The sequence below is a fragment of the Micrasema longulum genome, unplaced genomic scaffold (genome assembly GCF_059751315.1).
Source record: "Micrasema longulum isolate JH-2025_06_02 unplaced genomic scaffold, ASM5975131v1 h1tg002717l, whole genome shotgun sequence".
Classification (NCBI taxonomy): Eukaryota; Metazoa; Arthropoda; class Insecta; order Trichoptera; family Brachycentridae; genus Micrasema; species Micrasema longulum.
In genome coordinates this window covers 1-53,280 of record NW_028279848.1, presented here as the reverse complement: position 1 = coordinate 53,280, position 53,280 = coordinate 1, and the positions used below count along the sequence as shown (strand labels likewise).

At 36.5% G+C, this 53,280-nt stretch overlaps 3 protein-coding genes across 3 annotated transcripts; all 3 read left to right on the top strand.

Moving 5' to 3' along the window:
- Positions 1–128: 128 nt before the first annotated feature.
- On the top strand, positions 129–13,088 carry LOC148271702 (voltage-dependent calcium channel type A subunit alpha-1-like; the record flags this gene model as incomplete). Its single annotated transcript, XM_088241037.1, has 4 exons — positions 129–319; positions 9,197–9,363; positions 11,612–11,733; positions 12,918–13,088. Coding segments are annotated over 4 exons (640 nt in total), but the record flags the coding sequence as incomplete, so codon positions are not given.
- Positions 13,089–22,400: 9,312 nt separating this feature from the next.
- On the top strand, positions 22,401–51,771 carry Pdzd8 (PDZ domain containing 8). The gene is made up of 12 exons (XM_088241035.1): positions 22,401–22,528; positions 34,864–35,011; positions 37,085–37,248; positions 38,577–38,759; positions 39,909–40,098; positions 41,207–41,399; positions 42,968–43,679; positions 44,297–45,090; positions 45,355–45,655; positions 47,504–47,618; positions 48,758–48,925; positions 51,566–51,771. The coding sequence occupies exons 3-12, from the start codon at positions 37,111–37,113 to the stop codon at positions 51,703–51,705; spliced, it is 2,934 nt and encodes a 977-aa protein (XP_088097161.1). The 5' UTR covers positions 22,401–22,528; positions 34,864–35,011; positions 37,085–37,110; the 3' UTR covers positions 51,706–51,771.
- Positions 27,978–28,877, top strand: LOC148271701 (uncharacterized). Its single transcript, XM_088241034.1, has one exon. It carries the CDS (start codon positions 27,978–27,980, stop codon positions 28,875–28,877), a length of 900 nt encoding a protein of 299 aa, XP_088097160.1.
- Positions 51,772–53,280: the final 1,509 nt, after the last annotated feature.

Here is a 53,280-nt window from a genome sequence, read left to right as displayed (position 1 = left end):
TCTGAAATTCCTCATGTCATTCCCGTGTATTACGGAGGTGGGACCAATTATTCCCGATAATCCATTACACAAAAAGTGCATTATTCGTGTCTTTTTTTCTTCACTCTAATCGTTTGTTCCTCTTTTAGTAGGCGCGGTCCATCCCCGCTGGTGCGGACGCCGAGCCCTCGACGTCGAGGGCACCCTGGACACCCCCCGCACCACGATATCGGCTTCTCCGACACCGTGTCCAACGTGGTGGAGATTGTCAAGCACGAGCATCATGGCAGACACGGCTACCGCTATCATCAACACGCCCCCGCCTACCGGACATCAGGAGGTATGAAGGATACTATGTTTTTAACACTTTTTATTTACTTTTTTGCCTCACAACAGGTCAGATTGCAGTGGTTAATTACAACACAGGTTTTGTCTGTGAGGCAAGCGCATTAGCCATTAAAAGAAATATTCCGGTCACCTGTAGCTAGTAACCTTACAGTTTATGTACAAGGCTGTGGTACTCTGGAAAAATCGTAGTTTCTTCTTCCTACTCATGACTGAGGATCGTGGGCACCTTGCCATACTCTCGAGACTGCAGTCCTCCACTTGTCTGGGTACACCGCATTTCTGGGGGCTGCCACAAACCAAGTGCCTGTTGCAATTTTTATCTGGTCAAGCAGGTGCATATAAGACCTCTATCGTCTTTTTCGCCCCTCGACGATCTTCCTCTCTTCTTCCGAGGTGACCAAAATATCGGACGACTCGTTGAGGCATATGATCAAGAGTCTGTCCATCAGCTTCAGTTGCTGAAGAATGGAGGCGTCAGTGCGTCTGGCTATCCAGAATATTCTTAGCATACGTCTCCAGCGCCACATATCAATTCGTAGAAATGAGAAAATGGATCATCTTTTCTGGTCAATTATCTTCTGACATTTTTCTGGGCATTTTCTGTCGAATGACATCACAACCTTTATCATTTTCATTCACCTCAAATATTTTACTAAGCAGATATTTTTTTCACAAAATACTAACTGTTGTTGTAACCAAAAGAATAAGACCCTTATTGGGTATTGGAGTGACTATAAAGAATGCTTCATAATAATATACCCTTTTTTATATTTGGCTTTAAATTCTCTATCATTTTGAAGACAGTAAGTATCCACATGACATTACTTTTTCCCCCAAATGAATACTGATTTTATATAACAATTATATATTCCGTGTTTGACCAAATAAAGAACAGCTAGAATCCTGGACAGAGTTTTCGACTCGAGTAAAAATCGTAAAAAAATTAATCAACGGGAAATATGTCCGCCATGTTGAGTAGTGGTTGGCGCATTCACCTACCATGCTACAAATCCTGGGTTGGATCTGGAATATTAATCTTAAATGCAGTACTTCAATTTTTTGTCCTGAGCTGGTATTCTGAACGGTATAGCGAGTGTAGAGAATGCTATGTTATCGCATAAAACGCGCTAAAAGGCGTTTTTTATGCGCGCTGTGTTAAGAATACCACCCCTGCAGCTCAATCACAAATAACTATCGACGTGCTTAAAAACATACTAAGCATTTGAGCGATCACAATGAACAATAATGAACATGCTTAAGTTATCGCAGTCATAATTCAACGCGTGTGTAATCTCTAAGTCAACGCTCATGTCGGTTTGTTTTTTGTTTTCCTCGTAAATAAATACAGTTCGTTGGGGAAAAATTGGCTTTTACTATAACAAATTATAAAAATTATTACATTTGCAAAATAGTAAGAAGTATCTAATACAAAAAAGTAAAAAATAAATTACAATTACAATTACTATGGCGACTGCTTATCTAGACATTTGGTTTGCCAACCGCCGACTAAATGCAATAAATAGCATGATAAATAATAAATAAGTAAGTAAATAAAAATTTTGAAAATCTTAACTCTTAAAATATGCGCATGGCATTGGTGGGTCAGATTGGACCCAGTTTCAAAAGTTATGTTTTCTTTTTGTTATACAATCATCAAAATGTGCTCCGATTCAAAAGGAAGACGTCTTCAATTTTTGTGTTTGATTTTTCATGATTTTGTCAAACTATAATTCAAAATATCTGAGCACACAAAATTAATTTTCACATAATTTATTTATATACGGCATTTCTGCCATTTACACATGTGTGGTTTAAACAGTGCTTAAATATACAAATTGAAAAAAATAGTATGATATATTAATATACTCGTACTATACATATTATAAATTACTTGAAATACATACATATTTTACAGTAATTATAAAATAACAAAATACTTTAATCAATCAAATTATAATTATTCTAACCAAATCTCCTGAAGTTGATTTGCTCTTTTTGATAAAAATATGTTGGTCACTTTATTTTTTAAGTTAGGCAGAGATAAACTAAATATATCAAAATATGAGGCATATTCATTCCCTATAATTGATAAATGCTCATGGGTCTAATCGGACTCATTTCCAATGGGTATACAGTGGCTTGCCATATTATTAGACTTAACCTGGAAAAACTGAGAATACTCCATACAATTGATTTTTTGTGGTTTATTTTTCTATGTTTATACATTTTTTTTATATTTGGAGCTTGGATAAATAAAAAATATAATTTTTTTACTAAAATAAAAGTATTTAATACGCAAAAAATAATAGTTATTAAAATTAAATTATATTTCTAATATTTTGTGTGATGACCTTTTGCTGCAATTACGGCTGTATTCGTCGCGACACGTTAAAAATTCAGCTTTTTACCGTGTTTTGTAGATCTTCGTTGGAGTTCCAAACGAATAATAATCTTTCCATTAATTTATTTATTTATTTTATTAGGTAAACAAACAGTATGTACACATATATTGCCAATTTCTTTGTATATTAGAGTAAGAAACTCATGCACACACTAAAAAAATTGTTTACACTTAATACAATAATTTCAATAATGTTCAATATAATAAATGTAAAAGAAACGAAATGAAAAAATATTCATATAATAATAATGTTAAATGTCTGCTTCTCTCAAAATTTCTATAATTTTTGACCTAAATTTACATACATTGTCACAAAAAATATCAGCCTCGGTAAATATATTGTTATATTGGTCGCATATTCTAGGTATTGTAGATTGTTTAAAATAGTTTGTTGACGCGTTTTCAGTGTAAAACAAAAGATTTTGTCTTGTCGGTCTAGATGGCACACGGAATGGAAGTCTTTCTAGTAGGATAGGAGAATCAATTTTATTATTTATTAGTTTGAATAAAAATAACTGGTCCAACATTATTCTTCGATTTTTAAGAGAGTTTATTCCATGGTACTGCATACTTTCAGCATGATTAGAAAAGTTAATGTTTAACCGGTAGTCGACCTGCTTAAAAAAATTTTGTTGGACCCTTTCTAGTCTATTAATACTTACATTATAGTAAGGTGACCAAATAGGAGTACAGTATTCTACCTCGGGACGAACAAATGTTTTGTAGAGTTTTTCATATGTCTCTGCATGTTTAAAAGGTTTTGATACTCGCATAATAAGTCCGACCATTTTATATGTTTTTTTAGGATTGATTCAATATGAATATTAAACATTAGTTTCGAATCAATAATAACACCTAAGTCGCGAATTTGACTATCTGTTATAGAGATCGGGGTATTATTAAAATTAATTTCAGCTTGGTATTTATTTTATTTTAAGACATTTCTCTTTTGAAGAAGCTCCCAAACATTCTCTATGGGATTCATATCCGGAAAATTTCCAGGCCAATCCAAAACATGAATTTTTTGTCGAGTTGAAATTTCGTGATGGACTTGGCCTTATGGCACGGTGCTCCGTCATCCATAAAAATGTAATTTTCGCCGTTGGGGAACCATTGTGACAACTGTGGCAACAGTCTATCTTAGAGAATTTCCCGGTATTGGTCTTGCCCCATTGTTCCTTCGACTATTTGAAGTCTTCCAGTGCCCTGTTAGTTAATAACGGACCAAATCATGATATATGAAGATGTTCCACTGTTAGCACAATACAGTCCGTATGAAATTGTTCACCTACTCTTCTCCTGACAAAACTCGATTTATCGGACATTATTTGAAAACCGATTCATCTGAAAAGCAAACGTAAAGCAACAAAGAAATGTTATCAAACCAATTCAAACAATTGAAATATTTGAAATTAAGAATCGTAAATTATAATTCCCATTTTCCTGTCATCTACTGTGAATTTTTTATATTTTTTTGCCTATTCCAGGCGTTTCTTGACCGTTATGGGAGTTAACTTGGGTTTGCGTGCAGGACGACGAGAAGTCAACCCAATTTCTTTAAGGCGTCTCTGCACTGTGCGTTCTCAATTCCCTGTTCCTTTACTTGTCTGGTCAATAAATTAACGGGGTGTTTTCTATTTTGCAAATATATATCCCTACTTTTTCTATCAGTCTATGGTGTCGTGTCCGTTTTCTGCCACAAGCTTTTTTACGGACAGGTTCCAAATGTACGCCCAAATCCAATTTTTGCTTCACTCTCTTAACCGTACTTCGAGAAGTTTGAAGAATCTCTGCTATTTATACTGAGACATCTCAGTTTTATTTAATAATCCACAAATTTCCCCCAACTTTCTCGGAGAAATATCAGCAGTCCTTCCCATAGCTAAAAAAATATTATAAAATGTGAGGTTATGCAATAACTTTTCGCTCATTATTGTACTAAAATTACATTCGAGTGTGTATATTTATGTGTACATACCTTTTGAAATAAAAAAAATTATATAAGTCACCAAAACGTCTTCAAAATGGAATATTCTGACGAATAATTGTTTGTTAAAAATCACACTATACAACCCTGACCGACAATAAATGTCATAAATAGTCACAGAAGATAAAAAAATAGAGACAAGCAGTGTTTTTATTTATAAATATGTGTTCATCGGTGTTGCCAGAGTAAAAAAAATATATTGTTCTACCGCATTTGGGGGAAGAAATTTGTACTATTATTCCACTAAGTCTAATAATATGGCAAGCCACTGTAAGTCATTTTCCCGTTGAAATCTGGGCCCTGAACTTAGAATTGTGAGCCGAATGACGAAGTGTTTGTACATACATTATTGGATGCCTCGCCGATGTGTGGTGTAACCTGTATATGATAAGTCTGGTTGGTGTTGCGTGTGTACAAGTGAGTGGTGGTGCTGCAGAGTCGCCGGGGCGCGCCTTCCCCTCCAGCAGCCACCTGCACCTCGGCCAGCGCTCCCGATCGCCGAGCCCGCACCCGCCCGCGCACTTCTTCGGTGAGGGGGTCGCGACACACCACACACACGACACAGCACACACCACACACCACACACCACACACCACACACCACACACCACACACCACACACCACACACCACACACCACACACCACCCTGTCAAAACTTCTCCACTGGTTTAGTCTGTCTTATTCCCTCTTTCAACGTACATTTTTTAAAAATTATTTTTCACGCCCATAAGGCTTTCACATACATGGAAGTCCACAATAAAGGAACAAATAGCCTTTATTGTGGATTCAGCACTTGGCTTTGACATATACCGAGGTCCTATGCTATTAAATATCTGACATAAATTAAATTCCAAAACGCAAATAATTTACACAATATATTAGAAACTGTTCAAAAATTTATATTAAAAATAATGCTTCACAAAAATCGCACTTTTCTCTCTTTCCAATTGTTCCAAGAAGATAAACTTTTATTATTATATTGTTTTCGATGTTTAAAATATATATTTAAGAACCAAAATGTATTTACAAGTAATTCAAATAGATCAAGTCAAAGAAGGAATCGTGTGTTAGAAATACCACATTGTAAAACGAGGCTCGCACAGAGACATGCATATTTTATAGGCCCAAAAATTTTTAATTCTTTTTTTACTGATAATATTTCATTGAATACAAACTTTCAAAATTTTCCTTCTTTTAAAAAACATGCACGATAAAGATATGAACTCTTTTTTTCTATGATTTATTTTGTTGCCCTTTAATAATTAGGAATATTTTTGTTTTTTAAATATTTTTTATTTCCTTTTTCAATTACTATTTAAAAAAATACCATAATATCTTTTACAGAATATTTTACTTTTTCTTTCTTATATTACACAAAAATATTATAACTGTTCATTATTTATTATAGGAGCAAAAATTCATTAACATTTTGTTGTATACCCACGAACAGGCCATACCTTTGTGGGATTTTTTCGATTACTATTTTTTCTATTAAAATGTATTTCATTACTATGTAATTATGCTTTATTTTTTTAACGCTCTGTTTTATCACTTATGTTTATTGTAAAAAAACAAAAAGAAAAAAAAAATACAAAAAATTTAAAAAATGGCGCTTCCCATCGTTTCGAGCGCGTCCAGAACAGTGGTTATTCACATATAAAACAGCTTATTGCAATAATTTCTGCATTTTCAACATCAGGCATGTCAGTACCGAGGTTTGTAAACAAGTATGGCCAAAAACGGTTCACTTAAACACTTCATTATATGTTCAATTAGATTCCTAAGCAGATCTTAAAAGAAAATGTTGACGAAACTTTTAAGAAAAATATAATATAATACCTTATACTCGTATGTAACAAGGCTTTGCCTTTTATTGATTATTATTTTATGATGACAGTCATCTACTTAATTTTTTGTACAATAAGAATTTAAACTAGTGAGAAGATTTGGCTGGGTAAAATTACACACTACTCCTGTTAAATAAATCGCTGACCGAATTGTTTGTGCGCTTTTGTGATTCATTTTTTTTTTACATTTGATATACACGCTTTCAACAAATTCATACATTAATCATACTTAATAAATTTTCACTCATATCTTACTAATTAATTTACGACATTGGGGAAACTACACATTTAAATTGTAATAGTGACCTCGTACACATTTAAGAAACAGATCTCACAACAATTATCTCTTATTTTTTGGTAATTTATATGTTTCCTTAGATATGATTTAAAATGCATGTATTTTCTACCATCACCTTTGATATTATTTGTGTTTTTTACACTTTGTAAACCATTTTATCACTTCATTATTATTGCATGTATTCCTCGAAATTTTCACTTCTTGGAAATAGCAAGAAAAAAGTGTTAAGTATGCAAAATAATTCAGCCAGACGAATCTCTCCCGCGTCAATAAAGTCAACGGCAGCAAGAGCTGAGTAAATGGTAAAAGTGGCCACAATGACAGGTCATAAGCCCTGCAATTGCCTAGATTACTTTTGAAACAGTTTTCTGCATGACATCTTGCTATTCAACGGAATTGGAATATTAAATTAATTTATTTAGAAATTTAATTCTCATTTTTAATACGATCATTCGTGGTATGTCTTCTGTTGCAACCACTTTTCCTTATTTATTCCTCAATCATGATTGGCTTTTTACTGTTGATTTTTTTCCCTTTTTATGTGTTTTATTTTGATTTTCGCCATATTGAAATCCTAAACATGATGTTGAATCAAAGTCTTAATTTAAAATTAGGAAGTTCGCTAATTATCTTTGAAAATACAATATATTAGCTATCAGCGATATGATTTTTTTAAGTTTTGTAATTTTGAAATAACTCGACTTCTGACGTCACAAATTCTCTTTTATGAATTCTGCTGATTGGTGAATTGGCTTCCGTAAACCGGAAATCTATCACGGTTGAACTAGTGACATCGTTCTAAGTAGTTTTTATTAAAATCTTTCAAAAAACTTTGCCGTACAATTTAATGCTTTAATTTTTTATCATCATTCCCTTTCCGCACCTGATGGTACATAGGGCAATGCATTTGTATACCAATTGCAGCGTATCTTGATCATTTTCGTTACATGAAGGTAAGATAATCAGTCTTACGCTTCCGGTACCAGTCAAGGGACAAGAATAAATATTTCATATCAACCATGTTAATTAATTATTCATTATTATTATAATGTTAATTTTAACCTTGCGTAAAAAATAATTTTTTTTACACAATTTCTCGTACCACTGAACTTCCTACTTAAATCAAATTATTTAATGAACCTTATCAGAAAGTCTTCCATTAATCTGTTTAAAAAGGTTTTTTCTACAATAAATAAGACACTCGTTTCCCGCTTTTGATTTACAAATTTTATCCCAAAATGGAATTTTCTTTTGTTTAATTTTTCCTTGTTTTGTTATTTTTAATTGTTTTGTTATTTTTTCCTAGTTTTGTTATTTTTAGTTGTTTTGTTAGTTTTTCCTTATTTTGTTATTTTTTCCTTGTTTCGTTATTTTTTCCGTGTTTTGTTGTTTTTTCCTTGTTTCGTTATTTTTTCCGTGCTTTGTTGTTTTTTCCTTGTTTTGTTATTTTTTCCTTGTTTTGTTATTTTTTCCTTGTTTTTTTATTTTTTCCTTGATTTGTTATTTTTCGACCAATTGGCACTTACATTACTACACATACAGCTTATTGTGAACTGAGTCTCTGTTGCGATTGTTTCATTGTCCAGTTACAATACGTACTATGGTGGAGAATCATTGCTTTGCGTTTTCTGTCAAGTCCTATAGATTTCAAATAAAGTTGTATGCATTCTGCTTGGCGTTACTTGATTCTGCCCCGTACCGCTGTCTGTCCATCGACTACAATCTCTCGGCTCGCTACATCCCATGTTCCGCTTTGCCTGTACTCAGCTCTTCTTGCCCAGACAGCGGTACGCCCAACTGCGGTACTCGACTCATCTTTAGCGTAGAAGCCTTGGATTCGATACTAGCCTTATCTTTTTATCCCATCTTTACTAGTAACTCCCTTACTGTTACGAGAAGAGCTCAACTAGCATTTGAAATCAATTAAGAAATAACAAGCCTTTTTTGAAACTGGAATAAAATATATTTTGGCGGAGGAAGCAGTCCGTATAGACCTTGATTTGAAATCTATATAGAACGATACGATAGCAACGTGAAGTTTCAGTTCAACATTACAAAATTTCACCTAACACGAAGCGGGCGAGTGTGAGCTCGACTGTGCGAAACATACTTCAATATTCCGGGTATATTTTATGACGTTCAAAAAAGGATTTGGTTCTACGAAGGATGGATCGCCCGCATCGTAGATAACATTCTCCTAGATCTCTTTAGGAGTATTGGCTCGGCATCACCATTCGGGTCATTCTTGTTCACTTTAGATTTGTGCCCACTCTCTAGGCTAGACTCTTCCTTAGCTTCGCCCCCTGCTAGATCCTAACCACCTTTGTGTCTGATAGTGAGCTACGGGGGTCGGGATCGCGAATCGTCGCTTCACACCTTCAGCACGGGGAGGAGGGGGCAAGGGCGACGGCTGCCGCCTACTCCCAGTAAACCTTCCACTCTGCAGCTCAAGCCTCCGGCGCCCCCTATCAACTTCCCGAAGTTGAATTCCAGCCCTACGCATGTGAGTTACGATAGTTCTGTTATTTTTTAAATGTATCATAAAATATGTGTAATCATATTTATTCTATTTATCTGCAAATCTGCCTTTTACAAACATTTATAATACTAACATATTTGGCTTAATCTTTTTTTTTTAAAACATAAATTTCCTTAAGCCCAAGATTTATTAAAAAAAATAAAACCTAAAAATTATGCAAAACTTATATTCAAAAAAATAACCTAAAAATTATACAGCATATTCAGTAGAAGTTTAAATAATAAAACATTCCACAGTAATACAACAAGAAAATCATAAGTACTGTTTCATACAGCTGGGCAAAGTTTATGAAGTTAGGTGAATATTTATGAAACCAATTACGAAGAAGCTTCTAATTGGACTTTATTTGAAATATGTATCGTATATGATCGTTTATTTATTTTATTTAAAATATATTAATGTTACATTTAATTAAGACACAAATACCTACTCCATGGAACCAAAGTCCTGTGTTGAGTTGGGACGAATACAAGGAAATATGACAAAAATGTTCATTTTCTCTGTGCTTGTTCATCAATTATGGTTAGAAAATACATGTATTACACTCAAACACTTAATATCACCGTATATATTTTACAGAATAAAAAACGTCACAAAAAATACTTACCATATCCACATATAAAAGAAACATGCCATAAAAATATATAAGGAAAACGCCTCTCTCCGTGATTTACTGTGCCCATTTTGAGAGGAGTTAAGAACTGGATTTTCCTTAGTAGGAAGAATTTGAGTTGGAAACTTCTCGATTTTCCTAATGTTTGGGTTTACAGTTTACCATATTGATGTGCCAAATATGTTTTTTAAAATTGTTTTTTGTGTTTCAGTGCCTCGATTATGAACGCTATCTTCATCTGTATATATCGAGACGGTATACTTTACTTCTGTACTATCTGTATCTTACCCGGTATATTCTACCCTCTTATCATATCGACAACATATGATCGAAACAAGCCAATGGAATGGCCGCAAACAATTATTCCGCGTGCCTTGCGTAATTAACATTTAAAATAGTTCTCATTTTTATTTTAAATAGGCTTCTGTAATAAAAAGTGCTCACTTTAAAGCGATTATAAACTCCAATAAATCCCAATTCAAGCAAAAAATGCTCGCTTGAACATGAATTTTGCATGACTTTTGGAAATCACCTAGACGGTACACTTAACGATCGTCTGTATGTATCTACCGATCTGTATCGATCGACTACAAAGCCGGCTTCTATAACGTCTCGATACATACACTCGGAAAGATAGTAAAACAGATGGAAAAAATATAATAATTAAATTATTTTTTTAGAGTGGTAACTTTCTGACGCATATAATCTGTGTCTGCGTCTAGATACTCTTATTTTTTAATCGGAGAGAACCTAGTGACATTATTTCCACATCTAGGCGTTCGTTTTATTAAAGTGACAGTTATGTCGGAATTTTATTCGACTTCAAAACTTACTTACTTCTCATATTTTTAATAGGCTTTTAAGAAAAAAAGTGCCAACCTCAAAACGATTGAAATTTTTAATAAATCATTTCTGAAGAAAAAATTGCTCGGTGGAACAAAAATTTTGTTACTATTAATGCGTAGATAAACGTATCGAGGGATTCTAAACTCGTCGGTATAAAATTATGTACTTACATCAAAACTTGATGGTGGGGGGTATCGATACCTCTGAAGCTATGTCATTTTAGAGCGAAGATATGTGTACCGTGACATACGCTCCCCCTTGATTCATATCGATGTACCTACCCAAAACTTAAAGGTGGGGGATTGGTAGTATATCTTTATAATCGCTTGAGGGAATTTATCTTCAACTATACCGTTAAGGTGAAGGTATGACGTCTTTATCTTGCCATCATAATCGAGGCCCTGATCCTATATTTGTGGTGATATACTCGTGTGTATGTGTCAACTAATTGCTCATCCTATTTCAACACGGGACTTTTAATCCCATAGAGTTGGGACTTATGTCTCAAATAATGTGTAATAAATTACATGTATGTAAATAAATAGGCTTTTTGCTACTGGTTTTGTAGGTATTTCGGAGAACAATTATTATGGAAAAAAGCTTTTGCTTTTAACCCCTTCAATTGTCTTTTGGCTTTCCAATAAAATAAAGACAAGAAGACAATTGTTCTAATAGAACTTAAATTCAAATGACTTTAATATTAATTATGTATCTCGTGGTCCTATAACTGATGTGTTTGATTTTCCCATTTAGCAACACATGTCTGTGCATGCGACGCCACACTCGCTGCATTCGCTACAGTTGAGAGACAGAGATAGAGATACGGATCGAGAGAGAGATCGATTATTAGAAAGAGACTTCCGAGACAGAGATAGGTATTTACATGTTTTTATTTGATTAATCGCACTACTCTTAAAGCTTTTTTTAAAACATTGCTAATATTGTATTTGAATAAAATAACATTTTTGTTGGTTGCATGTACATTAGAGTAGGCCGATGATGTATGAAGTTTTTTATTTTTTTTGACATCAAAGTAAAAGGGGTCTAAAAAGTTGCATTTTCGATCACGTTAAATATAAAAATTATTTTAAAAAATATTCCATACTACTTTTGGCCCTCAACCGAGGTTTGAAGTTTACAACTGCCTAAACATTTTGTTAATTATCTATATTGATAAAATTATTTTTTGTTAGTAAAGATATAACCGAATCACATGAAAAAATCGAACATGTTTTAAAACTACGGAAATGCAAAAAGTTTACACTCCGCGGAACTGATTCCGTTGAGCGCCTGGCTAATATTGACGAAAACAATAGCGCATTAAAACAATGCTACCATTTATTACAAAATAAAGTGCAACTCACGCCCTTAGGTGTTTAATGCACATTATAACATTTAATTGGACTGATTTTCTTCCTTAAATACGAAATGACAGCCGGTTTAGAGCAAAAAATTGACTTTTTCGAAAACTTCAAGCTCTGGTTGAAGGCCAAAAGTAGTATCAAATATTTTTTCAAATATTTTTTGCATTCCGAGTAATCCAAAAGGCAACTTTTTAGACCCCTTTCATTTAAAAATTCAGAGAAAAAAAACATCGGTTCGCCCTAATGTACATGTCGCCGCCAAATCGTCAAATTAGACTAGACTGTTCGTAAAATGTTGACATTCACCTGAATGGCTAAGCCCTTCGTTGAATGAATAGGGTATTATCACTCGGGAGGAATATCGGATTTAACCTACTCTACAAATAAAAGATTTTTTAAAAATTCTCCTAGTGTTTAAATAAGCCCTAATAATAAATATTTTCATTCATTATTTTCGTTTGGAAAATAAGGTCTTTCGAAAACGATCGTTTCGTAAGTTGGTAATAAATTTTAAAAATCGAGTAAAAATAAACAAATGAGCAGAAATTATAAGGAATTAAATAAAATACTATGATTGAGCGCGTCACCCCTTTCTCATTATTTGGATATTTAAATTTTAAAATGCGCGCAAGTGTGCTCCCTTCACGCCGCACGAAGGATGCCCGAATGAAGAGTTTTGTGTTTTTTTTTTCTAGACTGATGGAGCACAGTCACGCGCCTCTGAGCTTCGAGCAGGCGCTGGCCCTGGGGCGCGGCGGGGGCGGGGGCGGCGGCGGCGGGCGCTCGCCGCTGCCCAACGGCCACAAGCCGCGCGCCCTGCAGCGCTCCGACTCGGACGAGGACGACTGGTGCTAGCACGCGCCGGGCGGCCCCGCGCCGCCGCCCTTCCGCCCCACGCCGGCGCAGCTGCGCGCCTTCGGCATCGGGCTCACGGCGGCCGACGTGCTCGGCTCCGACTCGGACGAGCCGCCGCCGGAGCGCGCGCCCGCGGAGGGCGGCGAGGCGCGCCGCCGCCGCCAGCAGCGCGCGCTGGACCGCCTGACGCGCGGCGGGCCGGCGCGCGTGGCCGACTTCATGGCCGGCCTGCAGGGGGAGTACCACGAGGACGACTACGACTACGGCGAGGGCGCGCGCTACCTGCCCGCGCCGCCGCCGCCGCCGCCCGCGCCGCTCTCCGTGGACGAGAAGCTGCGGCGCCTGGCGCGCTCGAGCCCCGCGCTGCACGCGCCGCGCCGCGTGCTCTCCAGCGACGCCGTGTGGCGCGCCGCGTCGCCCGGCCGCGACAAGCAGTACAAGAGCAACGACGAGATGATCAAGAGACGGCACGTGGTCAGGTTCCAGTGACTCCCGCGTCCTCCCGTATACTTTGCTTCACTCGGGTAGTGATTTGTGTTCTTAGAGTCCCCATTCCGGATTGAATATTTCCCCATCTAGATAATTTAAGTAAACTTTTTGAATGTATGATATTTACAGATTAGCTTTTACACGTTTCTATATTCTTTCCTTGTTACGTATTACCGGATTCCTTAGGGTGATGGAGCCCGAGACAGTGTCGGAGTGAAGTGCGCGAGCGGCCCGGGACTCTCGTGTAGATAACGCTTAGCGGCAGTTTCTCTATAAGAACATTATGAAATGAACATGTTTAACAAATTTCTCGTACCGCGCCGGTAACCCGGCCATATACCCTAGTTAAACCAATTCCGTATAATCTGATAACACAAGGAAACCTTATTATAAAACCGCCATGCATCTTTATTTGTATTTAAACTTAATTATGTATACTTAAGGAACATTTGTCCCGTAGGCTCATTCATCGTTTCACTATAGCAACTTCCCATAATAATTCCCAAGAGTAAGTGTTAGCGACACTCCACTTGTACTGTGACGTAGTGTACCCGCATTCCGAAAATCACTTTCAAAGCTAAATGTAGAGACTCAAACACCGTTTCAATTTCCACCATCGATTAACTGTGTTTTTAAGACATTTTTATTTGAATTTCAAACTTCATCATTTTTTGTACAGAACGCGTTACTAGAGTATAGTCTGACAAATTACTTTGTTTCTAAACTGTTATTTTGTTAGAAAATAAAATAATATATTCCTTAAATTAATTAAGTCACTGTCAAAGCAGCGGACAGTTTAATATGGTTGATCTTCAAGTGAACTGATCGAGTGATCTTCAAGTGACTACAATTACTATAAATAAAACAATCAGTACTTGACAAAGTTTTCAACAATCATGCAGAAAAAACTCTTAAAAAAAACAATAGTAAAATCTAAAATTTGTTTAATTCATGACATTTTGTTTTAATGTTTTCACAATGTGTACTGTCAATAAATACATCTTCAATGATTTTCTCAAACTTCCAGTACCTTCGTCATGTATGATTTAGGCTTTTGCCGATCATGACGCAGCCAACACATTACATGACACATTATGTTTTGCTCCTCAAAAATCACAATTTTCACTATTCAAAGGCAATCTTGTTTGTCCTTCTATCAAATTCGTGAGAACTTCTTTTCGAGTCTCAAATTCTGTTTCAAACCTTGGTGTAATTCTTAAAAAAATTGTCTCATACTTCCTATGCTAGGAAAGCTATGAATTCAAGAAAAATGGCTTTCTCCAGGTTTTTTGTTCACAAATATTATTAGTTTTTCTGCTCTTTTTATGCAGAATAGGTCGCGATTCAAATGGTTATCGAATCTTTTATTACGTTTTTAAAAGGTGATTTGGAAATTGACAACAAATATTTACAAATAGAAACGATACGTGTTTCTCCTCTGTCCTCTAGCTCTGAAAGTGATGTTCACAAATCTACATTAATTGATAACAAATGTCTAAGTGCCATGTATAAAATTTTGTATTTTTACCTTACAAAAGGGTAGAGTTAGTGATTGTACACCCTCCGTTTCCGATAAACGAGGGTGTTATTTTAGTCTTATCTACGAACAACGAGGAATATCACATTGGAACCGCCTATAAAACAAAATTATCGAATGTATTTTTAAAAATTCATTGGAACTACTACATAATTCATCAAAGAAAATGGATATGCCCGCAGTCCTAAATACCAAAAAACTTTTCTTGAACATTTTATGGCTATCACCATTAGATACGATCCATTGGAAGGTTATCCCGATTGCAGATTAGTTAATTACAGTTATTTAGAACCAGGTAGGTCATGATTATTAAATGACACACGATTAAGATTACTTACGTGAGATTTTTTTTCACTGATTTTACAATGGTATCGATAATTTTTAACAAAAAGCTTGAGAGATAACACGGAAATTATTTGCTGGGAGCTGCCGGTGTGGAAAAGCGAATGATCTGATTGGTGTTCTTTGTTTTTGTGCGGTGTTCAGTTACACCATCATTATATCCCGATCAGCAACTGAAAATAATACATCAGTTCACCGCTTCAGATGCCGATCTTTTTAACAAATATTTAATGTCCAATTTGCCAGGAATTGAACCCGAAAACTTAATCACAGTCGGTGAACGCGCTTAACCCTGCATGAAGAGGCAGACTTATCTCCGCTTAATTTCCTCTTTTGGGATTTGTACCAAAGAGTAGCAATCTAGTCTACCAGAGTTCTAGTTACAACAAATATTCTTTATCCTTCCTGACGTGGATAAATAATCTTATCTCTACGATAATCAAATTTTGATAAATTAGCCATCCAGAAGCCAGCTGTCAAAATAAAAATAAATCTTTCCGTGCAATGCTGACTACCGACTAAAAATATTTTAAAAACGGTATATTTATGTATACCAGTAATTGGGGATTGTTTTTTCAGAACTCGACATTTGCTTGAAACGTAATTTTTCAGGAGAAAGTTTTTTATGATTCCCGTCAAATCACATGAGCAATTTTTGTTTTAATCCTTCTCCTTCGTCTTCTTCTTCTGCAGCCTTATTCTCTCCACTGCTGGATAAAGGCCTCTTCCAAACGTCTCCATTCCTTCCTATCACCCGCTTTTATCATCCACGTTTTACCGGCAATAGAGGCAATGTCGTCGACCCATCTTTTCTGTGGCCTTCCAACACTTTTTTTGTTTGCCCACGGTCTCCACTTTATTATTCTGGGTGTCCACCTGCCATCATTTTGCCTCGCCAAGTGTCCTGCCCACTGCCATTTTAATTTCGCAGCACGATCCATGATATCCACGACTTCGGCTCGGCGCCTTATTTCTTCATTTCTTATTTTGTCTCTTAGACATACACCGAGCATCTGTCTTTCGTGCATTTTAACTTCTGGCTACTTTTTTGTGATATATACATGGTTTCTAGCCCGTATGATGTCACCGGCAATATGCACGATTCATATACTTGTCTTTTCAAGCATAAAGGGACTTGTTTATTTTCAAAAATATAATTAAGTTTGCCGAAAGCAGCCCAACTTAGCCCTATTCTTCTTGGTAACTCCGCTATCTGGTTATCTTTACCAAGTTTGACTTTGTGTCCTAGACAAATATATTCATCAACCACTTCGATTTTATTATCGTTAATGAAAATGTCTCGTCCTGTTGAACTCATAATCTTTGTTTTATGAATGTTCATTTCCAAACCAATCCTTCTTCTACTGTGCTTAAAACATCAATGCGTTACGGTGCTGTGTATTCAATCTGTATCTTATCAGGTTCCCCAACGTTGTGGATCACTACAGCGAAAGCATTTCAGTCCTGCGCCAATCCGCAGACAGGACAACTGCTCATTGGATGTTCTCGTCATAGTGATTCCCGGGAAAAGATGACCAGAGTTATTTTCCGTTGCCTTTTCTGGTGGAATTTTCTAGCGGGGTTACCTTCCCTTAGCTGGTTGCTTTTGGTTTTGCGACAGAAACTCGCCTTTCATCCTCTCGTTATCTGCTGTGATCACACCGTTACGAGTGTGATCCCATCGCCCGGAGTTCGCGACGAGGACGCTAACGAGTCGAGCTAGTCAGTAGTGTTGCCGATGGAATGCAACTGGACATTAGCAGCATTTTATAGAATCACACCCTCCAACAAGATGTGACTCACTGCGACCCTACTGATAGTTCGAACCCCATTCATATTCAATACGCATGCAAAAAATGAGAAGTTTTAAAAAAAATTATGGGTAATTGCTTCAATCATGTATTGTTGAAGTCAAAAGCGATAACATTTTTGATCTAATCGCTAAAAACATGAAAAAACTATTGACTGACGTTCTAGGCGACAAGAGAGACTGCTCCTAATAAAATCCCGAAAGCAACTGCCCAAAACTGGCGACTGGCATACTATAGCAGTGGCACAGGTCACTTTGCTACTGGCCTGCGTGACGCGTGAATTTGTCTCTCTCTCTCGCGAATATTCCTATATGTCATCGAGAGTGAGACGTAAATGGTGTTCGAGACAACCGTATATTCGGTACTCTTATTTACCAAATATGTCACATTGGTAAACTTTTGAATGGCCTCGTGATTCATCTCCGATTTGTTACAAAATGCTTTTTCTGTGCCCAATTATTATTTATTATTTAAAAATAAATTATTTCAGTCGATACATAAATTTGTATAACGGAGTTTTACCGAAAATCTTTACCCAGAATTTATTATATTTATAGAGTTAAAGTTATTAGATGCAATGTGTACTAGCTTATACCTCACCGGAAAGGGAGGTTTAAAAAATTACACCTTACAGCTAAGCCTGAGGGTAATCTAATTTATACATGGTTTCTTTTGTATTTCATTAGCAACCAATATAAATGATTGAAATTAGGGATCAATATACACGATCAAATATCGTGTTTTGAAAAAACAATACTACTTTAATATTTTATTGAGCCGGTTTTTAGTGTGTTTTGGTGTTTTTTTTTCAAGTAATCTATGCGTCTCGATACTGGCTTTAAATTAATTCAAAAAAACCTAAATCACCATGTGGGGTGAATATCGTGTTTTGAAAAAACGATCTCAATAATGAAATGAATTCGCAGTTTTCAAATTTTGGTCAATTAAGTATTCTCGAATAATAAATATTAAAATATATAAAAAAGGTTATTCAAAATAAAATATATCTCGTGATTTATATTTTTCAATGGGTGTATTTGCAGTTCATGATCACAATAGGGAAATATCACATACTACAAATACCGATAAAAATATATGAAATCGACATAGAAAAATTGATTGTATTTTCAAAATCAGTATGGATCTTGTGGAGAAAAGTTTTCATCAAAAAATGTATCCCTATGAAATCGCGACATGTTTGGCCTTGATAATTGTGACGTCGATATTCGTAACGATGTTCTATTTAAATTTAAACGGTCAAAAACAAAGTTCAAAATTTACCCGAATCATGCTGTACTAGAGACGTGGCCAATCCAATGGACCGTTTTTCCGTGAATTAAAATTTTTATTTTTTTAAATATTTTTTATGGAACTTAGTAAAAAAAATTTTTTTTTACTTTAAAATATTTCATACACCCTTATGAATTTAAAATTGTAAATAAACGTGATTAATCCCTATTGCCCTTTTAAATACAATACATTCACGCCATAATCAAAAACACCCTTCGCTGTCCCAATGTGTTTCCCTTGTTTGCAGTAAAGACTTCCATTGTACTAGGACTCCAATCAACAAAGTAATCAGATTGTATAGGTATAATGTTAAGATTCTTTTGCTTAAAGAGTTTTGTATCTCGTGTTTGTGTAAATACTAAACGTAATTTTTGGTAAGTTTTTCAAGTTATCATTGTGGTAACCGTAAAAGGGAAATTGTAAAAATAATAGTTATATTATGCCGAATGGACTATTAAATTTTTTAAAGTACTAGAATAGCGTAATGAACAAATTCTGACCTTACTTGCCCGAATACATCCCCGGCCAACTATTATAATGTATTTTTTGTACACAGTAGGTACTACGCAAATTATTTTGAATGTTTTGATTGTATGAAAAAATCGTACTTTTATTTTAATAACACTCTATTAGAATAAATTCATGCAAGATTACCTAAGATTAAACAAATGAATGTTAAAAAATATATCGCAAGGTAATTACTACAACTATAGTCCTTAAAATGTAAGATGATTAGAATGACAGCTGTCAAACTCAAATCAATAGTGATAGGAAATTACTGATCACTGATCATGTACCGATCAAATCGATTTTATCAATTGTTTCATGCAAACATGAAACTCTGTTTCTGTTTCCGAAAATTGATTTTAAAAAACGCAAAAACAAGCCTATTATAGTGTGTTGAATACAATTATTCACCAAAAATAAGACATTTTTATATTTTTCGTGAACATTATCAAACGAACTTTTTTTTTATTCGATCAATTTGTCCCATCTTTAACGTTATTGCAAAATGATATAACTTTGTAAAAACGTTTTAAAGCTGATTTTGTATATTTATGTTAATTTATGTGTCAAGAATTGTATTAAAAAAATTAACTAACGTCAATATATATCACTCCTTAGACGTTACTACAAATTTATGTCGTATTTTCCGACCACTGACATTCTAATCATTTTAAATTTTAAGGACTATAGGTTACTTCAAAATCGGCATTTGTGAGTTATCCACTAAAAACACACTTTTTTGTCTTCCATTAATGCTACAAATAGACAAGTTATGAATTAAAATCATCATAATTTGATTGTATGAACTACGACTTGCCTATTTACACATTCGAGGAAGATACAAATATTTTTTTTTTGTGGGTAGCTCAAAAATGCTGATTTTGAAGATACCCAGTAAATTTGCTGTCATTACCCCACGAAATATACATATTTAATCTCTTAAGAACCACAATAGGGTATTTCCACAAATCAGGCATGACGTTGAAGAAACGTGAAATATTTTACGACTCTAATGATATTACTATTAATATATGGAAACCAGTTTTCTCCATAATCTTCATATTTAAAAACGAGCAAATACGAAACGGCTCTTAGCTGTCATCACGTCACATGTCATGCCCGCTGAGTGCACTTCTAAAAAACGTTGTGTACAAATAATGGCGCTGCAACCTAATATATGACGTTTGTCCCATAGGGCACAAAACGTCTTATCGAGTAATTTAAAATATGCGTATTTTAAGACTTAATAGAAAATTTATCCTACTTCGTACAGAAAAAATAATAGTTTTGTTATCATTGTATTTTTTTGCTTATTTAAAAATACTAATTCAAAAAGTTGTGGAAAAACCTTATTAAATGTGGCGCGTCAATAAAATAATTTCCTTAATTTTTTGAACATTTTCCCCATTTTTTTTTTTTTAAAGAGGGAGTTCAAAGGGTGTTTGTAGATTTCTAGAAACGTTTACAAAGGCTACAAAGACTTGCAAAAGCTTTGTTTCGTGAATTAAAGTACCTATACCAACAATATGTAGTCGGAATGTCATTTCCATTAAACCTCACCGTAAACAATATGTTAGTATGATTGAACATATTTATGCTCTGTAAAAAACAGTCATTGAAGACCAATATGTGTTCATTGTTCATTATTAATAAACAAAGTACTCGGGCAAATATGGTGCAGAACATCTAGTTACGTAAAAAGTTTTTTATTGAATTTGCTGTCCTTCCCTAAAGTGCTTTATAAATGAATAACGATTATATAAAGTAAACCAGGAAACATCTACCACTCCTGCAAAGTTTAGTCACTCTAATTCTAAGTGTTTGAACTGGTATTCACAAACTCTCATGGACACGTAATATAAGTCTTACCAATATTGAAAGCATTCTGTCATTCTAGTAATAGGTGGCGACGCGGAACCTGACATTAGCCGACAGAAATTGTTCCATCGACGGTGTACTGTCGCGTATTATACACTAGTTCTTACTCTCTACCATAATATGCCCCTTTTCCAGTCGCTACCTATATTGTAGTACTCATAAGCACATTTGTACGAATAATATAAAGTTTCTTTTTCTGTATTATATACCTGCTCAAAAGCTTCGTATCCAAGATGGAGAGGAAACATTTTGTATTGTTGTTCTATATAATAATTACGACACTTTACATTACTCGCGAATAATTCCATTAATATGTTTTACGGAATCCAAATGTCTCGTAGGTGAGACAGTTTTGATTGAGTGCGTGTTTGAAATCAGTGCATACATTATGTTCGCTGTGCAACATTAGATTCCGTATTCGATGGAAGTATAAAATTATACAAATTATACCATGTTGTTTGATAAGATTTTTAATGATTGTTTTAGGTGGTAATGTTTAAAAATAAATTGTTTTCTATTAAAACGTTTTACATGTGACTATATAGGCATCCAATCAAAATTGCATCATCTGATCGGAAACAGGAAACAGTACCAGATAGAGTGGTCTATAGTAAGTTGTGTGGCTTGCTTGTGTTGCGTGTCAACTTGGGACCATATAATTTACCCGCTGGCAACTCCGTAGGTAGGTTGGAGAGTCGCTAAGCCCGAGGCATATTTTCTGAGCAGCCCACTATCTCCACGTTGTGTTCTCGATGCTTAGGCTACACATTTGTAGAAAATTTGTAAATACATAATTTTCTGTGATAAATTGAATAATTCATGATTGCATTGAAGAATCACAAATTTGGAGGATTATATTGAACATGGAATAATATGACCTATGCCAATGTGAGAGAATGATACTTTTGCCAGAACATGTGTCTAGAGTTACGTCTTTAAAACAATTGGTTAATGCAATCATTTAAGTTAAAACAAATGAACCAAAGTAATGACTAGGTACTCTGTAAGTAATTACTTCTAGGCAAGTTTTCCACAGAGTGAATAACGTTAATTTATAAGGAAAATGAGGTTTTATATCAGAATTCTCGCTCGCATGTACATTTTGCATTATAAACAATATATTAAAATTAGTCAAGTAATTACATTGATATACTTCATTTTTTGCACGTTTGTAGAAAGGAAGGAAAGATTACATTCCTAGTTCACACTGATGAATAATAATGGTTTTATTATATATATATTTATATATTAATACGATACATATACTTTGTTGCTTTTAACCCCCGGGACTATTTGTACTAACCTAACCTCGGGATTCTCTTCAAACTCATCAAGGAATACGGACTTCTGTATCTATCCGTCCACAGCTGAAGAGTAGAAAAGTAAAAAAAAACGCGCACGAGTAGCTACCTACCCACCGACACTACCGGCCGCGCAACTATTCACTCATCAACCATTTTTCAAATGTCAATGTGACAACTGACTGTGACTAACAACAATGTGTCAAAACATTCCGTATTTCGTCACCTTGAACTGCAATAATTTCCTCTAATGTATAAATATCCGCGGAAAGTTGAGTGAAAATAGCTACATAAAGGTAAATAGCTCGTTTTTAAATTTCATTTCCTATCGTCTGTTGTTTATTTCTACCCCTTTGCGAGTAATACTTCCGAAAGGGCCCGTTTTTAACCTTTACGTGCCCTATAAAGTTCGCTGACATTCCCTAAACCCGCTTCCAAAGGTTAGAATCGACGTTTTCGGGTCTTTCTTTTATTATAGTCGATTTCCAATACAAATTTCGCGTCGCGCGATCGCCTTTTCACACATCGGCATATTGACACGGTTTGAGTATTCACGTCGCGAGTCGATCTAATTCGTCTCAGCTGTTAACCTGACACGACCCCCTGTCGCCGAGTATTGTGTTCTTTGCCAGTTTGAAGCAGAATCCACTTTAAACTCGTGTTCAATTTGTATATAATATTTTGAAAGTATTAATGCATGACTTGTGTATTGCAAATGTAACCTCAAATGGAATGATACACACGATTAGTCAATTGGATACTTGATCAGTATAGACAACACTTTAACTGTATGTATATAATATGTAATATGTATATTTAAGCAAATAATTATCATTATAACTGTGTTTGTTCATTCATTTTGACGTATTTCTGTAAACGTGATATAACCTGATTAGCATTTATGCAAGTCACTAATGTTGGCCAGGGTGTTAGTAAAAACATATTAAAATTGACGACCATAAATTTAAACCAGAGTTTGAGTTTCTTTATTCTTTATTCTTAGAGGCGGGGGTCCGTGAGCTATCAGTGAGCAGTTTAAGCTCCCGACGTCAATGCGACCTGTGACGGATCCCCGTGAATAGTTCTCGCCCTCCGAGCCCAGGTCTATAAAGAGCCTGGCTACTGTGTGAAAGGCGAGAGTTTACATTTTGCTAAATCTCCCCCCCCAAGCCCAGATCCGTAAAGTATCGGGCTATTAGGTAGGTGGCGGTCCCCTGAGGATGAGGCTTCTTTTATGATGTAAAGCATCGCATTCACATAGAATGAAGAACCTACATCTAGAAGTTTCCGAAAGGTTAATTCTAGCAAGGTGTGTGTTCAATCGGCAGTGCGCTGTAAGGGCTCTAGTGATAACCTTCACTTTTCTTACTCAAATTCTAATTCATTTATCTGACTAAAACAACAAAACGAGGCGTTAAATTAGGTCAAGGTATCGGGCCCGTAACCCTTGCGCGATGGCCCGGTATTATAAACGCACAATACTCTCTAATAGTCAGAGCATTTGCCTCTCAAAAAAAATTCACCGATGTGAAAGGTGTCCATCTCCAAAGTGATCATACTCAGCTGCCTGACTGCTCTTACAATCGGCGTAGCCAGAGGCAGGTTGGTTCTGGACGCCGGAAGGTAAAACAGTCTGTGCTGACGCTGTCGTAGATATCCATCAGGAACATAAAAATTGATCCTGGGCGAGTTCTTGAAATAACTTCTTATCAATCAAATCCCTTCCTGAACCCATCTCTTGAAAAAATGTTTTGTTTTCCGAGATTAATACGCCGTTTCAAAATATTGAACGCTTTCGAAGTGATAAAGGAGAGGGCCATTCAAACTCTTGCGGATGTAAAAAAAATGTTGATTTTTCATTCATTTTTAATGAACACTGGGTCTTAATCATCATTCCCTTTCCACACCTAATGGTGCGTAAGGCAGAAAATATTGTGGAAGAAGACACCAATGTGGAAAATAATATTGAAGGCATAATTGAAGATATTATTCATACGGAACGGAGGTTCTGAGGGTACTGATTTTGGAGATATTTTAAGCCAATTAAAAGCCCAAAAAGATCTCATGACCACCAAACAGCTGAAAGAAATAAACTGCAATAATATTATCAGTATTTGCCAAGAATTTGACGTAGAATCGGTTCCCTCACAAAAACAATTGACCTTTAAATGAATAAAAATGCCCTTTCTTTTTGCAATCAATGTCTGCGAGTTACTAAATGCAGTGCGTCTTCAATGTTTTTTTGTTCGCATAAAGGTGACCCTCGTTGTGTACAAAATTTGTTGAGTAAGATTTCGTCAAGAACATATCCCTCGTACTCAACGGGGGTTACTCGTAAACTACTACTACCATCACGCCATTTCTCTGTAAGGGCAGGCAGAGAGGATGGATGAATGAAGTAAACTCATTGCTTAGATTACTTTTCTGTAATCAGTATAATCGAAACACACTTTTCTTGGTTCTTTGTGAACAAAACATCCACATTAATTAAATTTATTACAACAGTTTTGCAAAAAGCTCCTACCCAAGTTGGAGATTGACAAAAGAAACAAGATTGATATTCCAAGGTGTATTTATTACATGGAAAATAAGGATACTTTGTTTTGAGTGTGAGCGTAGCGGCGATGATGTGTTGAACTGACTTGGTTGGACTGATTGACGACACCACTTCCTTTGCTCCGTGGCAGGAATGAAGTTAATTTACTCCAGGACGTTGCTCTTATGTGGACGGATGTCTTATGTGCAATACTGTTGCTCTTTGTTTTCAATATTAAATGCTGAATTGCTTCTTCGGTCGTTTGCTGTATATTTCAGGTAAAATCATTTGGTGTGTGTGTCATCATTCACTGGACTTTGACCCTCGCAGAGTTAAAACTTTGGCTTTGAGTTGGTTCACTTCATCTGCAATGGGCTCATATGATAAAACGTGGAGGGTCTCTAGGTTATTGACTGTTCCTAAACGATATTCATTTTTGTGTCTAGCATCTATGTGGAATAAGTGTTATTTTGACAGCTAAATAAAGAAAATTAAATAAATTATTCTTAATTTTTTAAATACTGTTGGTTGTATCTCGTTTTCAGATGTACGTCGGTACTCTTAAGTAATTGTATTCTAAAGAATTGTCTTGTATTTTTTATAGATGTGCAATTTGCATTTACAAGGGTAAAATGTTAATGTGTAACTTATGAGTGTTGTTTATTTAGCCAAATATTTTAATGGAATTACAGAAATCTGAGTGCATCATTCCATTTGTAACGAAGGGAGTGTAAGAAGGCACGTCGAGCGCCGGACAGGAGACCAGAAGGCGGCACGTTGCATTCTTTTGTACGAGTATTAGTTACTTACATCACAATCACACGAGTCTTTCGCCCTGTGTCTCTTCTGGTTTCGTGTCGGACGGTCGACTTTCGTAGTGCGTGTGTCCGCCGTGTGCGCTACGACACGAGGTACGTAATACATTACGCCCCACTGAAGTTCATTTGCCCCTCGAATAAAGAAAGTCCACCCGAAATAGAACCTTTCTGTGTATTGCGTACCGAGCGTGTCACTCGAATATAGATATAAATTTGGACTACTGATATTACACATTATTGTATCATATAAATATTTAACATAAAGTTGCTATGATAAAATTATAAATTATATGAATTACTTATATAAATACAATTAATTACTATTATGTCATCGCTTTGAGAGCCCGTTTTTTAACAAAAAATAAATACTCGGAAAAATTACATTTGTCTGTTATTTATTATATAATGTATTGAACTCCCCACTGATAATAAAGATGGAATAAAAATACCGTCGAACTTGGTTATGACGAGGAATTATGATAGCGTCTGAATTTGCTCGTTCTAAGCATTACTAGTCATACCATAGAAAGTTTTTTTTTTTAAATCCAATCGCCATTGCATATTGTCATCGAGTAAACGAATAAATATTTATAGAATTAAGAATATAGAATTAAGAATAGTCCAGAAACCGCATACGAGCATCAAACAGAAGGCGACTAAACTACTCATAAATGAGTAGTTTTACATTTTGACCCATTAGTTTCTTTGTAGACGTCGCTCAGTACCCAACTCCTGATTTGAAATTAACTATGCCGTGCTGTGTCCTTTTAAAGTGTAGAAATACTGCTAGGATCTTAAAGAAACAGAATGGGATCACATTTTATGTTTAATTAGCAAATGAATGTGTGAGTAGCAAATACATTACTTAAAAATTGAATTATTTTTCCATCTGTCAGATTGTCGAAGACATCAAAATTTACATTTCGTTATTGTTGCCATGGTAGTAATTTTTTTTACCCTACTTTGCTCATCTAATGAGAGAACTAATGAAAATCGGACCTCGGATTAAACAACTCTGTGGTGAACATTTGACCGGCATTATCTTCAAAACATCAAATATTATTTAACATGATACGAAAATATCCATTTTATGTAAAATAAAATTTGTTGTATATTTTAAGTTCAAAGTTTATTAATTCAATTACTCTTATTAAATGACCCTTTACTTATCTACTCTATTGTGTCAATCAATATTTCCGCGTGCACAAAAAAATTTAGAGAAATTAACAGATTGCTTTTTTTTTTACCTTACATTTGTGTTATGATTATATTTTTTCCCACTGTGCAACATTACGCGGCGACATCACGAATGCGCGCGGTGAAAGTGGGGCAGAGTGGGGGAAGTATTCAAATATAATTCTACGCTCCTTCTGGTCTATTCTTAACCCTATGGTTCATACAGACAATTAAAAATATAAAACTTTTAAGGTGAATAAAAATAAATGGTTACAGACTACTTTCGAAATTAAAAATGATACTTATTTTTCCACAATCTGTCCAACACTGTCCGCAGTGTAAAAATCTTGAGGTGTGTAAAAAGTCTAAAGTTTTTTAAACCTTGTTTTTACATTTTGTACATTTTACACATCTCAAAATGTTTTGCTTCACGTTCTATTTCACAAATAATTGGCACTTTGAGATACACTTTCTCTTGTTAGTAGCATATTTATAATTCAATGTTAGTTTTTAACTGATCTGACATCAACGGCTCGTAATGTTTATTATGCATTGACCATAGAACATTTTTAAAAACTGAAAAGCGTTGTAAAAACCCCCGAAGTCATTCATAAACTACAAAAGTAGTTGTAAATTTTAATGTGGTGCCTAGCCGGTACTTACAAAGCTTGGATTTTTTACACGCAATTTCAACCATGTGTGTGATATTTTTTCAATGTTTGCGAAAACACCAATTAGGTACTTCGACACTGAGACCCCGAGCCGGTACTTGCAAAGCTCGGATTTTTTACACGCAATTTCAACCATGTGTGTGATATTTTTTCAATGTTTGCGAAAACACCAATTAGGTACTTCGACACTGAGACCCCGAGCCGGTACTTGCAAAGCTCGGATTTTTTACACGCAATTTCAACCATATGTGTGATATTTTTTCAATTCTATCTGCAAAAACACCAATTAGGTACTGTAACACCGAGCCCGTACTTACAAAGCTTTGATTTTTTACACGCAATTTCAACCATGGGTGTAATATTTTTTCAATTCTATCTGCAAAAACACCAATTAGGTACTGTAACACCGAGCCGAAGCTTTTGTCACTGACTTTACTCAGTGGCTTGTCAGAACCTGTCAAAGTGCGCGTGTAATTTGTTGCGGGCCAATTACGACTCGGTGTTTTTTTTAATATACTACTCGACAATCCAAGCCATCCGGCGGATGGTCGCCAGAAGAGGACACCCGTCTGTCTTGTACTCTGACAACGGGACAAATTTTCGCGGCGCCGATAAAGAGATGGCTGCCGCCTTCCGAGACGTAGCCGAGGACAAGAAAGTGCGAGATGAAATGAGCACTATGAAGATTGAGTGGAAGTTTATCCCTCCTTCATCCCCGCACATAGGAGGGGCGTGGAAACGATTAGTTCGTCCTATTAAGAGAGCGCTGTTTGCTATACTGAGAGAGCAAGCGTCTAGAAAAGAGACGTTACGGACGGCGCTAGCCGAGGCTGAATTCTCGGTCAATAGCCGTCCGCTGACGCACGTGACAGTAGACCCCCGTGACGGAGCTCCCTTAACTCCGAATCACTTTTTAATCGGGTCATCCGGGGGCATGCCTTGCCTCGCGGATTATAGCGAAGCACCGGAAAACGTGTGTTTGCGCAAACAATGGCGCATAGTACAGAAGATGGCGGATGCTTTCGGGCGCCGATGGATGCGCGAGTACCTGCCGGGCCTGGGCGAACGTCAGAAATGGCGCATCGCGGCCGCTCCTCTACAAGTCGGAGACGTGATAGTGATCACCGATCCCGCGATGCCACGGAACCAATGGCCCCGGGGAGCCGTCACGGGAACCATGTCCGGGAAGGACGGCCAAGTGCGAGCCGTCAGAGTGCGGACCTCCACGGGCGAGAACACAAGACCCGCGGTCAAGATTGCGGTCCTGCTACGCCACACAGATGACAGCGCCCCGAAGACATCGCCCCGCGGCGGCGAGGTCCGATGCGAGACCAGCAGGTGCCGACTGTGCGACACCGGGGGGAGTGTATCGGACATCGCTGCGCGTGCGGCAAAGGAACATACAACGCGGCCTGTGACGCGGCGAACAAGCGCCAAGCATTAGACATCGACACCAAGCCGAGCGGCCCTTTGCTGGCTCCCAGGCGAAGATGGCAGCAGCACGGGAAAAATAGTTGAAATGACCACGGAGAGGCGGTCGAACCCCCGGCCGCGACCGAAGCTTCCCGAGTGGCTGCCAGGGCGACGAATGGCGCTCGGACGAGAGTGTACGATGCCAGTGTTTTTACAGTATTCTTTATATGTCGGGTTTTCATGTTTATATTCGGCTAGGAGTCTCGATTTGTAATCTAACTAGCTGCCCCTTAAATAAAGACGGTAAATTACGTCACTCGCAGGGGCAGAAGTTAGAATATCGAAACCCTAGCCACATATTTGTATCGGATTGCGGGGAATCAGACCCTGTCCAATCCCATTGAAACTTGTGTCACCCTTTTTATCAGTATGTAGGATCATTCCCTGTATCATTTGTACATTAATTAAGATACGGGGAAGAGGCCTACATACTCGTTTCATATGTGAAACGTATCCCGAAGGAATTATCGGACCTCATAAGTTTGAGAGTAAAAACAAAATATAAAATTGTCCAGCCAATGGGAGAGCGTGCTACGATATGAGCCGGGAAAGTCCGACCCCTTCTCGCTCTCCCTTGCGGCCTATGTGTGCAGTCTCGTACCGTGCCCGACCGTGACACGGTACAAATTTGTTAATAAAAGCCCTGTGTTTTTTGTAAATAAAAGTGTGTATTAATCAAGACTGCGTTTTTATTGAATCTACGCCCTCTCCGCCTTCGATGTCGCCGCCTGCTCCTTTGAAGAATATCGCCGCAGACTCAGCCTGAAGAAAGTTATCTCACCCGAGATAGCCGGTTAAATAGCAGCTGCAGAATCACCCATATCTACAGTTCAACTGTATGCACGACGAGGTGTCGTGTATAAAGAAGATTTATTATTTTTCTTAAGTTATCAACCAGATTTTGACAACCCTAAGGCCTGTAAGTTGCTTGTATGAAGAAAAATAGAGTTCGGCGAGTAAATTTGCCCAGTTGTTTTTAGACGAATATTTTATTAGTTAGCCATTGAAAATATGTTCAAACGACAATTTTGCCCTTGAATTAATAATTCAATAAAGTACTTCTTAGACAAGAACGACATATGAGCTACAGTTCAAAAAATAATGGTTGCGGGCTAACATGGACGAACATGGAGGTAATTTTGCCCGCCATCAATTTTTTTTAATCGCTTGGAATCGCATTTAAATATGACTGAATTTACAATTATAACCCAATTCAATGATTACCTAGGTCATTCTTAGAAATTAAAAAGTAAAGCATAGGATATATTTTTTTTAGAAAATCAACATAATTGGATGCCAAATTAAAAAAAATGCCTAAGTCCAATTTTATCGGTTTTGAGTATTTTGTGAACTATACATTTGTCTAAATATTTTTTCAATAAAGAATACCCATATCAAATTTTATACTTAAAAAATGAATTTAAAAACATTATTTTAATTTGAAAAAATCTCTTAGTCCAAGAGTTTATTCCCTGAGAAAAAATCCCTTAATCCTTTAAATACTTTTAAAAAATCTCTAAGTCCTGACCTTAGGTCCACTTTTTTACAAGCAATAATTTTGCACGTAATTCAACACGTAACAATTTAATATTTTTTTATCTTAAAATAAAGACAAAGAAAAACTTTAGAATACGTAGTCTCAATTTCGGCCTCATGGTGTAATGGTCAGTGCATTTGCCTACCGTGCAAGAGGTCTCGGGTTCGATTCCCGACATGGTTGATATGAAATATTATTTAAAAAGGTGTTTTTACACTAGAATATTTCATAGTCTGAGGACTGGCACCTGAAGCGTAAGTCTGATCATCTTACCTTCATGTAACAAAAATTATCAAGATTCACTGCGATTGGTGTACCAATGCAGTGCCCTATGCACCATTAGGTGCGGAAAGGGGATGATGATGATTTTTAATTTTCCGAAATTCTGTCATTAAACATTTCCGGAACAAAATAAACACCTAAACATGAAATATCTCGGAACTATAAAATGGTCTTAGGCATTTTTTAAATTGGGTATCCAATTGAAAAAAAGCGGGCAAAATTGGACGGTTTCGCGGTAAATATACAGTTCATAATAGAGGCCACCAAAATTGCAATCCATCGCGGTAGAAATTACGATCGCAAAAAAGGCTCAAAAATCAGCACGCGCGGGCAAAATGCTCGGCAATCGGAGTACATTTTGCCCGCCAGTTTGGCATTTGAGCGGTTAAGATTTTTTCGTTTTTTGACGCAATTTTTAGCGGGAAACTTTTCGGGGGATTCTCCACAATTTAAAGTTCGTATTCCCGCCGAAGGGCGCGCGCAGTGTGAACTCAATTATTGATTCCCGGCTGAGAACTTCCCTGACAGCTGTCGAATGCTTGGGTCGGTGAAAGTTGACTGCTGTCAAACGGCTGGCGCGGATTCCCCAATTTCACGCGAGACTGTTGCTCGTCTCTTCAATTCCCCGGCACACGATATTCATCAAATCATGCTCGAAGCTCACGTGACTTAGGAAGAAACCCGAAACCCGTGAGTTTAGCTTATGATTTTATTTCCATTTAATGTTATTGTTTAGAAATGTCAAAAAAAAATCAGAAGTATGACACAATAAGATCAAAATTCGTTACAACAGAGAGGGAAAATATCTTCGAGAAGGGAATATGGAAAGTATAGACCGTTGGCTGGTTTGAGTAGCCACTTTACACACTGTAACATTCACCATTCTGCCTGTGTTTAAACATCCTCATTCCCTCAACTCTTTCGTCTGTTGACTTTTGTGATGTAAGAGCAGGGCCCCAATTACAGTGGGAAGTAAACATTTATTTTTAATTTTATCTACAAAGTAAAATTAAGTTTTCTGTATGAAAACCAGAATATGTACGCATTTTTTTCTTTTAAACATGTTCAATTATATGTTACCGATGAAGATACTTTAAATGTTCATGCAAATATACTCATTTTCGTACACAAATATCAATTTTTCTTTATAGACAGTCCGAAGATAACTGTGTTAACTTGGCATTGTAATCGGGGCCGTGAAACCTTTATGGGAGAGATGGGTGAGATTCATCTAGATAAATTAATTCACCCACTAGGCAACGCCTGAAAATACTTATCAATTTTTATACTTCTTATACCAGTTGGTTTAATCGACAATGTTTTTAGTATGTCCAAATATTTACAGATGTTTTCCCTCTCTGTTGTGACAAATTTATATCTTAATCCCTGAGAGAAAATCCAGCCTCTACGAGCGTTTAGATATATTCTATCTAATGACTTTAGTACTGCCGCAATATACATCCCGAAACTGGCGATAGATCGCAAATTCAAACTCCCTAGTCCTTCCTCCGTCTTCTCAGCAGAATGTCAAGCTATACAAGAAGCTATTCATTTCTGTCTATCTCTCCCTCATACACATGTTGTAATATTTACAGACTCATTAAGTGCGGTTAAATCTATTTTCAACAACCTTTCTAATTCCGCAAGTGATGAGCTACTCTGTTCTATAAGACTTAACAGTTGGAAATTCAGTAGAACTGGTAGAGAACTAATCATAGTCTGGATCCCATCGCATCTTGGTATTAGAGGTAATGAGATGGTAGATGAACTGGCGAAAGCGGCTGCGATAGACGGCTCGCGTCCTCTTGAGTGTTGTGTGTGTTTCCGACATGTCCCCTCGAAATCAGAACGAGGCAAAACGACAATGGAAGACCCAGTGGGAGTTTACCTCCAAATGTAAGGGAACTCTCTATAAAGATATCCAAGAGAGCATACCAAGCTCTCCTTGGTTTCACACAAAAAAATTGTCTAAGAGATTAATCTCAAACATTAGTAGACTACGAATCGGCCACTATTGCACTAATAGCCACCTTTTCAAAATTAATATTGTAGGAAGTCCATGGTGTGAATGTGGTTTGGACCATGAGACTCCAGACCATATATTCTTTGGCTGTCCAATAAGGGACAAACATAATATGTACTCCTCCTTAAAAAAATATCCTTACCCTATTAACATAGCATCACTCCTCTCCATCCTTGATCCTGAAATTATCCACCATATAGGAAGCTTCCTCTCAAAAAATATGGTAAATTTTTAGTTTTTTTTAAAAAATGTTTATTGATTTTTATTCCTTTAAATAAATTGTACTCTTGGCAGAAATCATCCTTCTTAGGATGGATTGCCTTAATATAAAAAAAAAAGATATATTCTAAACATTGTTGAGACATATTAAAATCATATTACCATATTTTCATATTATAAATATCACTGTTATTATTCACATTTATAATTTTTATTTTTTATTATAAATGCATTGCATATTCATATTTGGGTGTCAATATAAGTTGTGTCTGTGTTTATTCAAAATTAAAATGACCAGCAAATGTTAAAAAAAATTCCAAAAAAAATGTTCGTATATACAAAAAATTGTTTGCTTCTACATTCAATGTGTTATTTTATTTGATTACAAGTCTTTAAAATGGAATATCAATGAAAGTAAGCATTTTTGACGCCTAATTTTCGCGTTTAACGAGGGAACAAAGAAGAAAACAAATATGGAAAATACATTATTGACTATTTTTTTCTAATTTGTCGTCTTGTTCTCTTCATTTCGAAAAAAACAGACAACTTATGTTAACACCCATCCTTAAGGTAAAAGTTATACAAGGCGTTGTCAGAAAGTAAGAGTACTCAAGTTTCGTATCATTTAAAAAAAAATTCAGTACATTGTTTGTATATATATTACTTATTTTTCCACGTAGTCGCCTTCCCGTTCTATGCAGGTTGTATGTCCCGGCACAAGCTTTTTGATGCCCTCCTCATAGAACTCTCCCGCCATCTCTTTCGTCCACTTCGAGACCCTTGTTTCATTCTTCATCAGTTAGAATTTTTATTTCACCCATGTGAGTCTTCAGGAAGGTGAAAAGATAAATATCTAAAGGCTCTGAGTCAGGGGAGTATGCATTTTATCTACTGTCAATCGGCGGTCTTCGCGAAAGTTTCCTCGATTTTTAACACCAACTCATCAGTCACAATTGAAGGTCTTTCAATTCTTTTGCTCGTCATGAATATTCGTTCTTCCTTCATTAAACCCACGACACCTCTTAAATACGTTTGTGCTGTTCATATCACTTTTGCCATAAACAGTTTTGATCTGTGCAAAAATTTCAGTACGAGTTTTTCCTTCTGCGAGAAGGAACCTAATGACGGCGCGCACCTCGCACTTGGTGGGATTTCTTATTGACATCTTTCACGGAAACGAACACTACAAGACAAGTTTTGATACTGTTTAGTTTTGATACTGCCAGTGCCTGTTGTGTTCAGGAGACCCCCCACTACCAATGAGTGCTGCCAACTTTAGGAAAAAAAATTTGCACAGGACAAGAGCCAAACAGTACTCTTAATTTCTAACTATGCCTTGTATAATGAAACTTTAATTTAATACCGACCCCCATAATTCTCCTTCATTAATAATAATTTTTTCAACAAGTTCAAATCTTTGGCGTCCATTGTAATAAAGCGGTTTAGGACACCCAGCATGTGATCAAAACACGCTCAGCACCCGCGTGCAGGCACCTGGCCCGCACAAAAAAATAGGCTTTTAAAATTACGCATTTAAATTTGAAATTAAATATTCATATTTAAAGCATTAACTTTGTGGTCAAACATTTTACTAAATGTTATTAAATATTTGTTTAAAACCACTTACCGACTTTTCTATGTCTACCGGTTTCGAGACGTACCCGTCTCTTCGTTAGGACACCAATTAAACCATGTTACATGTTGGTTAATTGGTGTCCTGACGAAGAGACGGGTACGTCTCGAAACCGGTAGACATAGAAAAGCCAGTAAGTGGTTATATACAAATATTTAATAACATTTGGTTAAATATTCTTGTTTTTTTACTTTTATCAAAACTCATATATGTAAGTGACTAACTCTGGCTTTATGATATTTACATATTAATGTTATTCACAGCATCCCATGTCATGAGCATTTGTAATCTGCAATGTCATCATGAGAAGTTCAGTGGCCTCATCTTCACAAGTCCTCGTGTATGTCGCCTATAGGTAAAATCCAAACATCGCCATGGCTCCTTGATCGCGCACTGCTCTAAAACTGCTCGGTAAGATTTCTTGATTACTTTTTATATTATGTCATTACTGATTTTGTCCGAATTGTTAGTAGACGAGGTCTGAATTTTACCTCCTGAGAAGTTATTAAGGTTAACATACCTATTACAAGTGAAATGAACCATAAGATCACCACAATTTAGAAACCATGAGTCACACAGTTTATAAACGATTAGTTCACCACAATTTATAAACCGAGAGAACTAAAAAATATTCTCACATCTCACATCTTCGGGATTTGCACTGGTTAAAAACCCCAGAGAGAATAAAGTACAAGCTTTGCTGGACAGTATTTAAATCCCTTCATGAAATGGCTCCGAAACACCTATCGGACCTTTGTATTAGGGAAAATATATGTCAAAAAAAATCTACTCTTAGGTCAGCATTTGATTCAGGCAGAGGAAAACTTGTCAAAATCCGGCGCTCCCGAACACTAGATTCGGAAATCGTGCTTTTGCCGTTGCCTGGAACCAATTGCCTTCAAACTTATGAATCATCGGCAGTCCCAGTCAGTTCAGATCCTAACTAAAATCTCACTTCTTTAGTTTATCACACCCCCAATTTTGAATCAGAAAATATAATATATCACTTAAGCTTAGTTAAAATGTAAGTTTAAGTATATAATTGTAAAGCGCCCTTGAGGAGATGTTTCACAAAAATGGCGCTATTTAAATCAGCCAAATATTATTATTATGAGTTAGAAACTAGTTTTAATATATCTCCTCTTCAAGACCATCGAAATAAATCCGACCTTCTAGTCCTGTTTAAAATTCTCAACTCCTGATCATGCGCCTGAACTACTGAGCTCAATAAAATTCAATATCCCAATTAGAAACCTCAGACAAATCTTCTCTTTCATACCGATAACCATAGAACTAACAATGGTTTTCATCTCCCTATGCCCAGAATTCTTAGGTCTGCCAACAAACATACCAGTCTTAATTTCTTTGATAACAAGTTGTCTTCTTTCAAACGATCACTGAATCAAATTCAATTATAAACACTTCTCTCCTGCTTCCACTCCCACTAAGTCTACTATGTACCATTGTGTCCTTCTACTTTTCTTTATAATAATTTTCTATGTATAAATATGTACTTAAAAATGCCAATTCGGCGTATATATAAATAAATAAATTATTATAATTATTATTCATTACAATTTATGAACTATGAGTTCACACAGTTTATGAGCCACGAGTTGACCACAATTCATGAAACATCAGTTCACACAGCTTGTAAACCATTTGTTCACCACAATTTATAAATCGTGAGTTCACCACAATTTATGAACATACGAGTATTTACCGTATTCATATAAAATAAATTTTTTAAAATTCCATATCGTTATAAAACATCGAACATTGTTTCAATTACTTATCATTTTATTTTATATTTATTTATTTCGACGGCTTCGCCTTTGACAAAGCATAAAATAATATTGAAAAATAATTATAAGAAAACAAAACACCTGAACGCAGTATAAAAAATATAGATACATTAAATAAAATCAGCAGAAAATAAGGAAATAATAAATAAAAAAAAAAAGAAATTATAACATAGGTATGCAGCAAATTAACATAAATGAAGGATTTAAATACAAAAGTATTGAAGTAACAGAGGCAATGTATCATAGCATAAACAGTAAAACAAGGATAACACTTGGTACATTTTTATATTTAGAAAAGAAGTGATTAAAAAGTAATGATTTTAATTGGTATAAAGATAAATTAAATAAGTCTAAGTTTCCATGTTTGTTTGTTAACTTGTGGAACCGTGGAATAGGTGAGTATTTGGCATAGTTTGAACTATGCAAATCAACAGCAAAAGAAGTATTTTGTCTCGTCTGTCTCACATAAAAATTCACACAATTTAAAAGTTCGGGACTGTCAAGAACATTATTTAATAACTTGAAAAGCAGCATTGTTTAAACCATTGCTTTATTTTATTAAATTAATTGAATACATTTAAAAGGATGGCAGGCCCTAATAGTATCCAAGTATAAACATTTGACTGTACGTCTGTGTGTATTCTAAATAAGTCAAATAAAACAGTATAAATTTTCACAGCATCCTAGCCCCCACCTCCTGTCAGTATGGACTGGGTGTGGTTCCTGGTGGCCATGTTACTCGGGGCACTGCTGGTGCTGGGGGCACAGGCCCTCGTGCTCTCATGGTACATCCAGGGGGCCCCAGAAGGGCAAGTGCCCCTCCCTCCGCCCCCCGTGCCCAAGGTAAACTATCCAAATTTACTATCAGTGTTGAATGCATTAACTTTGTGATCAAATGTGTAAATAATTGTATATAACCACTTACTGACTTTTCTATGTCTACCGGCTTCGAGACATCTGGACACTAATTACATGAAGTAATGAGAAAGCTCGGTGGTTTCTTTAAAAATAAATATTTGTCAATCTAATTATAGAATACTCAGTTAAACCAATGATTTATTTTCTTCTCAGTCATTCAATTCAATTTATTTATTCATATATATGTACATTACAAAATGGAATATCTTAATTCATACATATAGAAATAGTAATATATATATAAGAAAAACACATAAGTATACATAATATCCAGAGAATAATATTTTTTTTAAAAAAAGGGAATCTTGTAACAAAAAACTCCCTCAGAGCCGTGAAAATTGTCAATGTCCAAAGTAATATTGTTCAACATAGAGATTTTTTTTTTTAACTTTTTTTTTTTTTTGCACCACAACAGGCCAGGAGGCTTAATTACAGTGGTGAATTACATCACAGAGCACCCAGGCTTGAGAAAAATCACGTTTTAATTTTTGTGTTCTCACCGGGAATCGAACCCGGAACCTTCCGTGCGTGAGTCAAGCGTCTTGACCACTACACCACGGAGGCCGCAGATAGCCCTTCCAACAGGCATATCCATCGGCAGGTTGGTCCTGTATACTGAAATGTGAAACAGTCTACGCTGACGCTGTCTTAGGTAATTATCCGGAACATAAAAGCTAATGCTCTGCATAATTTCAGGGTTGTCAATAACACCGCGCAGCAATTGAAAGAAGTGTGTAGTTAAATACACATTATTTCTAGTCTTTAAACTGCTGTAACCGAGCATACCCTGGAGGAACTCAGTGGAATAAAGCCATGGATAATATCCGCACTCCCTCATGTAGAGAAACCGAAGAAATTTCTTCTGAACTCTCTCCACCATAAGAGGGTACTTCAACTCACACGGTCCCCGAATCATCGAGCCACTCTCGAGTCTACTTCGCACCGAGTTATAAAGAATTCTCAGTACTCGTGTACTACCAAAAACCCTGGCAGTACGCAAGACGATGTTGTGTTTCGCTATTCAGATGCGTGTTTTGTCACTCTCCGACCAGAACTTACAACGTCGTGGCTATAATTTCAAAGTTTCAGTGGAGATTTTCAAAATAACATAGTTTTAAAAAATCGTAGCAATTATAATACGATACTTTTTTTTTTGCTTAGTTCGACAGTCATACGTATTGTTAAAACCACCGTACTTCCTCGTTTCATAACAATGATTGTCTCCTTTAAGCGATTGATTTTGTCACCTGCAGGACTTGGAACAGCTCGGCACGGGGTCGGACTGCGCAGCGGCCTTGAGCCTGGCCTTGCAGTTCTTGGTTCAGGAGCTGAAGGTGGCGGCGGGCCCCCTGGCCTGGCTCCACCGGAAGCTGGCGCAGGAGTGCGACGACCTTATAACCAGAACCACGTCGGGAAAGCTCTTCGACTCCCTCACGGTAACTTAATCACCCGATAGCAGATTTTGACTTCTGGTGACACGGTCGGGAACATGAAAAGAAATGGATTGCAACAGAGATGAAACATCACTTAATAAATGACATAATTTTGTAACCTCTCATTTGCAAAATCTTAGAAAAAAGCAGGTATAATAAGAAATTGTTAAACGCACCAATTTCAAGAATGACTAGACAGGTGCCACCGTTTTGTAGCAAAAATTCACGGACTGTGTATACTTGTAATGCCGTATTGAACAGACTTCGTGAATTCGGCAATAGTTATTCCCACGTATCGGATATATTTAGTGTAGGGTATTGTTCCTATAGAAAAGCCTTATGAACTTTTTCAAAGATGGTGAATGGTAATTATATTTATTTATTTATACATTTCATAATATATACAATTTTTTGTTAACTTTGCCCAGCTGTATGAAACAGTACTTACTACCTATGCCTACCAAATCTGAAGTCCCTATTTTAAAAAAGACATAGAGTTGTTGGAGAAAGTCCAGAGAACGGCAACTAAAATGGTAGTTTCTCTAAGAAATAAATCATACAAGGATCTCTTAAGGGAGCTCGGGTCGAGTTCACCAGAAGAGCGAAGGCAGCGTGGTGACTCGATTGAAACATTCAAAATCTTAACTGAGCAATATAATGTACCCAAGTTGAAATCAATGTTCACTATAAATTAAAATTGCCATCTCAGAGGTCATTTGTTGAAACTAAACACTACCTCCTTCTCATCCAACCCCAGGAAGAACTTCCTGACAAACTGAGTTGTGGAGAAATGGAATGGCCTTCCCGAGAAAGTGATTGGTGCTAGTTCAGTGAATGTTAACTAGATGCACACAGCAATGTATAATGTTTAATAACCATGTACACTTGAACACTTGATATACACGCATTAGCTTAATAGCTGCTAGTGTATTAACAATACTAATAATAATAATATAAAAAATATTAAATTTCTAATCAAAACATAGATTCAAAGAGAGATTAATCCGGAAAAAACCAATCAAATTGAGTCAGTATTAAAATTTTAGCTCAGCTATGTTTGTAAATATTATTTGCTCGACGTTATCAAAAGTTACAGGTCCCGTCGTCACTACAATAACCGGATTCCAATCTCTCTTATTGCTCTCTCGGCAGGTGCGCAGTATTGTGATGGGAGACTCTGCCCCTCGAGTTCGCTGGGCCGGAGTGCAGCAGGTGGACCTCGGACCCCGCGGAAGGCTGAAGACCCTGGACCTTCTCCTGGACCTGGATTATTCCGGAGGGTTCCGGCTGGCCGTGGACGCCGGAATGTTGCTCGGCAAAACAGCCTGCCTCGACATTGAAGGTGCTTTGAGAATCAAACTCTTCGCTCCGGGAAGCATGATGTATTATTTCTAGCAGGGATGCTGGGTCCCATCACCCTCGTATCTCATCCTCATATTTTTCTTTGAAAATATTTTTGTAAGTTGATTTTTGGAAGTATATGTAATCCAAATATACTGAAAAAGATTGTTATTTGGGTATGTTCCTAATAACTACACATAGCTAAGAAAGATCTCAGGCACAATAGAGAAATATCCCCCTTTTTTTACAATTTTAAATTAATAAGGGTCTATGAAATACTGTTGAGTAAAATACATTTTTTTTTACTATTTAGTAGTATAAAAAATATTTTTAAATGTATAGTTTTGAATTCCCACAAAAACAGTTCATTAGATTGGCCACGCCCCTAATATGTCACGATTCTTGTAAATTTTGAACTTTGTGGCCATTTAAATTTAAATACAACACCCTCACAAATCTTGACGTCACAATTATTAAGGCCAAATATGTCGCGTTTTTGTAGGGAAATATTTTTTAATAATTTATTTGTTAAAGTTAAGTATGAAAATATTCCATATTTTTTATCGGTATTCGTAGTATGTGATATTTCCCCTTTTTATGCACCCAGAAGCCATACGAATGCTTCATGAAGCAAATATTGGCGGTTTAGCAGCCATCTGCTTTTCATTCATCAACTTGTCATTTATATTATAAAAAAAACCATATTATCTTTTACAGAATATTTTATTTTTTCTTTCTTATGTTATACAAAAATATTATAACTGTCCATTATTTACTATAGAAGCAAAAATTCATTAACATTTTCTTGTATACCCACGAACAGGCCATGCCTTTGTGGGATTTTTTGTTTGCTATTTTTCTATTAATATGTATTTCATTGCTATGTAATTATGCTTTATTTTTTTAATACTCTGTTTTTTTATTATGTTTATTGTAAAAAAAAAAAAAAATTAAAAAATGTTCTACCTGATATTTACTGTCTACATTACATAATAGTTTACCCCATTACATAATGGGGTAAACAACCCGTAAAGTATTGTTGGCTACAAAATTTTAATTATGTAAAGTTTCACGTCAAAGGGCTTAAAGAAATAATATGTCTTATTCAGTGGTCGGCTTGCTGGGAAGGGCTCGCGTCAGGTTCACCACCAGTCCCTACACCCACTGGTCGCTGTCCTTCGTGTCCCCCCCTCACCTGGAGCTGAGGGCGCGTCCCCTGAGGGGCCGCTTGGCCGCCCTGCTTCAGGCGCACGCCAGGAGAGCGCTGCAGAGGAAGCACACCCTGCCCAACTACACGATAAGGTGAGGCGTGTCAACGCATCAACTCTTCATCATTGAGGTACGAATGCGGTGGACCATTTGTTACGTGTAGGGTAGATCAAGTCTCGTGCATCAGATCCAGTCAAGACTATTACAGTGAAAATCGTCTTTTTAAATTGATATTCCATATTGACTGTACCGGGAATCAATAACACAATAATAAGTACAAAGATGTGCTACAAAAATTCCCAAATTACTCAAAAGGATGCCTTTTCCACGGTAGATTAAAAACACTAGGACTTACATCATTGGAAGAACGACGGAAGAGAGGGGACTCGATAGAAACTTATAAGACACTCAATGATTACTACGAATGCCCCCTGCATGCAGTGGCGTGCGTTCCATATAAGCACATAAGCAGTGCCTACCCTACTAGAATTTTATTAAAACAATAACAAAAAATAATATAAAATATACGATTGACTATTTGTAAAATTTGAAAATTGCGCCAAATGTATTTCGGTTAAGTCGTATTTCGTTCCGATCAGCGCGTCGCTAACGGCAGAGGCACGAACTAAATATGCCTATTTTTTTTCATTTATTAGTGTTGTATACATGATCAATGCGTGTGTGTGTGGGTTATTTTTCAGTTGTAATTACGCATGTATGGGTTAGTTTTTAGGCAGTGCTTATTTTAGAACGAAAAACGAACACGTTACTGACATCTAACGTTTTTTTCAATTATTATTTTACAAAAGACAGTCAAATATCAAACGTCAGATAAATAACCTTAAATTTATTTATTTTTTACATTCGAGAATAGAGTCCATGTTTATTTTGCTAATGAAAAAATTTAAATGGAGTTTTGTGAAACTTGTGATAGTGACGGAAATGTGTGTTTAACCAATGCATACATTTTGGATTTAAAGCGTTCTGGCAGTTTTTGCGATGATGTTACAAAAGCATAATATTTAACAATACAAAGGCGCGTAATTTTGACATATTGTTTGAAAAAATATTTTTAGTGAAATCATTGAAAAATAGGTAAAAAAATATTGACAATTTCCACATATCACCGTTTTTACAAATTTTGTGGAAGTAAATGTACACTTTAGTGTAGCATATCAATTTTATTTTTATGTAATTCCTATTTGTTACATACATTTTTCATTTCCTCACTTAAGCGTTTTCCTCGGTTTTACACTTTTTTTCTTGCTCCCTTGACAAACGTAAAATGGGGGTTTTGCTGTATGAAAGAATTCAACTCACCAAACGCCTGATATCAAAAAGATTTGCCATTCAAGAGCTCAAAAGTTATCTGAGTCATCGAGAGTTTTCTTCGCTCATATTTTTATGGAAATTGTTATAAATGACTAAATAATAAATTTATAACATTTTTTCCTTTTAATTTTTACCCAACCTAAAAAAGTAAGCTAATAAATAATAATAAGCTACAAAATAAATACCTGCCGACAAGTCTCTAAAATAAAGAATGGCTTAGCGGGTTATTCCTTCAAACAAATCTGAATTGTTTTTTTGTCACTTTCTCACAAGCAAAGCTTCCGATTGAATTTCGTAACTCTAAAAATTAATTTTTAATTTATTTTCAGGTATAAACCATTCTTTACGAAGATAGATCCAGCTCTGTTGGATCCTCCCGCTGACGATCCCAGCATGAAAATTCAAGGGACTTTCGAAATCACTCTACTGGAAGTCAGTCGATTGTTCACCGAAATTTGGACCACTACTAAATTGCAAAATGAACAAGTATACTGCAGTATTTCCCTGGATTCGAATCCATGGATATCTTACACGCAAGATGACGAATACTCTACTTTTACACTGGATATTGTTATCAATAAAGACAGAACTCAGCAGCTAGGAACCGTGTTTAAACAAGTGAATGCTTCGGACGAAAAAACTGGGAAGAGTTACGTCGTCATCGAGACTGTCGTGCCTCTCAGTGCCGCGTACAAGGCCGACCTCAGAAGAGGGGACATAATAATAGCCGTCGATAGCAAACTAGTTTCGAGTATGAGCCAAGTGGCTAAGTTCGTCAAGGCAATCAGCCGCCCGTGTTTTACGGTTAGAATCGAACGCAAAGTTAGAAAAGCGCAAGTGGACGACGCCAGGATTCTGAGAAAGGACGAAAGCACGAAGGACACTCTGTCTGTCGGCGACGGGGAAGAAAACGTGCCGAGAAGGGGAAAGAGCAATAGTTTTTCGTTCCGGAAAATGTCAGAAGTGCTGGAAAGTGCTAGAAATGTGGGGCAAGAAGGAAGGGCACTTCTTAGAGGTACACACAGTAATTCTAGTATACAGGTTTGTAAATTTATTTGCTTTTTTTTATACTTACTAAGCCCTAGGATTTACGTCATTGGAATAATGATATAAACATATAAGATAATAAATAATTGCTATGACTGCCTCCTGCACGAGATGCATAAATTGAATCCTAACACCAATGTATTGGGTCATAACTGGAAGCTCTTTTGTCCCTAATTCCACCTTAATTCCCAAGAAAAACTTCTTTCCAGCGGGGTGATCATCAGAGTGCAATAAATCATCAAGGCCAGTTGTCTATTCCATTTTGGTCAATCAGTTCAATATCCGTATATTTGAGTAAATCATGAGAACAAAAATATTTATTGATGCGGCTGAGATTTGTCCGATTGCCTTTCTATCCATTATATTAATACTCTAGAATTGATTGATTGCGTCTGTCCCTTATAATCGTGCGAAGGAATTTGAGCCTTATTATCGTGGTATCAATGCTAAATCACAGTCATTTTCATATGTCTTGAAGCCCAAAGGGACGATACTTCTAGGTAACTGAGGTGCAAAGAACCAAAAACTGAGGCCCGTAGGGCCAATGTTGCCTGCTATTAATTATTATAATTGTTTTATTCATAAAAATATGTTGTTATTCTGTTGAACAGGACTCTGATAAATCCACAACCATAAGCGATGTGCCTGACTCGCAGGAAACTCAGAGTACCTCTTCATCCAAAAGCCAATCTAAGCCGGATGACTCCACCGTTGCCAAATCCATCACCACGACGCCGAACATCATCTCATTTTCCAAACATTCCGACACTATTCAAATGACATTCGGATTCGGGTTACGAAAAAGACGGTGTTCCGTCGAAAACAGAACGTCGTCCGACAGCTCGAACAGCAGCACGCCGACTGCGTCCAGTCCGGGAACGCCGTCGAAAAGAAACTTAGACAAAAGAGATCAGAGCGTCACGAGAAACAACACCGAAGAATTAAAAGATAGTAATCATAAAAACAATAGTTCGTTTGATGGCAACGCAATCGACCCGCAGAAAGACATAGACAAAAGTACAGATGGTAATGTTAAATTTACGTGCGGGTCTGTGGAAGATCTGTCGCAGGAACAATCCGGAAACCCGAAAATCAGAATTGATACTCAATCGAAAGCTAAATCTGATACCGAGTTTTCAGACTTGCTCCAAACATTCTCCTCGAATCTCATTCCTCTCTCTGAGTTACTAGAATATAACGAAAAAATGACTTTCAAGTTGAATAGAAACCACAGGTATTTGAATCTCAATGTCTGGGGAAAGAACGGTAATAATCCGGACGAAATTTTGCTGGCGTATTTGAATATTCCCTTGGTAGCTGTGTTGAAGGAATGCAAGAAGTCGAAGATTGGTCAGAGCATAAAAAAGTTTACGCTCTTGCCCCCAGAAGTCAACCTTACTGTGAGGTAAGAATTTGCACATTTTTCCTGACTAACTTAAGGAAATTCAGTGTTTTTTTTAAGTTCGTTATTATCAGTGCTATGATTTTTCATTGTTTTTTTGTTCTATTTAGTACTTTTTAAACTAAATTGTCAATCATATTTTATTTTAATGTGCCTCATGTTGAACATCAATTATCTCAGCTTAAGATTGGTTTGGCTACACCATCCAGTTGTCAGATTACTGTTTTATTGTCTATGCAAATTCTCAAGTTCCTATTTTTCTAACAGTAAAACCCATCCGCTTTCCGGACACTCTGGTTTCGAGCCCTGTCTTTGCTACGGAGACATCCTTCTCTCCTTCCAATGGAGTGTGGCAGATTCTTCGAAGGGGTCCAAGGATTCCAGTCAGGACAAATCCGCTCAGGACTTCGAAAGAGACGGATCGTCGGGAGATTATGAGATGGTAGAACAGGCCTCCATCGCCATCGAGGAAGACTTAAAGAGCTACGGAGAAGCGAAGTTTAAAAATCACGATTTTCTCAGAACGCATTTTCACAGGAGTACCCAGTGTGATTTCTGCGGAAAAAAGGTACAGTTCATTATTATTTTACAAATTTACACCTGTCAGTTTCTTCTTCTTCTTCTTCTTCTTCTTCTTCTTAGTTTTTTTGGCTTTTTTTACCCCTAACTGGGGTGTTCTAGCCAGTGTCAAGTTTAAGGTATCTTATTTAAATATTTACACATGTGTTAGTACTACACATACAAGTTAGTGTGTTAGTATTTAATATTACAAACACTTTACATTATATAAAACGTATTTACATAAAATTTTAAATATCTGTTTATTGGGTGGGAACAAGAGAGTCAAAATATTAGTGGGGAATGGGACGCTGATTTTGGAGAGGTCAGATAGGAACTCAGGATAACAATCATTTATGGGGCATCCAAAGAAAACATGATTCAGACCTCCTCAAGCTGACATTCGCACATGGCAGAGTCCCGGACATGGATTCTAAACAAATGAGAACTATTGCAACAATGTCCTATGCGCATATGCATTCTGCATATAGAAGATGTCTCAAACTTGTTCAGAATCACTTTGGAGAACCAAGGCTTTTCTGTTACATTTGGTTCCAATTGGAAATGGTGTCTTCCCTTGGCTTGGGAGGAGGCTACCCAATATTCTTACCATGTGTGAAGTTGCTTCTCCTTTGTCATAGCGAGGAGATCACCTAGTGGTAGGAAATTACTATAAGCAGGATCCCCGGAATGGACCGCCTCCTTTGCCAACTCGTCCACCCTCTCGTTACCGGGAATACCACAATGGCTAGGGATCCAAGACATAAAAATGTTTTTATTGGATGCCTCTGATAAAGAAAGAAGAAATCGAGTTTCCATGCAGAGTTCGTCCTCGGGATATGAGGATGGGGGGGATTCGATTTTTTGTAAGGCACTCAGGGAATCCGACAGGATAAGAAACTTGCTATATTGTGAGCTTAAAGCGTATTTGACAGCTTCTCCGATTGCGATACATTCCGCTGTAAACACGGATGCATTCTTGTGCAATTTGTACAACTTTAATATATGGCCGCACCCGTGTGGGTTGGCGAATCTGACCGAGATCCATCAGTGTAGATAATTCTCCAACCTATCCATCTTGACGACCGAATACGGTTAAATGTACACCGGGGCCGTAGGTGACTTTCAACTCCAAATGTGAGTTCAATATTTGGGGCGTATATAGAAACTTTAAATGGAAAACGATAAAGGGAAAGAAGGTCTTTAGGGTTAATGTTAAATTCAAAAGATTTGTAAAAATTAAGTCTGTCAGTTTCAACTAGATTCAGTTCATTTATTTCAAATAACATATACATTACTAACTAAAATTCAAGACGTACAAAAACACAAAAAATACATTTAGAGATTCTTGTCAAAGTAGTAGAAGAATCCTGCTCCGGAAAACCCCTTTGGATACATGGAACAGATCAACATCCAGAGCGATGTTGTTCAGTATAGCTGTAGCCCTTCGGACGGCAGGGTGGTCCTGTATATTGGAATATTTATTTAATACTTTACAAAAATATATTTCAAAATTGAATTTACAATGTATTCCTCACTGGGAAAACATTTTACAATTTTATTTTAGTGTGATATATATTTTTTACATAATGAATTGAACAAGTGTAAAAACTGCTTTCAATTTTAATTAGTATGAATGTGTTATTATTTTCTGTTTTTCTTTTTATATCCTGTAAGTTTTTTTTTCTCATGTTCTTGTATATTCAAAATTATATCAATTCTAATAAATAAATAACTATAACAGTGTAATTCACTCTCCAAGCACAAGAGTTGGTCTCTTTACTAGATGTATAAAAAAAGATTTGTATACATGTTTTTAAAAGAGAACATAAAAAATTTAAAATTTGAATGTTTACAGATTTGGTTGAAGGACGCGGTACAATGCAGAGACTGCGCATTGTGTTGCCATAAAAAATGTGTGACCAAATGTTTAAGTTCTGGAAAATGTCAGCCTCCCCTCACCAATCTGCAAGGTAACACAATAAACACCAATAAATATTTTTCGAACATTGAGCAACTATAGTCCTTAAAATATAGCTGGATTAAAATGACAGCTGTCAAACTAGTGTCAATAGTGATGGAAATTACTGAACACTGATCAAATCGATTTAATCAGTTTTTTCATGCAAACATTAAACTCTGTTTCCGAAAATTGATATTAAAACGCAAAAACAAGACTCTAAAGACAATTATTCACCAAAAAATAATACATTTTTACTTTTTTCATGAACAACATCACATGAATTATTTTTTTATTCTATTAATTTGTTCCATCTCTAACATTTTTGCAAAATGATGTAACCTTGTATGAACGTTGTTAATAATTAGGTTTGTTTTAGTTTTTTTTTGTTGTTTTAAAGCTGATTTTATATAATTATGTTGATTTATATGTCAAGCATTGTATTAAAAAAATAAATTAACATGCCAGATACAAATGATTTTTCGTGTCAATATAAATCACTTCTTAGACATTACTACAAAGTTATGTCGTCACTTTTGCTGACAACTGTCATTCTAATCAAGCTATATTTTAAGGACTATAGAAATTAATACCCGTATGCAGAGACAAAACTTAAGGTGAGGAAAGTACATTCTAATCTCATATGCAGAGAATAACCCGAGGGTGAAGACAATAGAATGTACTGATCTCACTTTAATATTTGTCTCTGTATACGGGGTATAAATCTCTTTCCCATAGAGAGTGGTTAATTTGGGGATATTTATTTTTCCCGTTCGACTAATTTTTGCTTCATATATGGCCACACTGATGATTAAACATAAAAAAATATGAACATTTGAAATCAAACACGATGATTTTCATTTAGATTTAATGGTCGGCGACCTTAAGCATTACTCACAACACTTAATTAGGTTGAATTGACCAAACCAAAGAAGCAAAGAGTCGTCGCATTAAAAAAAATTAAAATCTTTGAATTAATCACTGTTGAGAGGGTAGAGAACACCCAGAATACCACCAGAGAAGTGTGCAAGCGCTTATCTATCTTTAAAAAAAAGATATTTTCTTTTTTTACTAGAGTCTTCAATATCAAGATGGCAATATGCAGCTCTTGACTACAAAACCAGTATGAAATTATTATGTTGATTATTCTAGATGACTGCTTGTCCCCATCAAGCGAGCTCCCTGCTCCGATAACTATACAGGCCCCAGAGTTCCTTATGACGGAGCACATGGACAACGCAGAAAGCTCTTCCTCTCAGCTTACTCCTACAGCATCGCAAGAATCATTGTTGAAAGACTCGACCTCCAAATCCGACGAAGGTTTGTTTGGCACCATCACTTATTATAACTTTTGAACGCATTAGAACTCCTTCATCATCATTATCCCTGAACCAAATGCAGTGTAGTTCCATCATCTGTTACATGAAGGTAAGCTGATCAATCTTACGCGTCAGGTGCCGTCCAGGAACAAAGAAATAGATATTATTCATTATTTTAAAAAAGCCTCCTTTTTTTTTAAAGGAATAACCCGTTGAGCCTCTATTTTGAGGCTTGTCAGCAGGTGAAATAGAGGGGGTGGTTACGTCACATTGAATCTATGTGCACACATCTATATATATTATATACATAGCACATTTGCTAGGATGAGGCGTTTGGTTTTATTTGCTACCTACAGGACCCTGGTCAAGATGTTGCATTTTGCCTACCGTGGGTACCTATATTGTTCCGGTGCCAGAACAACAACTGAACCGAGCGTGTGTACATGTGATTTCTTTTATTCTCACCGCGATCGCAAAGAATCTATTTTGCGATCAATAACTATTAAATCCACTGCGTTGTGTAATTCGTCAAGTGCCCCTCCTTCCTAACAACTAGATCGGATCTGATCCTGACTGCCGTGAAAGAATTACCAGCAAAAAGGTGCCAGAACCCAGAATAAGGTAGGAATTGCAATCATCGTATGTAGGGTTCTGTAGTAAAAGTAAATAAATGATAACGCATCCCGCGAACCAGTACTTTCGAGCGTGCATCTGCTAACGGGCAAGTGGCGCCATCAGGAGGTATGGAAGGAGGTAATGAAAAATACACCACAAAACATAGACCAATTGATAAAAAAAGCCTTCTCATAAATAACACCGAATATGCTACTAAAAATGTACAAAACCTATATCAGACGTACTCTCGAATCCGGGTTTCAGGTATGGAATCCCTATTTTGTTAGGGATATCAACTTGTTGGAAAGAGTCCAAAGACGAGCTACAAAGTTGTCGCTGAGCCTAAAACGGCTTCCATATCTGGAGAGCCTGGAAACTCTCGGTCTCACAACGCTGCAGGAACGGCGAGAAAGGGGTGACCTGATACTCAACAGTCACTATAGCTGCCCACAGTCTCAGGCTGGAGAAAACGAGATTCAATCTAAATCCACAGAAGCATTTCCTGAGCAAATGGGTTGTTGATGGTCGGAATAAGCTGCCACAAGAGCCGCTCTCAATGTGTAGTCTCAATGAGATCAAAAATGACTAGATTTGTTAGTGCGCCAACAGCTAACTTTCGTTCAAATAGATTTAAGCATATCAGCTTTAAGCTGCTCGCTTAAAAATTAATATAATAATATTTGTATGTAACTGCTTACCGACTTTTCTACGTCTACCGGTTTTGAGATGTACCCGTCTCTTTGTCAGGACACCAGTTAAACCAACACGCAAAACCCACTATACGCCTTCACCATAGTTGTTGCACAAAAAGATAAAACCATCATGCCATGCATTTAAATACACAGACACCCAAATAACATATACAAAGACGACGGGCTTAAATTAAACTCATATACAAAAATGAATAGAAATGTGCCTACTACCGACTGCGACACGGTACAAATTACTAGTACTTAAACACACACTTTTTTCTACAAAATACTCAGTTCACTCTGAAGATGGCTCCTGCAATGGTAGCCGAAACTTCGGAACAAATCCAATACACACGGTATCACCCAAAAAAAAAACATATTGATAACAGTGACCGTGAAAACCTTCGCACCTATTTACTTCCATATTATTTACTTTTAATTGTTTGTATGTAAGATTCGAACTCCTGTTTCTTTGTTAATTTTGTGCAACAACTACAGTGAAGGTGTATAGTGGGTTTTGCATGTTGGTTTGATTGGTATCCTGAGGAAAAGACAGGCACGTCTTGAAACCGGCAGATATAGAAAAGTCGGTAAGTGGTTACATACAAATATTAAATAACATATAGTGAAATGTTTGACTACAAAGTTAATTCTTTTAATATAAGTGAAATGAAATTGACATATCAAAACACTTTTCAATCAATATTACACGTCCACCCTGCCAGAAATTGAACCCAGGACCTCTAGAATAGACTTGTTTTCACTCGATTTCCTTAGTCAAGATTTTTATCCAAGAGCAACTGTCGAGTCGAAAGTACTCATCCGGGGTTCTGATTCTTCTTCAAGCAATGAAAGCTAGACGACCCAGTCGCGCCTCGTCGAGGCATGACGTGTCCTCAGAAGGGTCTCTTTCTTCAGGTCAAAGGGTCCAATCGCCATGGTCAGGGATCCGTAGGGAATTAGAAGTGGGTAACTCACAAATCCTGGTTTTGAAATTTTAAGCATGAAAAATAAACAAAAGTGGGCGGCAGGCATAAAAAGGTTGACGACCCTTGCTTTACATCATAAAAGGAGCCTCGTCCTCGGGGGACCGCTGGTTAAATCCGAGGATGTTAAAGAGCTCGCTCCCTACCTGATAGCCCGATACTTTACGGATCTGGGCTCGGAGGGCGAGAACCATTCACAATAGATCTTCACAGGTCGCAGTGACGTCAGGAGCTTACATAGCTAGTTCTACATCGCCTATTGCGGCATTGCAGTGGCGGCCATCTAACCTAACCTAACCTAAACTGACTAACGTAACCTAACCAACCTAACCTCACGTGAGTTGGCAGGATCGCTGGGCCGGGCCGCTCTGGCCGGGCTCCTGGGAGGGCTGCGACGAGTGGGTAGTGCGCACAGTCTGGCTCCGCACAGTGCACCGCAACCTTCAGCCAGGAGTTTGCCCCCTTCACCACAGCACACATCTAGGTAATGTTGTGTCACACGCTTAACAATTTCACCGCATATACAAACCATACCTAATATCTGTACCTTAGAGGCAGACATTTTAAAGAATCTTCTTTCTTTAAGAGGTTTCTAATAATTAATAGCATTCATTTGTATTTTCATTATCTTAATAAATTAGTTTTTTCATTGCAAGACTCACATTTCTTCAAAATCATTGGACATGATCAAAACCTGGATTCGAAAATTGAAATGTCATTTTATCAAATTCTGGATTTGCATCAGCCTGCATCTGAGGTACAGACGTAAAAGTATCATTAATAGGGAAATATTACATACTATGAAAACCGATAAAAATATGTACAATTAATTGTATTTTCATGATCAATATGGATATTATGGAGAAATGTTTTCATGCGTAACTTTTAAAATAAAATTATTAAAAAATATTTTTCCACAAAAGAGCGACATGTTTGGCCTCAACAATTGTGACTTCAAGGTTCGTGACGATGTTCTATTCAAATTTAAACAGTCACAAAGTTCAAAATTTAACGGAATCGTGACATATTAAGAGCGTGGCCAATGCAAGAACCGTTGCAATGAACGGGAATTAAAAGTTATAAATTTAAAATTATTTTTTATGCTACTAATAAGTACTAAAAATGGATTTTTTTACTTGGCAGTATTTCATAGACCCATATGTATTAATGTGATATTTCTCTATTGTAGCGCTTTCACTTAGTTAGACGAGTTGAGGAAATGTCGATGTTCAAACATGGTGAACAAACAAGCAGAATGGTGAATGTTACACAGTATGTAAAGTGGCCACTTAAACCAGCCAATGACATGTCATAAGTCCTGTAAATGTCCAGACTTCCATATTCCCCTCTCAAAAATGTTTTCTCTCTCTGTTGCAACAAAATTAAATATGAATAACTCCCTGGAGAGGAAATCCAGCCAGTCTGCATGCATTTGGGCATACTAAAAACATTGTCTGCTTATTAAGTCTTCTTTGTTTATTCTCACATGTAAATTTTTTTTTAAAGTACATTGTTAAATGTCCTCGACACGGGAAATCCCAGTCAGGTCGCATTATTTTATTGTTAATCTTTGTTTATAGTGAGAAAAAATTAATAAATAAATAAAGCGATGACTGATAACTAGGTAATGAATAAATAAAAGAAATATGGACAAAACAAGGTGGTGACGCGAGAGAGAGACGCAAAAGTTATATCCTCGACAGCTTAGAGAGCGCATGAACTAATCCAAGATGGCCCAACAAGGTCAGCCAACACACACGTCACTAAGGACCTTTACTGCCACTTAATATACAATGGAAATCGACTCACCTGTGTTGAAGTGTTCCCCCTTGCTCCACCAGATATTATTTGCGGGAATGATGTGTATGTTTAATTCTTTCTTTATTCGGCTTTGTGATCAGGATTGGATATTGGATGCGGTGATGATAATAATGCTGACACTTTAGCGGTAACTTTATATAGCAAGATAGCGGTACGAATATTATTTGTTGTTAGTTTTTCATGCAGATTACAGAATACATATTTGTTAGAAGAAAAATACAGATGTCAGTTTTATTTGAATA

What these genes read in the sequence shown, in the direction of transcription:
- LOC148271701 (XM_088241034.1), top strand. Translation starts at nt 27,978, where the DNA reads ATGGTCGCCAGAAGAGGACACCCGTCTGTCTTGTACTCTGACAACGGG.
- Pdzd8 (XM_088241035.1), top strand. Translation starts at nt 37,111, where the DNA reads ATGGACTGGGTGTGGTTCCTGGTGGCCATGTTACTCGGGGCACTGCTG. An exon ending in ACAGTAATTCTAGTATACAG is followed by an intron (nt 43,680 to 44,296) that starts GTTTGTAAATTT and finishes TCTGTTGAACAG; the next exon opens with GACTCTGATAAATCCACAAC. An exon ending in GTGATTTCTGCGGAAAAAAG is followed by an intron (nt 45,656 to 47,503) that starts GTACAGTTCATT and finishes GAATGTTTACAG; the next exon opens with ATTTGGTTGAAGGACGCGGT.